Source organism: Zingiber officinale, chromosome 7A (genome assembly GCF_018446385.1).
Source record: "Zingiber officinale cultivar Zhangliang chromosome 7A, Zo_v1.1, whole genome shotgun sequence".
NCBI lineage: Eukaryota > Viridiplantae > Streptophyta > Magnoliopsida > Zingiberales > Zingiberaceae > Zingiber > Zingiber officinale.
Genome location: NC_055998.1, coordinates 106,672,013 through 106,744,101, shown reverse-complemented (window position 1 = coordinate 106,744,101; position 72,089 = coordinate 106,672,013). Strand labels below are relative to the sequence as shown.

General features: G+C 37.1%; 2 protein-coding genes across 2 annotated transcripts; one reads left to right on the top strand and one right to left on the bottom strand.

Annotated features, from left to right (window-relative positions):
• Positions 1 to 32,415: 32,415 nt before the first annotated feature.
• Positions 32,416 to 34,926, bottom strand: LOC121999594 (zinc finger MYM-type protein 1-like). The gene is made up of 2 exons (XM_042554253.1): positions 33,618 to 34,926; positions 32,416 to 33,419 (listed from the first exon to the last, which is right to left on the bottom strand). Exons 1-2 carry the CDS (start codon positions 34,924 to 34,926, stop codon positions 32,416 to 32,418), a joined length of 2,313 nt encoding a protein of 770 aa, XP_042410187.1.
• Positions 34,927 to 39,009: 4,083 nt separating this feature from the next.
• LOC122001958 (GDSL esterase/lipase At5g55050-like) lies at positions 39,010 to 58,560 on the top strand. The gene is made up of 5 exons (XM_042556953.1): positions 39,010 to 39,499; positions 57,295 to 57,425; positions 57,519 to 57,752; positions 57,843 to 58,092; positions 58,175 to 58,560. Exons 1-5 carry the CDS (start codon positions 39,232 to 39,234, stop codon positions 58,396 to 58,398), a joined length of 1,107 nt encoding a protein of 368 aa, XP_042412887.1. The 5' UTR covers positions 39,010 to 39,231; the 3' UTR covers positions 58,399 to 58,560.
• The last annotated feature ends 13,529 nt before the right edge of the window (positions 58,561 to 72,089 follow it).

The following is a 72,089-nucleotide window of genomic DNA, read 5'->3' as shown; positions in this document are numbered from 1 at the left end:
TACTAGTTATTTTTGGAAATAATACTAAATACAAGAGGCATACGATTCTAGTGTTTCAAATTTATTTTCGATATAGTGTTCTTTTGTTTTTCTTTTCCTTGTGATTTGATTGTTCTTTTCGGTTGACCTAAAGTTATTTTAGGAAATTAAATATTAGCTTTCCTTAAAAGGTTTTGTCTAGTCGGTGGTGGTTGCTCCCATATCCAAGAAGGCCATGTACCTCGCCACGTCAGTACTGGGAACCAATTTTGGAAATTAATATTTAATGAAATTAATAACTTAGGTGATTTGGATCAAACGTGTTAAGTTCCGCAGGAGATCCAAGTCAAAACCTAAAAGAACAAATAGATTAAGTTTTGGATCAAACGTGTTAAGTTCCGCAGGCGATTCAAAATTTAATTTAAAAGAACACATGGTAGCTAGGAAAATGTTCAGACCTTTGTACAAAATTTTTGTACAGTGGAACCTCTAGGTTTTTCGAGTAGCAACCAACAATTGGTATCAGAGCTAGGGTTTTGCCTCTGTGTATTTGGTATTAGTTTAATTATGCACATGCCATACATAATTTAGGCAGGATAATAGTAGGATGTGCTAACTTTGTGGATGCAGGATCCAACTATTATGACTTATAGTTATTATGTGTGTGATTGGACCCTTAGACATGTCAAGGGCATTTATTGTGTGTGCATGATTATATTATAAAATACAGCAGGAGCTGTATTTAGTTTTATTAGGATTTTATTTTTTGATCTAGTTTACATGTACATTCCTTCGAGGAATATAGGATCAAAAAATGTAAAATTCTATTTATGTCGCGGATCGAATCTTGCAAGGTGTGGAACTTTTTTTGAGGACCAGAGGTGCAGCAGAACAAGGAGCAAGATGGATGCGACAACTAGACCCGATGACGGTGGCCAAAGATGGCAGCAGCTAGGGTTGGCGACACACGGAGGACAGCAATAGATAAAAGTCATAATAGTTGAAAATTAGTTTTTCTATTTATTGCTTTTTATGCTGTATTGTGTGTGCTTGTTAATATGCATGTTAGGTAGACTAGTATAGTCAAAATTCCTCACTTTAAATAACTAAGTGGGAGAGGGATTTATTTTAAATAAATTCCATGGTCTCCATTACTGGTTTATAAGTGATGTAACAAGTTTGCGCGTTGGCTCTGAGTGCCTTCCTCCATATCGGATGAGCTTGTTTGCAGATCACTAGATTAAACTTCCATTTTGGATGACTATAGGAAGTTAATTAAGAGCGTGTGATCTTCCCCATCGGAAGGGGCATAATCTTATTAATGGACTTAGTGTCAAGTAATGGTATACACTTAGGCACGTCTAATAGTATCCTCCCCATCGGAGTCACTGCTATTATTTGTGTGACCGAAGAAAACCAACTATTAATTTGTCAAATAAATAGGTTGACAAGATAATTAAAAACTCCTCTAACGAATGTTTGATTTTGTATACGTCCACACTATCGTGGCATACAAAATTCACGGTGTTTGAGGTAATTTTATTTGTCATAAAGATTTATTGACAAGGTAATTAATGGGTAAACCCCTCCTCTTACAAATGTTTAATTTTGTATACGTCCACACTATCGTGGCATGCAAAATTCACGGTGTTTGAGGTGTTGGTGAATTTAAATAATATTGTTTGAGGAATCAATGTTATTTTAAATTCAAAAAGTTTTGACCAAATATTTGATCAAAAACAGATCAACTATTAATTTTATTCGTCATAAAGTAAAGTTGACGAGATAATAAAATTAATGAATAAAATCTTCTCTTCAATTTTGTATACGTTCACACTATCGTGGCATATAAAATTCATGGGGATTTTAAGGAGTTGATCTTGACCAAATATTTTTGTGATTCTTAGGATTTAAAATGTTTATCAATCCCCTAGTGGTCATACTATAGAAAAGACTTAGTAGTCCCAATTGTAATGATTGGAAATAGGACTTGGACATTAAGGTAGACTGTCTTCTTAGAATTAAGAACAATATAGGTGTATTTAATTCATTAGTTGAAACATGTTTAGTGGTGTTATCTACCAGAACCTGGAGTGTAGATACAGATGTCATTAATCATGTCCGTAATTCATTGTAGGGTTCCAGGAAACCCGGCAACTAAATGAAAATTAAAACACCGTCCACATGGGCACTACTGTAAAAATGGTAGTTGTTGCAGTGGGAGATGTTTATCTTTTGATAAGAATAAAACATGGATTTTTGAGTAATTGTCTTTACGCACAAAGTTTAGAAAGAACTAGTTTTCAGTTTCTAAACTAATCAAAGAACTTGATATTCTGTCTCTTTTAATAACAAAGTTGTTATTAAGAAAAAGAGGGAAGTTATCTGTTCTGGTACGTTGGTTGGCAATTTATAAATCCAATAACTTTCATGATGCAACAAATGGAAATTAGTAACACATCTTCTAACTTTAAGAGAAAGTAACCTTCGGAAATAAACCAATTATATCTTTGGCATCTAAGGCTAGGTTATATTAACTTGAGTAGGATTCATTGGTAGCTGATGAACTTTTGGGTTCATTAGTAGTGGAAATCTTTCCAACCTGCGAGTCTTACTTGGAAGGAAAAATAACCAAGAAGCTTTTAAGTCTAAGGGGTATGAAGTCAAAGATATGTTGAAATTGGTTCATTCTGATTTGTGTGATCCTATGACTATCCAGACAAGAGGTAGTATTGAATATTTTGTCTATTTTATAGACAACTATTCAAGATACAAATAAATTTACTTAATGTACCGCAAGACTAAGTACTTTGATTAGTTCAAAGAGTACAAGGCTGATGCGGAGAAATGTTAAAGTAAAAGTCACTATGATAAGATCGTAGTGGCAAGTACCTCTTGGGAGAATTTAGGAGTCACTTATCAGAAGTAGGGATTCAATCCCAACTAACTGCACCTGGTACACCCCAACATAATGGCGTAGAAAAAGGAAGGTATAGGACTCTTATGGAAATAAGTAGATTGATGAGTTATTTAGAATATTACCAAAATCATTTTAAGGATATACTCTGGAAACGGAAATGAATATAGTACCTTCCAAAGACAGAACTTTCTACTCATATAGAATTGCTGAATAGGCGTAAGCCTATTTCGAAGCATATTCGGATTCGGATTCGGGTAGTCCAGCACATATGCAGAAGAGAGACAATGATAAGTTGGACAGGAATTCACTTGTTTGTGGGTTATCCTAGAGAAATGAAAGTAGGTTTATAGTCTTAAAAATCAGAAGGTCATTGTTAGCATCAATGACCGATTTTTAGAAAAGGACTATGTAATAAACCATGTGCCCATAAGAAAATTTGTTCTTAAGGAAATAATAAAAGACATGTCTAATCTAGTACCAACTGTACAAGATGAGATACCACAAGGAAACTGCAACACGTATCACAAATGATACACAATTGCAGAAAGTGTCTTGTCGTAGTGGGAGAGTTGTTAGGCAACCTAAAAGGATTCATGTTTTGGGAGAGTTTTTGGACTCGATCCCTGGAGGACATGAACTTGATCTCCGGACATATGACGAAGTACTCCATGATAAAGATGCAACATCTTGGCAAAGAGTAATGAATAACAGAATTAGAATATATGTATTCTAATAAAATCTGGAAGCTTGTAGAAACACCAAATGGTGTAAAAGCCTTTGGGTGTAAAAAGGTCTATAATAGGAAAAGAGGGATAGACGGAAGGTAGAAACTTTCAAAAGCAAGGCTAGATGAAAAAGGAAACTTTTTCACTGGTAGCCATGCTTAAGTCTATCAGGATTCTTTTATCTATTTGGCAAGTGGATGTCATGACAGCATTTCTTAATGGAAGTCTTGAAGAAAACATCCATATAAAGCAACCAGAAGGGTTCATTGTAAAGGGCTAAGAGCATCTTATGTGCAAGCTCAATCAGTCTATGGACTGAGGCAAAGCTTCAAGGTCTTGGAACATCCAGTTTATCAAAGTAATCCAGACCTATGGATTTATTGAGTAAACGGATAAGTCTTGTGTATACAAAAGGTGTGATGGAAACGTGGTGGTGTTTCTTGTACTATACGTAGATAGCATTTTTGGTAGTTGGAAACAATATCAAAATGTTATCAGAAGTAAGGGTATGGTTGTCCAAATAATTCGATATAAAGGACTTGGGAGAATGTATATATTTTTGATATCAAAGTAATAAGGGATCGCAAGAAAAGAATATTATTACTTATCCCAAGCTTAATACATCAGAAAAATTCTTGCTCGTTTTTAGCATGCAAAACTCCTAGAAAGGTTTCTTACCTTTTAAGCATAGAGTGTCTTTATCTAAAGAGATGTCTTCGATGACATCAAAGGAGATTGAGGACATGTAGGCAGTTCTTTATGCTTCGGCAGTTAGACAACCTAATGTATGCTATGCACGAGATCAGAAATATGTTTTGCCAAGGGCATAGTTAGCAGATATCAAAGTAACCCTAGACAAGGACATTGGACTGCAGTAAAGCATATATTAAAAGTACCTTAGAGGCACTAGAGATTATATGCTAGCTTACAAGGCAGTTAATTCCTTGTGGGTTGCACGGATTTTGACTTCCAATCGGATAGGGACAATAATAAGTCGACCTCGGGGTTTTGTGTTTACTTTAGGAGGAAAAGTCATAACTATGGAAGAGTGATAAGCATAGGTGTTTTTCTGGACTTCACCATAGAAGCTGAGTATATGGCAAGCCTCTGAGGTAGCCATAAAAGCTGAATGACTTAAATAACCTCAAGATAGACTTAGATATGATTTCTAGTTTGTCCAAAGATTATTACAATTTAATGGTGCAGTAGCAAACTCGAAGAAACCATGAGTCTATAAGGCAAGTAAACACAATAGAGCGCAAGTACTACCCAATACGAGAAATTGTATAACGAGGAGAAGTTATTGCCGCCTAGATTGCATCAGATGATAACCTAAGGTCCTTAAGGCAAGAGCTTTTTGAAAGGCATGGGAATCATATGTATGGTAGCAGATATGGCAGCTTAGTCTTTTAGTATAAGTGGGAGATTAATAGAATGTATACTAAAAGCCTAGCTTTTGGTATAAAACATTTATCTAGAAATAAGAATCACATTGGTCAAATGTCTACATTTGTGATAAATGTAGTTGTTCAATTAATTTATATTGTAGATAACATGGTGTATGGTGTCAGACACAGAAGATCATGTTATCAGTACCTTATAAATATAAACAGTAGCTCACGACCATGATGGAAAGGAACAAACCATTGGAAGGTTGTAGTGTAATTAGGTGTTAGTTTATCTTAACTATATAATTATACTAGTACACTAAGAGTGTATTGAGTAGGACCATTAGAGGTTGTTTTCTTTTATACTGACTTTATAAAGGAACAAAGACCTCAGTTATTATGGAAGTGTATGCTCTTAATCCTAATATAATAACAAGCACATATATTTGATATTTATTTCTTTAATTTATCAATGGGTGAGATTTAGTTCGATGAATCAATAAGCCCGATAAGTTGGGAAATGATATCACTTATAGTGTGTGTTGTTGATTATAGAAGGAAACTGTGTCCTAGTAATCTAGGTTGAGAATGTCCCCAAGAGGAGCTCATAAGGATTGTCATGTTAAACCCTGCAGGTGGACTTAGTCCGACATGACGATGAAATTGAGTGGTACTACTCTTGGAGCTAGATATTAATTAAGTGAGTTGTCAGTAACTTACTTAATTAGTGGACATTTGTTATCTTAAACACAAGGAGACTAACACACTCATGATAAGAAGGAGCCCAAAATGTAATTTGGGATTGGTGCGGTAGTTCAATAATAGTTCTCTAGTGGAATGAATTATTATTGATAAAATTAAGTTGTGTGTTCGGGGCGAGCACGGGATGCTTAATTTTATCGGGAGACCAAAACCAATTCCTCCTCTCGGTCCTTATCGTAGCCTCTAGTATATAGAGATTTATACCTGCCGCATACCCACCTTCTTACCCATCTAATGGGGCCGGCCAAGCTAGCTTGGAACCCAAGCTAGGGCCGGCCAAGACCAAGTGGATGAGCCATGTAGGTGACCGACCAAAGCTTGGGTCCCAAGCTTAGGTGGCCGACCACTAGAATATTAAAAAGGATTTTTATTAAAATTATTTCTTATGTGGATATCATGATTTTAAAAAAGAGTTTAAAAATTAAAAATTTCCTTTTATAGCTTTCTACAAAAGATTAAGAGAAGAGATTAATCTCTTTTCTTATTTGTAGTTTAAAAGGATGGTTTTAATTTTTGGTAAAAACTTTCCTAATTTGTAAATCATCTACATGTTTAAAAGAGAGTTTAAAATTTGAAATCTTTCCTTATTTGTTGATTAAAGGAGGATTTTAAATTTTAAGAAAACTTTCCTTTTTAACCATGTTCATGATTTAAAAGAGAGTTTAAAATTAAATATTCTCTTTTATAAGTTTCTACAAAAGATTAAGAAAAGATTTGATATCTTTCCTTATTTGTAGATTAAAAGAGTTTTTAATTTATAGAGATAACTTTCTTTTTATCCATATGTTTAAAAGAAAGATTTTAATTTATTAAATTTCCTTTTTATAAACCAATCATGAAGGGATTAAAATTATTGGAGAAATTTTTATAAATTTCCGGAAGCAAATAAGGAAGTTTTAATTGGTGTTTAAAATTTTATTTGCTTGAAGATTTTATTTGTTATGGCCGGCCATTGTAATTTGAAAAGAGAAAATTATTTTAATTAAATAAATTTTCCTTTTTAATGGCAAAAGAATTAAGGAAGTTTTTATTAAATTTTCCTTATTTGCCAAGACCAAGGATTATAAAAGAGGGGGTAGAGGAGGCTTCAAGGCTAAGGACTCTATTCTATTTTTCTCCCTCTTTTCCTTGGTGTGGTGGCCGGCCCTTCCCTTTCTCTTCTCTCCTCTTGTTGTGGCCGAAATCTATCATCTCTTGGAGCTTGGAGGATGTGGCCGGATCAAGGAAGGAGAAGAAGGAGAGAAAGCATGCATCCCTTGGAGCTTGGTTGGTGGAAAATTCTTCATCCTTTGAAAGTTCTTGTGCTTGGCCGAAACCTGAAGGAAGAAGGAAGAAGGTGCCTAGGTGGTTCTCATCTCGGAAGATCGTTGCCCACACAACGTTCGAGGTTAGAAGAGGAATACGGTAGAAGATCAAGAGGTTTTTCTAAAATGTATAACTAGTAATTTTTCTTTCCGCATCATACTAGTTATTTTTGGAAATAATACTAAATACAAGAGGCATACGATTCTAGTGTTTCGAATTTGTTTTCGATATAGTGTTCTTTTGTTTTTTCTTTTCCTTGTGATTTGATTGTTCTTTTCGGTTGACCTAAAGTTATTTTAGGAAATTAAATATTAGCTTTCCTTAAAAGGTTTTGTCTAGTCGGTGGTGGTTGCTCCCATATCCAAGAAGGCCATGTACCTCGCCACGTCAGTATTGGGAACTAATTTTGGAAATTAATATTTAATGGAATTAATAACTTAGGTGATTTGGATCAAACGTGTTAAGTTCCGCAGGAGATCCAAGTCAAAACCTAAAAGAACAAATAGATTAAGTTTTGGACCAAACGTGTTAAGTTCCGCAGGCGATTCAAAATTTAATTTAAAAGAACACATGGTAGCTAGGAAAAAGTTCAGACCTTTGTACAAAATTTTTGTACAGTGGAACCTCTAGGTTTTCCGAGTAGCAACCAACAGAAGGAGAGTGCATAAACTAAGATTGTTTGTTAACAACAAAGGTAATTTTCGAACGAGTAAATAAAATATATTACAGACTACGAACCGTTTAATGATACAATGTTGTGTCCACAGAAGGTGAGTCATCTACAAGGTGCAGCGCAAGAGAAGTGGTGAGAGGTGATTGAACAGGTTTCAAGTCAAGCATATTGGTCTTGGTTAGAATGTCAAGAAGATACTTTTTTTGAGAGAGACAAAGGCCCCTACATAAGAATCAACTTCAACATCTAGAAAATAAGACAAAGAACCAAGATCCTTGATAGAGAACTGAATACTCAATTGAGCAACCAAGCCCTGTAAAGTGCTTGAATTATTTCCTATGAGAAACAGATCATCAACATAGACTAGGAGATATATAGTAATACCGCTAGAATAGAAAATAAATAGAGATGCATCATCACGAGAGCCAGTGAACCTGGTACAAAGTAAAAAATGATGAAGACCAGTGTGCCAAGTATGTGGCACCTTCTTAAGACCACAAATCACTTTGTTTAACTTGCAAATATGAGAGGGAAAATTAGAGTCAACAAATCCAAGAGGTTGAGCTATATAAACACATTCATCGAACAGACCATGAAGAAAAATATTATTCACATCCATCTGACGAAGTGACTACCCATTGAAAGTCGTAGGACAGTCGAATAAGAACCGTGGTCAGTTTTACCACGGGATTGAAAGTGTCAGTGTAGTCAAAACTCGGGCATTGATGAAATCACTTAGCAACTAGACGAGCCTTGTAGCAACCAATAGTGCCATTAGACTTCCATTTAATATGAAACACCTATTTGCATCCAACCATATTCTGATGGATATCAGATGGAACAAGATCTCAGGTGTCATTACGAAGTAAAACATTAAATTCCTCAAACATAGATGCAAGCTAGTGGGAATCATTAAGAGCAGTAGTATGTGTGGTGGACTCAGATGGAATAATGTCAGTGATAGTGGTGAGGTCAAAGCAAGGATTGGGCTTGAGATATTATTTTTAGAATGGGTGGCCATAGAATGAGAACCGTTGCTAGGGTCTGATGAGATGGGAAGGGGTTCGGCTGTAGAATTGGGTGAAGAGTGTTGTGGGTCCGACAAGTGGTAAGGGGTTCGTCCATAGAATCAGGTGAAGGGTGTCGTGGGTCAGGCTTCACTTCAGGAGAGGAACCGATACCAAAGCCACCACTAGAAAAAGGAAACTCAGACTCAACAAAGATAACATGGCGCGAAACAAAAAATTTCCCAGAAGATGACTCATAATATAGATAGGCACTTTGAGTCAGGGAGTAACCAAGGAAAACACAGGAGGAAGAGCAGTGCGTAAGTTTATGTGAAGCATAGGGTCAAGCTAAAGATAGCATAGATAGCCAAAAATGCAAAGCTTAGAAAAATTTGGTAATACAACAAAAAGACTTTAGAAGGAGGATTTATAGGAAAGATTGTGCTTAGGTAATCGATTAATGAAATAGACTGTGGTGGCAAAGGCATATGGCCAAAACTAGATAGGGGCAGGCGCATGGTGGAGAAGCACAAGATCAATTTCGATAACATGATGGTGATGATGTTCAGATAAGCTTTTATGCTTAGGAGTGTGAGGATAGGTGGTCAGGTGAGAAATACCATAACCAAGAAAATCTTTGAGTGCAAGGAATTCACCATCATTGTCAATATATAGAGTGATAATATGTCAATTAAACCATTTCTCCACAAGAGATTTAAAGCAACAAAAGACATGAAAGACATCTTATTGGTATTTTAAAGGGTATAACCATCATAGGACAAAACTAGAGAAGTTCAGACATCAGACATAATATTTATAACCATTATAGGACAAAACTAGAGAAGTTCAGACATCAGAAAAAACTAGATCAAGTGGAAACTATTAAACAAGAGAAAATTCATGAAATGGTAACTTGTGACTTTTATTGCATTGGCAAGAATTGCAATTGAAATGATGCAACGAAGAAGTAAAAGACGATAATGACTTAGATACAAGTAACTGACATAAGACTCAATTAGATGGGTGGCCAAGACGATTGTGCCAGACATGCAATAACACGACAGAGGAAGAGAGAGCCAATGGTGAAGAAGGCGTGGAGGCAAGACAAGAGTAGACATCACCTTTAAGTGGGCCTTGATGGAGGGTTGTGTACGACTCTTGGTGGTCGACTATAGGGGGTGAATAGCCCTGCAAAATAAAACGAATCTTCCTCTCTAACTTTACAACTTAATAAGAGTCAACACTTGCATAAAATAAATAAGAAACTAAAAAGAATAGGCACAAACGATTTACTTGGTTACAATCGGGGAGGTTATTAATCCAAGGAAGTTGAAGCTCACTAAACTTTCCTTTAGGTAGAGAAACCTCTTTACATCAATTAAAGCACTAGATCAGAAAGCTAAATCGAAAGAGAAATGATTATAAGTGTTCTGTTTAAGCTTCTAGGACCAGAACTGTATTTATAGCCCTAGTCGGGGCACCTGGAAGGGGTCTAGGCACCTGAAAGGGGATAAACTTTTATCCCCATTGCAACTGGACATGCCACATTGCGTTCTGGATAATTTTTTATTCCGGGCGCCCGGAAGGATTCCGAGCGCCCAGAGTATGGGCGCCTGGACTAGGTTTGGGTCTTCCGCTCCAGTTCCACTCGCATTGGTCTGGATCTTCCGCTTCAACTCTGCTCACTTGGGTGATCTCAGTCATCCAGAATAGGGTTCACCCGAACTCAACTTCCGACCTTTGAGCAATCTTTCGCTTCGACTTCTCATCCCTCGAAAACGTTGCACACCTCCTTCTCATCCGCTCGCGTACTCTTCTGTAGCACCTCGTCCCTCAGACGCACTGAGCCCGTCGGCTCTCTTCCGTGTCATCCTTCTCGCTAGCTGCGTCTTTTGCTTAATTTCTTGTGCTCCTAAGTACCTGCACACTTAGACACAGGAGTTAAATACCAACAGGACCTAACCTGACTTGGTTGATTACATCAAAACTATCTTGGAGTACTTACAATCTCTCCCTTTTTGATGTAAGGAAACTCAAATTAAGTTAGGGTAAATCATAAACAAATAACAGTTAAAAACATCAAGTACAAAAAAAATGCTACCCTCCTGTTAGACTTAATCTTTATTACTCCCCCTTTTGATCACATTAAAAATGAGGTACTTTTAAAATAACTTTGGAAAAGCTAAATTTAAAGTCTATGGGAAAACAAAAAACTTTAGTTTTATAAACAAAATGTTTTACAAAAAAACTCCTTTAATTGTTAAAAAAATTTAACAAGGGTTGAATAGAAAAAATTTCATAAAAAGTTGAATTTTAGGGAAAATTAAAAAAATTACATTTTGATAACTAGTTCATAGAAAATTTTTAACGAAAAAGAATTTTAAAAAATGTTTAGATTAAAGAATAACTTAAATAAATTTTAATGATCAGACTTTTTCTAACATAAATTTTGATAAGTAATTTAAAGCATTAGTTAAATGCTTCACAGTAAATCAATTAAATATTTATTTCAATAATTGACTTCCAGGCTATGGCGAGGCACTAGGTCTTTTTAATTATTGAAACGACAACCATTTTCTAGTCAAAGTCTTTTAAAGAAATTAATTATTTAATTTTTTCTCTGAAACCCCTTAGTAAAAAATAATAAATCTAAATATGATTTTGGAACCTAATATAGATTCCTTCCTACAAGATTAATCAAAAATTTCTTAGTAAAATATTTTTGAGATATTTTCCTAATTTGACCCTTATGATATTTGAGATATCAGTTAAGTCTTGAATAATTTCTAAAATTAGAAGAAATAAAAGTTAAGCATATATGACTTTTCAAAATTTTCTATTTCCTTTTTCAATATTTTTTTTTAATTTTTACTTTGTCGAAATCTTCTAATCGACAAGAACCAGCTAAGGTTAATTTTAACTCTTTATTTTCTTTTTCTAACTTACAGCAGTTTTTCGATAATAGTTTTATAAACTGAAATGATCAGGAGGAAGAGACCGTATCTGACTTACCTTGTCGATCATGCAGTCTGAAGCTCCCCCTGAAGTGCTGCATTCTTCTGATGTTGCTCACCCTTCATTGATGCTCATTTCAGACGAGCTTGCTTCATATTCGTCTTCTTGGTGACTTGTCACTAGTGCAAGTCCAGCGACGACTTCTATCTCCGATTTGGATGACGTGTCGTTCCACATTGCCTTTATTATACTTGGGTCAGACTAATTTCTTGTTCTTTTTCTTTAATTTTGAGCAGTTATCTTTGACATACCCTTCTTCATTGTAGTGGTAGCATCTTACTTTCCTTTTTCTACCTTGCATTTGATTAAATTTTTTAGTTTTAAATAATTTTCTAAATTTACTTACCATGAGTGTCGTTTCTTCATCATTGAGAGAAGATTCAGAATCTCATTTATCCATCTTTGCTTTTAAGGTAATGTTGTGCTTTGACTCCTTTTTCAGATCTGCACATCTTATTTCATGGACTTCAAAAGTTAAAAACATTTCTTCTAAAGTACTTGACTCTAGATCCTTAGATATATAATAATCATCTACTAATGATGCTCATTTAGTAGTCCTAGGAAATGCGTTAAGTGCGTACCTTAGCTAATCTCGGTTGCTTACCTTTTTCCCGAGATTCATGAGTCCAGTAATCAGTTCCTTTATTCTTGCATGGAGGTGTGCGACGACTTTACCTTCTTCTAACCGGAGGTTGCTGATCTGGTTCCGGAGAAGGTCTCGTCTCGCTAATTTTGCCCCCGAGGTCCCTTCATTTAGTTCCAGGAATTTCTCCCAAAGATCCTTGGATGACTCGTAGGCTCCGATATGATTGATTTCTTGAGGTGGTAAAATGCTAAGCAGATGAAGCTTTTCTTTACCATTAATTATTAATAATTCTAAATCTATTTTAAAAAATACCTCTATCTTCTTCTTCTAGCTCGCAAATTCCCTCTCAAATTTTGGTGGGTTGATGCTCGGCCTGACCATCTTGTGTGCTTTGTTCGACGGTTAGTCCTTTTGAAGAGAACCTCGCTCTGATACCACTTGTACGACCCTTAGCGGCCGACTAGAGGGGGTGAATAGTCCTGCAAAATAAAACGAGCCTTCCTCTCAAAATTTACAGCTTAATAAGAGTCAACACTTGCATAAAATAAATAAGAAACTAAAAAGAAGAGGCATAAACGATTTACTTGGTTACAACTGGGGAGGTTGTTAATCCAAGGAAGTTGAAGCTCACTAAACTCTCCTTCAGGTGGAGAAGGCTCTTTACAGTAATTAAAGCACTAGATCAGAAAGCTAAATCGAAAGAGAAATGATTACAAGTGTTCTGTTTAAGCTTCTGGGACTAGGGTTGTATTTATAGCCCTGGTTGGGGCACCTGGAAGGGGTCTAGGCGCCTGAAAGGGGATAAACTTTTATCCCCGTTGTAATGGGACGCGACACGTCGCATTCAAGATAATTTTTGGCTCTGGACACTCGGACTAAAAAGTCAACTTCTAGTTGACTTTTTGGTCTGGGTCTTCCGCTCCAGTCCCGCTCGCATTGGTCTAGATCTTCCGCTCTGGCTCTGCTTGCTTGGGTGATCTCGGCCATATGGAATAAGACTCACCCGAACCCAACTTCTGGCCTTCGAACAATCTTCCGCTCCAGCTTCTTGTCCTTGAGAAATGTCGCACGCCTCCTTGTCCGCCCACGTACTCTTCCGCAGCACCTCGTCCCTCAGACGTACCAAGCCTGTTGCCTCTCTTCCTTGTCATCCTTTTCGCTAGCTGCATCTTTCACTCGACTTCCTGTGCTCCTAAGTTCCTACACATTTAGACACAGGGGTTAAATACCAACAGGACCTAACTTGACTTAATTGATCACATCAAAACTACCTTGGGGTACTTACAGATTGCTCAATTGTGCGGATCCTTCACCTGAAAAGTGGAGGAAGAGAAAATAACAATGACATCATTAGACTTGCAGAGTTGAGAAACAAACAAAAGATTCTTATTGATTGAGGGAACACAGAAGATGTGAGGGAACTTCAAGGAATATGAAGTAGAGGATGGTAAGAGACAATCTGTTTAAGTGATGGGAAGGCCAACATGATCACCAACAATGACACCAACAGAGCCAACGTATGGAGTATGCATTGAGAGATTGCAAGATTAGAAGTGACATGATGAGTGGTGCCAGAGTCCAAAATCCAATTAGATTGAGAGGGCTATGTTAGTGAGTAAGCAGCATCATGGAAAGCAAATGGTCCAGAGATAGGGCAAGGATGAGGTGAATAGGGTGTAGAGGCAGTATTTGGTAAATACTGAAAATTTAGGAAATGCTTAGTAGAGTGACCCTGATGACTTCAATGCTGACAACTCCTGAGATATAGATGGCTCGAAGGCGATTGGTGCAGCTGCTGTGGTTCTCGAGAGGCCGCAAAGCCAGAGTAGTGCTCGACGATGGGCTATGACTTCAGTGTGGGTGAGGGTGTCGACCAGCGGAAGGGACCAGTAGATCGGGCGGTAGAATAAGCGGTGGCTGGAAGAGTGACTTGAGTATCCTAGTGGGCAGTGAGATGAGCTTCATGGTTGAGGAGTTTTTCATGCAACTCCTCAAACGAGATGGTAGTGTACCTTGGACCTGAATGGTATGAGCAAACTCCTTATAGTCATCCCAGACCATGGAGAACTTTGACGGTGAGATCTTCATTGTCAATGGATGCATTCATGAAAGTGATTTCATATCTTTTGATTTGATAAATTACAAAAACTCAGTGATGGATTGAGACCCTTTGACCAGATTCTAAAGTTGTGTTTTTAATTGTGTGATGCGGCCATGAGAGGGTTTGCCATATGTGAAAGCAAGAGTATTCCAGGCTTCAATAGATGTGCGAGTGGTCGCAATAAATAGGATCGAGGATGGAGATAGTGATCCAATGATGACGTTTAATATGAGTTGATCCTAGCGGATCCATGGGAGATACGCAGGATTAGCCATCTGAACATTGGAGATAGTGTTGAATTTGACTGGACATGGATGGGAGCCATCAACAAATTCAAGCAGATCATGATTAGTGAGGAGGGTTGTGAACTGTATATGTCATAAGAGATAATTAGTGGAGGTGAGCTTTAAGAGTGCAAGAGCAATAGTGTTGAAGGAGATCGAAAGAGTAGGGGCAGCAGTAGGAGAGGAAGCGACCATAAGGTCATTAGAAAAAAATAAGGGTGATGGTGACAGTGGCTAAATAGAGTTAGGTTTAGTGGAGTGAGCAAGATTGCTCTAATACCATGTATAAACTATTGAGAAAACATATATTCTCATATATTTCAAGAATGAATATAAGATAAGTTTATAGACAAAATATAAACCTAAGGTAGAAAAGGAATTATACAAGATAAAGGAAACATAATATACAACAATAAATGCACAAAAATATAGGATATATCATAATAAATGTATAATAAATAGAGGATATATCCCAATATGGAGGACCAGATGTTTGACAAGTCAAGTAAACTCTCTTGAGTGACATGGGTAAGGATGTATTGCCTTTGAGAGAACAGTAGACATTGGTCCGACCCAAGATTTTATTGAAAATTCAAAGTCGAGATTGGACAGTTGCAAACTATCTCTTTATACTATTACTCTATTATTGTGCTAACTTTGTAGTGCATGAACTTCTTATCAACAAAGTGGCCGGAACTAGTGTACTCTGGGTGATTAGACATAGTCCAAGCGATCAGAGGGGATATAGGTGATCGGAGTCGGATCATATGAGGCCTGGCTAAGGTCGACCGGGGACTATACAGACGACTAGAAAGGGCTATAAAAGAAGCTGTGAATAGCAACCTCAGGACATCACTTGTAATCAACTCTTTTGTTATTTTCTTTATACTATTACTCTATTATTATGCTAACTTTGTGGTGCATGCATTGCTTATCAACAAAGTGATTGGAATTAGTGTACTTTGAGCGACTAGACAGAGTCCAAGCGATCGGAGAGGATACGGGCAATCAAAATTTCAGGTGACCATAGATGATACGGGCAACCGGAGAAGGATAAGTCGCAACGGAATCAGATCATATGAGGCCTATCTAAGGTCTACTGGGGGTTATACAGACGACCTTAAAGGGTTATAAAAGAAGCTTTGAACAGCAACCTCAGAACATCACTTGTAATCAACTCTTTTGTCATTCTCTTACTCCCGCCTTGCTTTAGAAACGCTGATGCTTCGTCGAGACACTTTTACCACAACCACGCTCTACTCCAGACCAACTTTGTTGTCGGTATTAGTATTTATTTTTGTTTATCTTTTCTTATAGTTGTTATTCGGAGAAGGAGATTTTTAGTGAATTATCTATTAGAAGCAGTCAATGATTGCAAGCCTTAGACTAGTAACTACTTGGAACTAAGTAAAAAAGGAATTATGTTCTTTGTTGTGTTTTCTATTTTTACTATGTACTTTCAAAAAACTTGAAAAAGTGACATACTATGCATCCCCTCTAGCGCTTTTCTCGATCCTACATAATTGACCGAAAGTTACCAAGTCATCAAATTTGAAATCGAAGCGGATTACAAGTTGGGTCAATGCGAAGGTCTAGGCGATAAGAATGGATTCCAAGTGGCCGATCAATAGGTCAAGAAAATTCTATAAAAGGAAGGCAGAGGCTCAAGGGTTCCAACATCATCTACTCTCATTCTCAATTTTGAGCTCACAATCTCTTCAAGTTCCACTTTTGTGATCTAGGAAGCACCCAGACGAGTGCAGTCATACCCAGGACCTGTAGTGGAGCATCTTTTATAGCAAAGTTTGTTTTGCATGTTTTTATTATTTAGTTGATTTATTACTTTGATTGTTTGTGATTATTAGCTTGTAAGAGCTTTCTCAACCATTAGAAGAAGGTGATGTTGGAAAGGAGAAAATAATAATACTCGCGATGGAGATATAACCTTGAATGTAGTAACTCTGGAACTGTAAACCAAATAAAAAATTGATATGCACTTTCTTTTTATCTTTATTTATTTTCATTATTTTTGCTGCGTGCTAACTTGCAGAAGAGAAACTACAGAGAAAAACTAGTGTGATTGGTCCTATCATACAAGTCATGGCCTTGGAGCCGGCTACTGAACCACGTTAATTATATCACTTGTAGTTTTATTATTTTTGTTGTTAATTTGTTTGAATGACCTTGCTAAAATCACAACCAGAGAAGAAATTTTAACTTTGTAGGCACACTATTCGCCCCTCCACCTCTAACGCATCATTTGGGATCAATAGCTATAATGTGCTCAAAATTACTACAAGTCATTTTTGTCAAAGCTATTTTAACATTAGTTAAAATTGCACAAATATTGATTAAAATTGCTCCAACCTGATCAAAACTGATCCAACTTGGTCAAAATTGATTAAATACTATTAAAGTAATTTTGGCCAAAGCCGCTCTAAAGTTACTTTAGTTGAAGCACTTTTAACCAAGACGCTACAACATAGAGCATTTTTGGATAAACTGATTCACGTTGTAATAATTTGGCTAAAGGTGCTTAATAGTTTTAGCCAAACTTACTACAATAATGTTGAATAATATTGTATTTTTGGATTGAAAATAGGGGATCTTTTGATGATAACAAAAACAACCCTTTTATTTTTTGCTTAATAAAAAAATCTTAAAATAAAAATCTTCAATTTAAAGAATATCAAATGGTTACTGCTCGGTTCCTTTATTCCTTGACTGCCCATGGAGGTGCACTCTTGCATTCAAATATGATCCCACATTGGTGTTTGCCTTGCTATCCAACATAAGTTGGTTTGACCTTCGGCAGGACCTAACTTGACCTCTTATTAAGGGTGCTACTTTTGGGTGATTTTGACATTAGTGTTTACCTTATTTCCCTTTATGGGTTATTGGGTATTTTTCTTTATTTTACTATTATGGAATTCAATGGCTTCCTTCTGTTTTGCTGGAGTGCACGACACTGGTCATGTCATGTGAGGGTGATGTTCGTAGTTACTCTTATGAAGATCAATGTAGGTCACAGGGCACGGGAGTTGTTTGACAAGCTTCTTCAATGATTAAGCCACCAAGTGTCGTTAGAGAAAGAGGAATGCTTAGAATTCAATAGATTCAATCCATTAGAAAGGGTTTGTGTACCTCTATATTTACCTATTGAGATTGTGTCCATTCTTCTCATGAAATTTGGGATCAATTACTTGTGTTAGCTCATGGATCACAAGAACAATTTCCCAGAATTTACTATTTCAATTCTAATATTATTTTTCAAAATGGTTACGTCAAGATGAATTAGTAAAAAAATAAATAAATATTTAAATTATATTAATAATAAAAATAATACATGAAGCCAAAAAAAAATCAATTCAATTATTATACAATAACAGCATAAAGAGTAAAATATAATGAAAATTAGACTTTCTCATAACTAATACCACGAAGTGTAATGGAAATGAACTAATTAAATCTTCATGATATTCTCTTTGAGTATTATGTTGATTAAATTGATCTCAAATTTATTAGTAATTATGAGTATAATTACAATAATTTTAATTTTTAATATTTTTTAACATATTTTTTTTAAAAAAAAACAATTAATGATGTTCCAACCGTTTGAAGATATACCTAAAACACTAAAAATAAGATAATAAGAATAAATGATAAACAATCATATCCTAACCTTTCATATAAAAAAATTACATTATATTTCTATTTAATTAACAACTTAGTTATCATCATGCTTTTATGATAAAAATTAATAGGTAATATTCTATTTTTGAACCATATAAAAATAAAAAATTCTTAATAATTTAGCAGATTAAATAAAAAAAATCAAAAACTAATTACCTTAAATAAAATTGTTAGGTTGGAAATGATGATAGAATAAATCAAATGAAGGAACTCAGTTGATGATCATCAATCAAAAATGAATATGTTTAGATCCATAATCTTTCATTATTTTAAAAATACTAAAAACAAATAGTGATTTGATACATATATTAAATCTGTATTTTTCCTTTGAATATAAACAAAACATTAAAAAAAATCAAAACAAAATTTAAATGCAAACAAAATAGTAAAAAAACAAATTCCAAAATCCATTCCAAGTCACTCCATTCTGTTCCGTTCAGTTTCATGCCGTTTTCTTTGCCTTGATTGTTAGAATATATATACTAAAAGCCTAGCTTTTGGTATAAATATTTATCTAGAAATAAGAAACACATTGGTCAAATGTCTACATTTATGATAAATATAGTTGTTTAATTAATTTATATTGTACATAACATGGTGTGTGGTATCACACACAGAAGATCATGTTATCAGTACCTTATAAATTATAAACAGTAGCTCACGACCAAGATGGAAAGGAACAAACCATTGGAAGGTCGTAGTGTAATTAGGTATTAGTTTATCTTAACTATATAATTACACTAGTACACTTAGAATGTATTGAGTAGGACCATTAGAGGTCGTTTCTTTTATACTGACTTTATAAAGGAACAAAGACCTCAGTTATTATGAAAGTGTGTGCTTTTAATCCCAATATAATAACAAGCATATATATTTGATATTTATTTCTTTAATTTATCAATGGGTGAGATTTAGTTCGATAAATCAATAAGCCCGATAAGTTGGGAAATGATATCACTTATAGTGTGTGTTGTTGATTATAGAAGGAAACTGTGTCCTAGTGATATAGGTTGAGAATGTCCCCAAGAGGAGCTCATAAGGATTGTCATGTTAAACCCTGCAAGTGGACTTAGTCCGACATGACGATGAAGTTGAGTGGTACTACTCTTGGAGCTAGATATTAATTAAGTGAGTTGTCAGTAACTTACTTAATTAGTGGACATTTGTTATCTTAAACACAGGGATACTAACACACTCATAATAAGAAGGAGCCCAAAATATAATTTGGGATTGGTGCGGTAGTTCAATAATAGTTCTCTAGTGGAATGAATTATTATTGATAAAATTAAGTTGTGTGTTCGGGGCAAACACGGGATGCTTAATTTTATCGGGAGACCAAAACCAATTCCTCCTCTCGGTCCCTATCGTAGCCTCTTAATTATAGAGTACTATACCCACCTATACTCACCTTCTTACCCATCCCATAGGGGCCGGCCAAGCTAGCTTGGAGACCAAGCTAGGGCCGGCCAAAGTTTGGTTCATGGGTGCTTCAAGGTGGCCGGTCCTAGCTTGGGTTCAAGCTTCGTGTGACCGACCCAATTAAAATAAAAGGATTTTTATTTTTTAAAATTTTTCTTATGTGGATAACATGATTTAAAAGAGAGTTTAAAAATTTAAATCTTTCCTTTTATAAGATTCTACAAAAGATTAAGAGAAGAGCTAAATCTCTTTCCTTATTTGTAGATTAAAAGGTTGATTTTAATAAAAACTTTCCTTTTAATTATGTTCATGATTTAAAAGAAAGTTTAAAAATTAAAAATTCTCTTTTATTAGTTTCTACAAAAGATTAAGAAAAGATTTAATATCTTTCCTTATTTGTAGATTGAAAGGAGATTTTAATTTTTAGAGATAACTTTCCTTTTTGAAAATTATCCACATTTTTAAAAGAAAGATTTTAATTTATAATATTTTTTTTATTAACCAATCATGAAGGGATTAAAATTATTGGAGAAATTTTTATAAATTTCTAGAAACAAATTAGGAAGTTTTAATTTTTGTTTTAATTAAAACTCTCCTTGTTTTGGGGAAAGAGGTGGCCGGCCAAATAAATTGGAGAAGAGAAAATTATTTTTAATTAAATAAATTTTCCTTTTCATGGCAAAAGAATTAAGGAAGTTTTTATTTAAATTTCCTTATTTGCCAAGACCAAGGATTATAAAAGAGGGGGTAGAGGATGCTTCATGGTGAACGACTCTATTCTTTTTCTTCCTCTCTTTTCTTCCTTGGTGTGGCCGGCCCCTAAAGGTTCCCCTTCTCCTTCTCTCTTCTCCTTCTTGTGGCCGAGACTTCATCATCTCTTGGAGGCATAGAAGTGGTCGGATCTAGCTTGGAGAAAAGGAGAGAAAGGAGTCTTGTTTCATGCATCCCTTGGAGCTTGGTTGGTGGAAAAAGATCTTCATCTTTTGGAAGCATTGTACTTGGACGAAACTTGAAGAAAGGAGAAGAAGGTGCTTTGGTGGTTTCTCATCTCGAAAGATCGTTGCCCACACAACGTCCGAGGTTAGAAGAGGAATACGGTAGAAGATCAAGAGGTCTTTCTAAAAGGTATAACTAGGATTTTTCCTTTCCGCATCATACTAGTTATTTTTGGAAATAATACCAAATACAAGAGGCATGCGATTCTAGTATTTCGAATTTGTTTTCGATGTTGTGTTCTTTTGTTTTTTTTCCCTTGTGATTTAATTGTTCTTTTCGGTTGACCTAAAGTTATTTAAGGAAATTAAATATTAACTTTCCTTAAAAGGCTTTGTCTAGTCGGCGGTGGTTGTTCCCATATCCAAGAAGGTCATGTGCCTCGCCACGTCAGTACTGGAAGCCAATTTTGGAAATTAATATTTAATGAAATTAATAACCTAGGTGATTTGGATCGAACGTGTTAAGTTCCGCAGGAGATCCGAGTCTAAACCTAAAAGAACAAATAGATTAAACTTTGGATCAAACGTGTTAAGTTCCGCAGGCGATCCAAGTTTAATTTAAAAGAACACATGGTAGCTAGGAAAAGGTTCAGACCTTTGTACAAAATTTTTGTACAGTGGAACCATTAGGTTTTCCGAGTAGCAACCAACAATTGGTATCAGAGCTAGGGTTTTGCCTCTGTGTATTTGGTATTAGTTTAATTATGCACATGTCATACATAATTTAGGCAGGTTAATAGTAGGATGTGCTAACTTTGTGGATGCAGGATCCAACTATTATGGCTTATAGTTATTATGTGTGTGATTGGACCCTTAGACATGTCAAGGGCATTTTATTGTGTGTGCATGATTGTATTATAAAATACAGCAGGAGCTGTATTTAGTTTTATTAGGATTTTATTTTTTGATCTAGTTACATGTACATTCCTTTTATGGAATATAGGATCGATGGATGTAAATTTTATTTTATGTTCGATCTAGTTTACATGTACATTCCTTCGAGGAATATAGGATCGAAAAATGTAAAATTCTATTTATGTCGCGGATCGAATCTTGCAAGGCGTGGAACCTTTTGAGGATCAGAGGCGCAGCGGAACAAGGAGCAAGATGGATGCGACAACTAGACCCAGTGGTGGTGGCCAAAGATGGTAGCAGCTAGGGTTGGCGACACACGGAGGACAACAATAGATAAAAGCCGTAATAGTTGAAAATTAGTTTTTCTATTTATTACTTTTTATGCTGTGTTGTGTGTGCTTGTTAGTATGCATGCTAAGTAGGCTAGCATAGTCAAAATTCCTCACTTTAAATAACTAAGTGGGAGAGGGATTTATTTTTAAATAAATTTCACGGTCTCCATTACTGGTTTATAAGTGATGCAACAAGCTTGCGCGTTGGCTCTGAGTGCCTTCCTCCATATCGGATGAGCTTGTTTGCGGATCACTAGCTTAAACTTCCATTTTGGATGACTATAGGAAGTTAATTAAGAGCGTGTGATCTTCCCCATCGGAAGGGGCACAATCTTATTAACGGACTTAGTGTCAAGTAATGGTATACACTTAGGCACGTCTAATAGTATCCTCCCCATCAGAGTCACTGCTATTATTTGTGTGACCGAAGAAAACCAACTATTGATTTGTCAAATAAATAAGTTGACAAGATAATAAAATTAAAAACCCCTCTAACAAATGTTTGATGTTGTATACGTCCACACTATCATGGCATACAAAATTTACGGTGTTTGAGGTAATTTTATTCATCATAAAGATTTATTGACAAGATAATTAATGGGTAAACCCCTCCTCTTACAAATGTTTAATTTTGTATATGTCCACACTATCGTGGCATGCAAAATTTACGGTGTTTGAGGTGTTAGAGAATTTAAATAATATTGTTTGAGGAATCAATGTTATTTTAAATTCAAAAGTTTTGACCAAATATTTGATCAAAGAAAGATCAAGTATTAATTTTATTTGTCATAAAGTAAAGTTGACGAGATAATAAAATTAATGGATAAAATCTCTTCTTTGATTTTGTATACGTCCACACTATCGTGACATACAAAATTCATGGGGATTTTAAGGAATTGATCTTGACCAAATATTTTTGTGATTCTTAGGATTTAAAATGTTTGTCAATTCCCTAGCTGTTATACTATAAAAAGACTTAGTAGTCCCGATTGTAAAAATTGGAAATAGGACTTGGACATTAAGGTAGTCTGTCTTTTTAGAACTAAAGAACAATATAGGTGTATTTAATTCATTAGTTGAAACATGTTTAGTGGTGTTATCTACCAGAACCTGGAGTGTAGATACAGATACCATTAATCATATTCGCAATTCATTGCAGGGTTCTAGGAAACCCGACAACTAAATGAAAATAAAAACACCTTCCACATGAGCACTGCTGTAAAAGTAGCAGCTGTTGCAGTGGGAGATGTTTATCCTTTAAATAGGAATAAAATATGGATTATTAGAAATTGTCTTTACGTACTAAGTTTAGAAAGAACCTGATTTTAGTTTCTAAACTATTATAGAATAGATATTGTGTCTATTTTGATAACAAAGCTGTTATCAAGAAAAATAGAGAAGTTATCTATTCTGGTATGTTGGTTGACAATTTATAATCCAATAACTCCCACGATGCAATAAATGGAAATTATAACACATCTTCTAACTTTAAGAGAAAGCAACCTTCGGAAATGAGCCAATTATATCTTTGGCATCTAAGGCTAGGTTATATTAACTTGAGTAGGATTCATTGGTAGCTGATGAACTTTTGGGTTCATTAGTAGTGGAAATCTTTCCAACCTGCGAGTCTTACTTGGAAGGAAAAATAACCAAGAAGCTTTTAAGTCTAAGGGGTATGGAGCCAAAGATATGTTGGAATTGGTTCATTCTAATTTGTGTGATCCTATGACTATCCAGACAAGAGGTAGTATCGAATATTTCGTCTATTTTATAGACAACTATTCAAGATACAAATACATTTACTTGATGTGCCGCAAGACTAAGTGTTTTTGATTAGTTCAAAAAGTACAAGGCTGATGCGGAGAAAAGTCAAAGTAAAAGTATCAAGACACTACGGTGAGATCGTAGTGGCAAGTACCTCTTTGGGAGAATCTAGGAGTCACTTATCAGAAGTAGGGATTCAATCCCAACTAACTGCACCTAATACACCCCAACAGAATGGTGTAGAAAAAGGAATGTATAGGACTCTTATAGAAATAAGTAGATTGATGATGAGTTATTTGGAAAATTACCAAATTCATTTTAAGGATATACTTTGAAAACGGAAGTGAACATAGTACCTTCCAAAGTCAGAACTCTCTACTCATATAGAATTGCTGAATAAGCGTAAGCCTATTTTGAAGCATATTCGGATTCGGGTAGTCCATCACATATGCTGAAGAGAGATAATGATAAGTTGGACATGAATTCACTTGTTTGTGGGTTATCCTAGAAAAATGAAAGTAGGATTATAGTCTTAAAAATCAGAAGTTCATTGTTAGCATCAATGACCGATCTATAGAAAAGGACTATGTAATAAATCATGTGCCCATAAGTAAATTTGTTCTTAAGAAAATAATAAAGGACATGTCTAACCTAGTACCAATTGTACAAGATGAAATATCACAAGAAACTGTAACACGTATCACAAATGATACACAATTGCAGAAAGTGCCTCGTCGTAGTGGGAGTGTTGTTAGGCAACCTAAAAAGATTCATGTTTTGGGAGAGTTTTTGGACTCGATCCCTGGAGGACATGAACCTGATCTCCGGACATATGACGAAGCACTCCAAGATAAAGATGCAGCATCTTGGCAAAAAGTAATGAATAACAGAATTAGAATATATGTATTCTAATAAAATCTGGAAGCTAGTAGAACCACCAAATGATGTAAAAGCCTTTGGGTATAAAAAGGTCTATAATAGGAAAAGAGGGATAGACAGGAAGGTAGAAACTTTCAAAGCAAGGCTTGATGAAAAAGGAAACTTTTTCATTGGCAACCATGCTTAAATCTATATGGATTCTTTTATCTATTTGGCAAGTGGATGTCAAGACAGCATTCTTTAATGGAAGTCTTGAAGAAAGCATCCATATAAAGCAACTAGAAGGGTTCATTGTAAAGAGCTAAGAGCATCTTGTGTGCAAGCTCAATCAGTCTAAGGATTGAGACAAAGCTTCAAAGGTCTTGGAACATCCGGTTTATCAAAGTTATCCAGACCTATGGATTTATTTAGTAACCGGATAAGTCTTGTGTATACAAAAGGTGTGATGGAAACGTGGTGGTATTTCTTGTACTATACGTAGATTACATTTTTGATAGTTGGAAACAATATCAAGGTGTTATCGGAAGTAAGGGTATGGTTGTCCAAGCAATTCGTTATAAAGGACTTAGGAAAATAAGCACATATTCTTGGGAACAAGGTTCGCAAGAAAAGAATGTTGTGCTTATCTCAAGCTTTATATAACAAGCTCGTTTTAGCATGCAAAACTCCAAGAAAGGTTTTCTACCTTTTAAGCATGGAGTGTCTTTATCTAAAGAGATGTCTCCGATGACATCAAAGGAGATTGAGGACATGTAGGCAGTTCTTTATGCTTTGAAAGTTAGACAGCCTAATGTATGCTATACACGAGATCAGAAATCTGTTTTGCCAAGGGCATAGTTAACAGATATCAAAGTAACCCTAGACAAGGACATTGGACTGCAGTAAAGCATATATTAAAGTACCTTAGAGGCACTAGAGATTATATGCTAGCTTACAAGGCAGTTAATTTGGTCCCTGTGGGTTGCACGAATTTTGAATTTCAATCAGATAGGGACAATAATAAGTCAACCTCGGGGTTTTGTGTTTACTTTAGGAGGAAAAGTCATAACTATGGAAGAGTGATAAGCATAGGTGTTTTTCTGGACTCCACCATAGAAGCTGAGTATATGGCAAGCCTCTAAGGTAGCCATAAAAGCTAAATGACTCAATAACCTCAAGATGGACTTAGATATAATTTCTGGTTTGTCCAAAGATTATTACAATTCATTGTAATAATAGTGGTGCAGTAGCAAACTCGAAGAAACCATAAGTCTATAAGGCAAGTAAACGCAATAGATGTAACGACCACCCTTCTTACTACTACTACACTCTAAGGATGACCGTTACTTGACTACTAACTCTACTTAACCGGTATGATAAAAATATCACATGGAAACCCTACCGAAAAATTTCGGCAGAGTCTCCCCTGTACCGGTGACCATATCCGTAAATACATACAGAGTATACTCAGCCACAGGCGGCTGAAACATATATTTTCACAACCACGCAGTTTAATAAATCAAATCATGTAAGTAATGAAAAGCGGAAACATAACTTCCTACTACAAAATTTTCTTATCAACTTAATAAGAAATTAAGCTAAACAAATTCTTAAACTAAGTGAGTTCTTTAGCTAAGTCTCAAGGATCTCCATAGTCCACACATCACACACCGTCACAGCATCTCCTTGTCGCCTTCTTCCTTATACTTTAGCTTTTCCTTTATCTGCAGTAGGAGGAAAATAGTATCTATAAGCTAAAAGCTTAGTGAGCGCTATCCTACTCACAAAAACTTGATATGCATGTATATAAATAAAAACATGCTAAAACTGAATGCTAACATGTAAAGCTACTCATGCTCATAAATAGCAAAGAACTAACTGAAAAGCTAACATGTAAAGATAATCATGCTCATAAATAGCAAAGAAATCTAACTAACTGAAATACTAAACATGTATAGCTAATCATGCTCATAAACCAATAAAGGAATCATACTAACTGAAATACTAAACATGTATAGCTAATCATAAAACTATCATGTGTATCAATAAGAAACTGAATTGATATCTAGCTAAACTAATTAATGCTAAACTGAGTCTAACTTGTATTCACATAACTAATTTGTGAAGTTTTGAAAACTATTTACATAATAGATTAAAATAATAATCATGCTGCTGATGGGCCCGGCAACTGTACTTGCTGTGCGCGCATCCCTAACTAAACCCGGGATTGCAAGTTCCGAGTCTAGTAGGGTTTGCTAGGTTATCTAAACCTAGGGATGACTGTGGGAGCCCAACCCAATGGATATCTAATCCAGTACTGCTGAAAATAAAATACTGATTTCATAGCTAATTTTCTTACCTTGCTTTAACTAGGTTATCTGAACCTAGAACTAGGTTATCTGAACCTAGAGGCGACTGTGGGAGCCCACCCATTGGACCGTAGTCCCATATAAGCTGAAGCAAGACTAAATAAGTTATTTTAAATGCTTCTACTGCATTAACTGAGCTATTAAAATGCCTACTGTAGCATTATATTGAGCTAAGCATTTTATCAAGCACTTGGGGTGCACTAGAACACACTCTACGTACTGAAAATCTGTATACAAAGCTTAACATAAATCTGCATGTAAAGCTTAATAAAAATCTGCATATTAAGTTTATCAAAATCTGCATACTAAGCTTATCTAAAATCTGCATGCAATACTTATGAAAATCTGCTTATTAAAAATCTGCATACTTTACTTATAAAAATCTGCATGCTATAAAAATAGAACTGCTCATGTTATTCCATTAGCAATTAGGAAACTAGAACAACTTAAGCATGCTATGAAAGTAAAACAACTTAAGCATACAAAGAGATCTAACTATACTAAAATTCTGCACTATACTACTAAATTCTGCATGTTATAAGTTTAACAAAATCTGCATACTAAGCTTATCTAAAATCTGCATGCAATACTTATGAAAATCTGCTTATTAAAAATCTGCATACTTTACTTATAAAAATCTGCATGCTATAAAAATAGAACTGCTCATGTTATTCCATTAGCAATTAGGAAACTAGAACAACTTAAGCATGCTGTGAAAGTAAAACAACTTAAGCATACAAAGAGATCTAACTATACTAAAATTCTGCACTATACTACTAAATTCTGCATATTATAAGTTTAACAAAATCTGCATACTATGTTACTAAATTCCACATAACATTCTGCCCTATCATGCTTAACAAAAACTGTGCTATATTACTAACCAAAAATCTACAGTACCTTTAATTACATACTTTAAGAACTAAACTACAATCAAGTATCCCACGACATCTTCACCCACATTGTGACATTGTACACACCTTGCAACTAAACAAAGATTTGCTACTGAAAACTAGGAAAACATAACTGTTCTTCATGTGTTGTAACATAACATACCATTCTGCAGTAGACTACAAAATCAAACTATATGCTTTAAAAGAAAACTAAACTCTTTCTTGTTCCTTGCCCAACAACAGGAATCTGAAATCTGTAACCCTTCTAATTTACTGATCATGCCCACAAGAATTCATGAACAAAAGGATTTGGATCCACATCTGAATTCTCTTAAGCTAGCTACGGCAGCAATGACAAGAGAAAGCCAAAATTAACTAAACTACAACACTAAATTCCGAACAGCATGTTTTAACAAGAGAAATCTAACTACAATAAATTTGAAACCTACTGAAACTAAAATTCCATGTAAACATGTTCACCACCGAGACTTTCATAAAGCAACAGAGAATTTTTAGGGCAAAACATGCTGCGGCAGAACTTCAAAAGCCTCACATTTTACAGGAAATAAAGGTCGAACTAAAGATTCAAGAACTACCCTTATTGCTCTAGGAATCCCGATTTATACAGCCTTCCGGAAACAAAGAAAGGAATCAAAACTCTTAGCAAACTCAAATCTCTGTACAGCATGTTTCAAAGCAAAGAAGGAGAAAACAAAGCTCGGAACAACTCCTATTGCAGGTGAGTAGCAACTCACCTCGGTTCCTTGGACTTACAGCCGGCGAGAAAAATTCTAGGGCTTCAGAGAACTCGAGCTTTCGGTCCCTCCTTGTGCTCACGGCTCCTCCTCGATGAGAGGATCGCAAGGAGATGAAGAAGCCTTTGGATGGGTCTTTGGCCGGCCACCGAAGGTGCCCTAAAGCTCGCTGCGGTTTTCGCCCGAGAGAAAACGCCGTCGCCGAGAGAAAGGGGAGGAAGAATTTAGGTTTTGTGATTAATCCCTAAGTTCTTCCTTTTAATACCCCCAAGGTTTCTGTTAACTAGTACTACTTAAATATATTTCGATATAGGTTTAGTTAAGAAAAGTTCGGCTGGTCTGTTGGTGGGCTGCGTTCTGCTTAAGGCCTAGCGCATGGGTTCGAAACTTGGCTGCAACCATTTTTCCTTCCTATTTATTTCCTATTCATTAACTACTTCTTAAATAGAATATTTCTCCTTTTTAAATAAGAAACGATCGCTAGCACACTTGGTCAGCCCGGCTTTAACCAAATCCCAGGTCGCGGCTTCGATTCCTCAGCCGTGCACTTTTATTTCCAATTTATTTTACTGTTCCTAACTACTACTTAAATATATATCGCTCCATATAAGATTAACAAAACATCCGTAGACCAGATGGTTGGGCTGAGTTCGTTAAGATCTGGTTCGGGTTCGAGGTCTTGGGTTCAAAACCCGACTTCAACGCTTTCTTTTTAAAACTTCTTTCTCTTGGTAAAAATACCAAACGAACTCCAAAAATTCCATAAAAATACTCTAAAAATTTCTAAAAATCTTTATAATTTTTCTAAAGCATTTCTAGATTTTAATAAGGTCTTTTAGGACTCGAAATAGGGAAAATTGGGTCGTTACAATAGAGCGCAAGTACCACCCAATACGAGAAATCGTATAAACGAGAAGAAGTTGTTGCTGCCTAGATTGCATCAAGTGATAACCTAGAAGATCCTTTCACTAAAGCCCTTAAGGTAAGAGCTTTTGATGGGCATGTTGAAGGTTTAGGAATCAGATGTATGGTAGCAGTTATGACAGCTTAGTCTTTTAGTATAAGTGGGAAATTGTTAGAATGTATACTAAAAGCCTAGCTTTTGGTATAAACATTTATCTAGAAATAAGAATCACATTGGTCAAATGTCTACATTTATGATAAATATAGTTGTTCAATTAATTTATATTGTAGATAACATGGTGTGTGGTGTCACACACAGAAGATCATGTTATCAGTACCTTATAAATTATAAACAGTAGCTCACGACCAAGATGGAAAGGAACAAACCATTGGAAGATCGTAGTGTAATTAGATATTAGTTTATCTTAACTATATAATTACACTAGTACACTTAAAGTGTATTGAGTAGGACCATTAGAGGTCGTTTCTTTTATACTGACTTTATAAAGGAACAAAGACCTCAGTTATTATGAAAGTGTGTGCTCTTATCCCAATATAATAATAAGCATATATATTTGATATTTATTTCTTTAATTTATCAATGGGTGAGATTTAGTTCGATAAATCAATAAGCCCGATAAGTTGGGAAATGATATCACTTATAGTGTGTGTTGTTGATTATAGAAGGAAACTGTGTCCTAGTGATATAGGTTGAGAATGTCCCCAAGAGGAGCTCATAAGGATTGTCATGTTAAACCCTGCAGGTGGACTTAGTCCGACATGACGATGAAGTTGAGTGGTACTACTCTAGGAGCTAGATATTAATTAAGTGAGTTGTCAGTAACTTACTTAATTAGTGGACATTTGTTATCTTAAACACAGGGAGACTAACACACTCATAATAAGAAGGAGCCCAAAATATAATTTGGGATTGGTACGGTAGTTCAATAATAGTTCTCTAGTGGAATGAATTATTATTGATAAAATTAAGTTGTGTGTTCGAGGCGAACACGGGATGCTTAATTTTATCGGGAGACCAAAACCAATTCCTCCTCTCGGTCCCTATCGTAGCCTCTTAATTATAGAGTACTTTACCCACATATACCCACCTTCTTACCTATCCCATAGGGGCCGGCCAAGCTAGCTTGGAGACCAAGCTAGGGTCGGCCAAAGTTTGGTTCATGGGTGCTTCAAGGTGGCCGGTCCTAGCTTGGGTTCAAGCTTGGTGTGGCCGACCCAAATTAAAATAAAAGGATTTTTATTTTTTAAAAATTTTCTTATGTGGATAACATGATTTAAAAGAGAGTTTAAAAATTTAAATCTTTCCTTTTATAAGATTCTACAAAAGATTAAGAGAAGAGCTAAATCTCTTTCCTTATTTGTAGATTAAAAGGTTGATTTTAATAAAAACTTTCCTTTTAATTATGTTCATGATTTAAAAGAAAGTTTAAAAATTAAAAATTCTCTTTTATTAGTTTCTACAAAAGATTAAGAAAAGATTTAATATCTTTCCTTATTTGTAAATTGAAAGGAGATTTTAATTTTTGAGATAACTTTCCTTTTTCGAAATTATCCACATGTTTAAAAGAAAGATTTTAATTTATAAAAAAAAATTTATTAACCAATCATGAAGGGATTAAAATTATTGGATAAATTTTTATAAATTTCTAGAAACAAATTAGGAAGTTTTAATTTTTGTTTTAATTAAAACTCTCTTTGTTTTGGGGAAAGAGGTGGCCGGCCAAATAAATTGGAGAAGAGAAAATTATTTTTAATTAAATAAATTTTCCTTTTCATGGCAAAAGAATTAAGGAAGTTTTTATTTCCTTATTTGCCAAGACCAAGGATTATAAAAGAGGGGGTAGAGGATGCTTCATGGTGAACGACTCTATTCTTTTTCTTCCTCTCTTTTCTTCCTTGGTGTGGCCGGCCCCTAGAGGTTCCCCTTCTCCTTCTCTCTTCTCCTTCTTGTGGCCGAGACTTCATCATCTCTTGGAGGCATAGAAGTGGCCGAATCTAGCTTGGAGAAAAGGAGAGAAAGGAGTCTTGTTTCATGCATCCCTTGGAGCTTGGTTGGTGGAAAAAGATCTTCATCTTTTGGAAGCATTGTGCTTGGCCGAAACTTGAAGAAAGGAGAAGAAGGTGCTTTGGTGGTTTCTCATCTCGGAAGATCGTTGCCCACACAACGTCCGAGGTTAGAAGAGGAATACGGTAGAAGATCAAGAGGTCTTTCTAAAAGGTATAACTAGTATTTTTCCTTTCCGCATCATACTAGTTATTTTTGGAAATAATACCAAATACAAGAGGCATGCGATTCTAGTATTTCGAATTTGTTTTCGATGTTGTGTTCTTTTGTTTTTTTTCCCTTGTGATTTAATTGTTCTTTTCGGTTGACCTAAAGTTATTTAAGGAAATTAAATATTAACTTTCCTTAAAAGGCTTTGTCTAGTCGGCAGTGGTTGTTCCCATATCCAAGAAGGTCATGTGCCTCGCCACGTCAGTACTGGAAGCCAATTTCAGAAATTAATATTTAATGAAATTAATAACCTAGGTGATTTGGATCGAACGTGTTAAGTTCTGCAGGAGATCCGAGCAGTGCCGGACCTGTGATTTTGGGGCCTGAGGCTAGCACAAAAAAATGATGCCCTCAAAGTTTGGCATTCATATATTTCCAATCAATGTAAATATAACAATATTTTTAATTCTAGAAATAAAAGATAAAAAAAATATCATCCAAAACAATATGTCATAAGAAAATATTAATATAATCAAAATGATCCAAACAAAATATAAAATTCATTTTCCGGACCAATACATTGTCACTTGAATATTGCTCACCTCGCAGTTTTAGAAGCAAAAGTATTGATTAAGTTAGCATAATCAACTTTCTCAACCACTTTTTTCTCGATAGATAACATAGCCAAGCCATTTAGTCTTTCTTGCGACATAGTTGATCGGAGATAAGTTTTGATCAATTTCAACTTGGAAAAACTCCTTTCAGCAGATGCAACTGTAACTGGTATAGTCAGCAAAATTCGATAAGCAATATAAGCATTTGGATAACAACTATCCATTTTCTTCAAATAATTCAGCACATCAATCGCTCTTTTTGATTCTCTTGGTAATGAGTGTCTTAACAACTTTAGTTCTAAATATAAATCTGATCCATCAACATCAGAGTGTCCATCATGTGTTAAAGACTCTTGAAGATTGACACATGAGTGTAAGAGACTATCATCATCAATATACTTCAATCTCTCTAAACTAAATAAAAATCCAAATGTTTCTTCATATTTTTGAAATTGTTCAAACCGAGTTTGAAGTGAAGAAAGAGCTTGATCAATTATAAATAGGAAGTAATTAACTCGAAAAGATTCTTTAGGAGATTGGGTTACCTCTTCACTATTGATCTCATCAAATTGTCTCTTTCTTCGGATGATGCGTTTTTCTCGAAAAATAGGTTCAATTCCCATTTCACTTGCAATATGTTCAGCTTCAATTAATGCTTGATCAAATCCAGATTCTCTAAACTCTTGGAGAGAAGAAATAAGTCCTTTTAATTGTCTAATAGCAATATCAATATCCATATTTTCTGCTTGGAGAAACTTACTAACAATGTTAATCTCATATAACAACTTATACCAAATTACCATTCCAAATACGAACTCAAAATTCTCAAGTTCAAATGATGTCAAACCCTCAGCTTCACTCTTTATTTTTGAGTCATCAGAAATGTTTGCCAAATCAATTAAAGCATCTCGTATTTTCGAAGTTTGATCTTTTATCGGCTTCACGCTGTCAACATGGCTTTCCCATCGTATCTGTGATAGTGGCTTGACTGTAAGACCTTGCACATGATCTTTGAAGATTTGTCACCGCTTGGTAGAAGAAGAAAATAATGAATATATGCGTTGTATTACACCGAAAAAGGACATTGCTTTAGGACAACATTTCACCATATTACATAATGTGAGATTAAGACTGTGACATCCACATGGAGTGTAGAAAGCTCTAGGATTAATTTCAAGTAATCTACTCTGTACACCCTTATGTTTTCCTTTCATATTAGATCCATTGTCATATCCTTGACCTCTTATATTATCAATGTCAAGTTCGAGATTGTTCAAAATATTTTTAAGCTCTGTAAAAAGCCCAAGTCCTGAAGTTTCATTAACTTTCAAAAATCCAATCCAAAATTCTTCAACCACTATTGCATTTTCTGAATCATCCACACATCTAATTACAAGGGGCATCTGCTCCTCGTGACTTGCATTTGGAGTGCAATCAAGTATGACAGTGAAATACTTTGCATGTTTAATTTTTGCAACAATTGAACTTCTTACTTCAGCCGCCAACATCTGTATCAATTCATTTTGGATTTTGGGACCAAGATAAGTGTAATGAATCTGTCTTTCTTGAACACGCCGAAGGTGCTCCTCCATTATTGGATTAAATTCAGCAATCATTTCAATTAGCTGCAAAAAGATTCCATTATTCTCAACATAAAGCTTCTCATTATCTCCCCGAAGTGGCAAGTTATTCTTCGCAATTCTTTGCACAACTGCAATTATTCTCTTCAATACTTGTTTCCAATGTTCTCTCTCCTTGTTAATTGCTACTTGTATATTTTCATCAATTGTCTTTTTCTTTCGAAGTCTTCTTTCTAATTCAATCCAACTAGTCATGCAATCAATATGATCTTTACTAGTTTCATGAAGACTGAGACATCGACTGATATTCTTCCAATCTTTGTATCCTTCGTCAGCTAGATGACCAAGTTTCATTGTGGTTCTTTGAGTCTTGAATAACTTGCAACAGAAACAAAAGATCTTGTCCATAGAAATAGAATACACTAGCCATCTTTTGTCACTTTTCTCGCCATTTGGCAATTGCCTCTTATAATGTGATGGATTGAAGTGTCTGCCGGTGTTATCAAGAGGAAACAAAATATCATCATCTTTTCTAGGACCTCTTTCAACTAGAAAATCCCTAATATTTTGCATTTTGTCCCAATTTCCTGGATCATCAACATTTAAAGGGAACACGATCTCTTGATTTGTATCTTCATCACTGTTATTTTCAGGCATATTGACTTCAACTTTATCATTTCCATATTGTTTTTGGTCTTCATTTTGAAGTTCATTCAATTCACTATGTTTCTGATCATTCAGCTTATTATCAGTGTCATCCTGATTCAGTTGTTCAGCTACTTCTGTTTGCTCTGCTTTTTGGCTGTTAGTGAAGTACTTATTAAGACTTCCTACTTGGCTTTGAATTAAAGCTTCTTCCTTTTGTTTTTTCTTCCTTTTTTCTGCTCCAGACAATTGTTTTCTTATAGGAAACATGTTTGCTAAAAGCCTAAATATTAATCTGCAACAATAGTTCATAGATTAAAATAGTTCCAACATTTAAATGCATAAAAAATTCACCAAATCATAATATGTGTAAATATCATCCTGCTAAATCATACTCAAATTTTTATCTAATATTAAAAACTATGGTGGACTAATTATATTCTTCGAGCACCCCTATTCAACCAGTAAAGAAGCAAAATAAAAAGAAGAATTGATAGTAGATTCGGAGAACTAGAGAAGTAAAGTGTCATCTCAAGAGAACATAAATAGAACATACTATTGTATCTTCCTCTTTCCCTTCCATTGTCTTTAAAATCTGCACATACTCTCTAATCTCAAGCCCTAATTTATAAAAGTCATGGTAAAAGAGACATTGAAGAGAAAAACTGGATGCACAATGTATCAGAACTACTAGAGTTGAGATGCAAGATTTCACATATATTGTTATTTGTTAAGTTGGAAACGTAGAAAAACAAGCAAGATGCCACTGAAAGTTGAAAGTTCAATGCCTATATATTGATTATGAAATTGTTAATTTAAGTCATGAAGATAGTAATTTTCATCAAATAACTTGCAAATCAAATCATTCATGAATAACATTTATATTTGCCATTTTTCTTACTTTTTTGGCAGCCAGCAGCCTGTCTTTCTTTTCCAATAGTAGCACCAAAAAGGAAAATTAAAAAGAAACCTTGAAATGAACAAAACGAAAAATTTTAGGGCTCTGAGAAATTTACTTCCAAGCATAGTACAAGATTCAGCAAGGACACAAGTCACACAACTCACCGATCTTAAGAAGCAGGAGAAGAGATGATCAAGAACAGTGCGAGCGATTAAGTAACTGCAACTCAGATCGCACCACTAGAATCTTTAAATTTGATTGGCGCAAACTGCGGGGGAGGACAAGCCGTCAAGGTGAGCGGAAGATGAATCAGCCGTCGTTGAGTCGTCGATGAAAACAGGAACAGTGACGTAAGCCGCAAAGGTAGAACTGATGGCAAAACGACGGAGGCGACTTGCAGCACTTCTACCGTTTGGCCAAGGGGCGAACTGATATGCGAAGAGGAGAAGCAACAGCCGACAGCGTTTAGGGCAAGCCGGCAAGGAAAAATAAAATTAAATTAAAACAAGCCGGCAAGGAAAAAAAATTAAATTAAAACAACAGGGCGTTTTTTTTTAAAAATTCGTATACTCGTGTTGATATGCTGCGCATATCAGATTTTTTTTAATTATTTTTTTTAAAATTTGAATTAAAAAAAATAATACTTCTTTAAATAAATCCATAATACATAAATATATCCCCTAAACATGTTACAATACTCCATAAATATTTAAATTTATTTCATTTTCAATATTTCTTTTTACTAAATACTATAATCCAACTAGAAAGTCTAAACCCTAGAGATAAAATCTTTTAAAAAAACAACTTAAAAATTATAACTCAATTGGGAAACATCACCCCTAAAATAAAATTTTAAAAGAATATTTTAATTAATTTTTTTAATTCAATTTTTTTAAAAAAATAATAACAGACAAAATCTACTATTTTTTTGACTTTGAATTTAAAAAAAATTAATATTTTCTTTTATATATCCCTAAGTCATGAATACATCCTCTAAACACATTACAATACTCCGTAAATACTTAAATTTATTTTATTTTTAATTTTTTTTTACAAAATACTATAACTCAATTGGAAAGTCTGAACCCTAGAATTAAAATCTTAAAAATAAAAATAGCTTACAAATTATAACCCAATAGAAAAGCCTCAACCCTAAAATAAAATCTTAAAAAAATATTTTAATTATTTTTTTAATTCAAAATTTTAAAAAATAATTAAAAAGAAAAAAAATAAAATTAATATCCTGCGCGACGTGCACAGTGTTGCACGTCGCGCATGATATATATTCCTCGAGATATATATATATATATTATATATCTTTATTTTTTAAAAAAAATTTGGTGCCCCTGAAATTTGGGGGCCCGAGGCACTTGCCTCGCAACTTCTATTAAAGGTTCGGCCCTGGCACCACTAGAATCTTTAAATTTGATTGGCGCAAACTGCGGGGGAGGACAAGCCGTCAAGGTGAGCGGAAGATGAATCAGCCGTCGTTAAGTCGCCGATGAAAACAGGAACAGTGACGTAAGCCACAAAGGTAGAACTGATGGCAAAACGACGGAGGCGGCTTGCAGCACTTCTACCGTTTGGCCAAGGGGCGAACTGATATACGAAGAGGAGAAGCAACAACCGACAGCGTTTAGGGCAAGCCGGCAAGAAAAAATAAAATTAAATTAAAACAAGCCGGCAAGGAAAAAAAATTAAATTAAAACAACAAGGCGTTTTTTTTTTAAATTCGTATACTAATGTTGATATGCTGCGCATATTAGATTTTTTTTAATTATTTTTTTTTAAATTTGAATTAAAAAAATTAATACTTCTTTAAATAAATCCATAATACATAAATATATCCCCTAAATATGTTACAATACTCCATAAATATTTAAATTTATTTCATTTTTAATTTTTCTTTTTACTAAATACTATAATTCAACTAGAAAGTCTAAACCCTAGAGATAAAATCTTTTAAAAAACAACTTAAAAATTATAACACAATTGGGAAACATCACTCCTAAAATAAAATTTTAAAAGAATATTTTAATTAATTTTTTTAATTCAATTTTTTTAAAAAAATAATAACAGACAAAATCTTCTATTTTTTTAGACTTTGAATTTAAAAAAAAAATATTTTCTTTTATATATCCCTAAGTCATGAATACATCCCCTAAACACATTACAATACTCCGTAAATACTTAAATTTATTTTATTATTATTATTTTTTTTTACAAAATACTGTAACTCAATTGGAAGTCTGAACCCTAGAATTAAAATCTTAAAAATAAAAATAACTTACAAATTATAACCCAATAGAAAAGCCTCAACCCTAAAATAAAATCTTAAAAAAATATTTTAATTATTTTTTTAATTCAAAATTTTAAAAAATAATTAAAAAGAAAAAAAATTAAAATTAATATCCTGCGCGTCGCGCATGATATATATTCCTCGAGATATATATATATATATTATATATATTTATTTTTTTTAAAAAAAATTGGTGCCCCTGAAATTTGAGGGCCCGAGGCACTTGCCTCACAACTTCTATTAAAGGTCCGGCCCTGGATCCGAGTCTAAATCTAAAAGAACAAATAGATTAAACTTTGGATCAAACGTGTTAAGTTCCGCTGGTGATCCAAGTTTAATTTAAAAGAACACATAGTAGCTAGGAAAAGATTCAAATCTTTATACAAAATTTTTGTACAATGAAATTATTAAATTTTTCGAATAACAACCAACATTGATAACGCTCAAAAACATCATCCCATAATAATCAATATTATTTATTTAAAATTTAACATGGCACGAGGCATCCGTGTCGGAACACCCGCTCTAATCATTCCACGTCCATTCCAACAAGCCATGTGTCGGCACACGTATCCATCCCCTCATTTAAGATATCCATTATTTGACCGTTACATGTCAAAACTTAGTGTATGGAGGGTCCACCCTTTAGAAACATGGCTCATACTACCATGTCTACGGGCCAGGCATTCGATAGAGTTATTGAGGTTGGAGAGTTTAGCTGCTGGTTGTTGGTTGTTGAGACAAGTGCTCTTTTACTCACCTATCTAGAGACGAGGTGCCCTGTGTGCTACAGTTTGCTAGCGTGGACAAACATTATTTCCCTAGGTATCATATATCAAAGCCAAAAGGCAAGTGTAACATTTGTCATTAATTAGATCATCTAAATCAATAATAAACATTACGTACAATTATTTTTTTTAAAAAAAATTATAAATTTGAAAATTTTCTAAATAACCCACGGATGATGCCCTAGTATAATTATTACAGTACGCCCCATGAACACAATAAATACAATGCTCAAGAAAAACGTACACCAATTTAATAAAAAAAAATCAGAAATTTGGACCACCAACCTCAAATTTAAAACCAAATAGGGTAAAAAGTAAAAAGTAAAAAGTAAAAAAGTAAACAATCATGAAGCTTCATCGTAATTATAACATTCACAGTTCTTCCCGAAGCTGTGTTCCCTGTCGAGCTGTGCTGGATCTGCCAAGCAGATTCCAACAGCGCAGCTCCATTACGTCGATACAATTGCTTCCACCAACTCCTAAAGCAAATCCACCACGCCACCACCATCCTGCTATCTATCTTTTCGCTAGCTCCACTTTATTGCCTTATCTCCAGTCGTTGCCACGCAGTAGCACTCAGCCAAAACATGGATTCCACCGTGAGAGTTCTTCCCCTTCGGTGTCGCCACCTTGTCCTCCTCTTCTCAGCTCTGTTGGCGGCTGCGGCGGCGGCGGCGGCGGCGGCCAACGTTCCGGCGGTCTACATCTTCGGCGACTCCACGGCCGACGTCGGCAACAACAACTACTTGGCCGGGAGCAACGCCAAGGCCAACTTCCCCCACAATGGCATCGACTTCCCCAACTCCAGGCCCACCGGGAGGTTCAGCAATGGCTACAACGGAGTCGACTTCTTAGGTAACCTACTCTGGCTTTCCCTTCAAATTTAAATTCAGAGTATGCTTCATTTATCAATCCCGAGTACATACGTAAAATACTGGAATTAATGGAACGGGAGCTGAGATGATGAAAGTGGTCAAAAGGGGTTACAGGCTTTAAAGTGAAAGAGTTTAAAGGGCACTCCAACAACGACAGTTTGTTAGATAGCGCAAGATTCGCACCAGTTTAGTCTTTTTCTTGTAACCCTTGAGAGAATACTCATAGAAACTTTGCATCCAGACTTCTTTGAAACCCCCAAATTGCCTTAAAATCACTTCTTCCTGAACGTTTTGAGTTGTTTAAGAATAATATTAGAGGAATACACGCTTCTAGTCTAGTGATGAAAGCATAACACTCTGGATTAGTATGGGCGGAGGATAAAATAACTGAGCAGATTACTGTTTGGCAGTGTAACTTTGGAAAAGTTGCATAAAACAATTCCTCTAGCTTGGACCAGGCTGTAATTGATATAGAATATTCATCATATGCTCACATTCTTTAGTTATCAACATGCTCACTGCATTACTACATGTGTGTGTGTAGTTATGAGTTATCATAGTGGATCCACCTGCCTTTCCTCACAGGGTGATCAGTTTAATACTTTTCTTTTTTTTAATGGTTCTCTTCTTCACAAAGTAAAGCAAAAAGGGGGAAATAAAACTGGAAAATTCTTTTCAGAAAGGTCCTACCTAATTACTATGAGAATGAAATTTACATATAGCAGCTTGTTCTTCTTCTTGTTCTACATTGACTTGAAAGCAGTTATTGTGGATCTGTTACTAGTGAAAATTGATAGCTTCGACTTTCGAAGCAAGAAACATCAATAATAATAATAATAATAATAATAATAATAATAATAATACAACAAGGGAAAGAGTTGGAGGAATTCTTAGATATGAGTAATTTATCCTTACACAAGATACCTTCCTCATAAGATGGTTCAGATCTATGCCTCAAGATATACAATTAGTGTTGGTCTCTCTACCAACAATGAACAGGTGGGATGGCCTGTTGTTCTCTCCATAAACCCTAAGCAATTCAACTTTTCTCAAAATGAGTTAGATTCCTTTAAAATAGGAGATCTATGTATGAGACAGACAATTCTTAGGCTATATCTGTTTTGTGATTAGATTTGTCTAGTGTTCAGTGTGATGGAAACTCATGAGAAGCAAAAGACCTTTTGGTGAATGAAAAACATAGACATGAACCCCTCAATAACATAAATGAAACCCTCAACATCCTCTACCCTCATTCAAGTAGGCAGATCAATTTGATTAGTTTGATTTGTTCAACTAGACCGGTAAACCATTCTCCACTCTTCACCTTTGCTCTTGCCTAGGTAGGTCAATTGATTTAGGCGGGTTAATTGGTCTAGGCAAGCCAATCGAGCTAGGTGGGTTGGGTGGTCTAATCAAGTTGGTCTAACTATGTTGGTGCATACAAGTGATTGTAGCGTTTTAATGTTTGAACAATATGTTTGGGCAAGTGTTGGTGAAATCATGTTGTGTGCAATATGATTAAGATAAGTTAGGATTGATAGGTCAAATAGGTGACTAGCTATTTGATATTGGTTGAAGTCTAAAGGGGTCAAGGTGACCATACATTTGACAAGGATGAAAAATACAATAGGGAGTTGGCAATAAAGAAGTGTAAAATGTGTTGAAAAAATTATGACCCCATTTATTATGGAAGTCGAAAATTTGGAAGAAACAACCAGAGCAACGGGATCTTTTGGCTCGACCACGGAAACTCAACCATCAACTAGTCAAGAACTGATACTTGCAGCAACAGGAAAATCTCTTATAAATCGTTTATATAATATGGAGGTAACTATTCAAATTCCTGGAGTAGCTGATACAAAGGTACAAGCAATCTGGGAAGCCATTCTTCATCTTCTTTATTGATTCTTGCTGAGAATTTATTCCGGAAAAGATTACTTTATAGCTGATCTCTTCAAATGCATTTCTTGGTAATGCATCCTTAAGATACAACAGGTAGTAGCTCCTGTATCCAGTATTGCTTGTACTTTTGTATCAGCTACTCCAGGAATTTGAAAAGTTACCTCCATATTATATAAACGATTTATAAGAGATTTTCCTGTTGCTGCAAGTATCAGTTCTTGACTTGTTGATGGTTGAGTTTCCGTGGTCGAGCCAAAAGATCCTGTTGCTCTGGTCGATTCTTCCAAATTTTCAACTTCCATAATAGATGGGGTCATAATTTTTTCAAATACCAGTTGTGCAATGCAACTGTCATGTTCAAGAGAGATGGTTAGATTAGAAATATTATACGCCATTGGATCCACATCTTTTCTCGTTTTCTCCTAAGATATTTTCAATAAATTGTACCTTTTGCGCATTGTTCAGCCATGTCTTTTGATTCACCAAATTATTAGTAATGGATTCCCAGCGAGAAATTACTTCAGAATATTGCCCGATATCTTCAGGTAGAATTAAAATAGCTCCATCGTTCGTCTGGGCTGATGGTAGCGTCCATGGCTGATAATTATAACCTCGAGGTTTAAACTTGCCATTAAGAACCGTAGTTGATTCTTGTGGTTTCGTCCTCATATTTACCTGCGCAGGGGGATAATTTACTTGACCCATAAGAGGTTCTTGAGGGGGATTGTACCTGGATATGACACTTGTACTGGATAATACTTTCTCAGTAGTTGCTTGCTGCATCATACTCCGTAGTATTGGATAGTCCAATCTTTCAAGTTGTTCTGTTACAAGAGAATCAGCTCCCACATGTGTTGCTTCTTTTGTTACTTGAGTATCTTCATTTTCTGATTGGGGGCTCTCCTGAGCTTGGGACTGGTTGATGTATGGTAGCCAATCATTTGGTTCTCCCTCCTCTGTCGAGGATGTATCTTCATGAACTTATAATGTGTTCATTCTCCCAGGTAAGCTATTCGTCTGTGTTGTATAGAATTGTTCTTCAATTTGTTCTACTTGTTCTACCACTTGTTGCCAATATTCCTCTGAATCAGTGTCAGTATCATCCCAATATGGTGGTTGTTGTTGATTATCGTCCTCGGGTAGGACCGAACTTGGAGAATTAATAGGGTAATCTGTTTTCAGATTACTGAGCCCTAAGAAGTAAGAACTTAGATCTTCTTCTTCGTCTTCAATATTTGTTGAAAGTTCATTGGTATCAAAGTCAGGATCTTCTTCCCATGGCGTGTCTTCCCATATACTTGGAAAAACTGCTTTATTATCGTCCTCGTCTTCATCCCTCCACTAGTGCTGATGGTGCCGCTCGAGCACCGTTCTTTCATCCTCTCGTTGCTCTGTAGATCGTTGTCTATGTCGCCGATCGGGAGTTGGAAATCGACGACGGTATCCTCTCGGCACCGGTTGGCTGTCGATCGGTGTTAAATTGTAGCAGTCGCGCGTGTTGTGCGTTATCGATTGATGAAAAGAGTAAAACATTGACGTCCATACATTTCCTCTTGTCGTCTTCTGCCGACTGGATGCCACATGCTGCACGACATGTGTCCTAGTCTCCGGGTGTAGCCTTGCTCTCTCTGCCCTTGGCCTTTTGGGCGGCTGGTGGTTGTTCAACGGTCGTTGCTCGGGCCGGCGTTTCCTTCTTCCTCACTACCTGGGCTTCTTCCACATTTATGTATTCATTGGTCTTCCTGAACAGGTGGTCGAACTCCTAGGCGGCTTCATGATGAGCGACTGAAAGAATTCTCCTTCAACCAACCCTTGAGTGAAGGCGTTTATCATCGTCTCGGATGAGACCGAGGGGATATCCATGGCCACTTGTTTGAAATGCCTGATGTAGACTTGGAGCGCTTATTTCGATCCTTACTTCAGGGCAAAGAGGTTGACGCTCGTCTTCTGATAGCGTCGGTTGCTGGCAAAATGATGTTGGAATGCAGATCGGAAGTCCTTGAAGCTATGTATTGATCCGTCCGGTAGTCTTCGGAATCAGCGCTGCGCCGAGCCGGAGAAAGTAGTGAGAAAGATTCGGTACTTCACCCCATCTATGTGCTGGTGCAGCGTGGCCGTGTTATCAAACTTATCTAGATGATATTTGGATCAGTCGTTCTATTATATTCCCCGATCGCAGTGGGGTATAGTGCCTGGGTAGAGGGTCACACAAGAACTCCTTAGTGTTGATACAGTCTGACCTGGCTGTTGTTTTGATGTTGACACGGATTTAAGTTTGTATCAGATGTTAATTAAACTCGGTTTGATTAATGATCAAGGTTGATCAAGTGGAAGGAAAAGTCCAAGTTGGAAACTTGGCACGCGAAGTCGGAGAGGGCTCGGTAGCTCGTTCTCTGGACCTGACGGAGTCGGAGAGGGCTCGGTAGCTCGTTCTCTGGACTAGGTCAGAGAGGGCTCGGTAGCTCGTTCTCTGGACCTGACTAGGTCGGAGAGGGCTTGGTAGCTCGTTCTCCGAATTAGGTCAGAGAGGGCCTGAGCTCGCTCTCCGGACCCGACGGTCGGGAGGGCTCAGCCTGCCTCCGACCAGGTCGAGAGGGTTTGGTAGCTCGCTCTGGACCGACGTCGGAGAGGGCTCAGAGCTCGTTCTCCTGACTCAGGCCGAGAGGGCCCAGCTCGTTCTCGACCCACGGCCCGAGAGGGCTTGCAGTTTGTTCTCCGTTATGTCGAGAGGGACTAAGTGAAAATTTATGGTGCATTGGATCGGCCGGCAGACCGATCCAAAGGGTACATGAGATGGGATCGGTCGGCACCGATCCGGAAAGTTTCTGATCGGTCCGGCGACCGATCCATATATGAGATGGGATCGGCCGCATCGATCCAAAGTTTCTGATCGGTCACCGCATCGATCAGAAACACTCAAGAGCATCGAGTGTAATCTGATCGGCGTAGATCGATCGTGAACACTCAAGAGCACATCGAGGTAAACCGATCGTAGACCGATCACGAACACCCGAGCACATCGAGGTAAACCGATCGGCCTTGGAGACCGATCGGAGATGGTAGTGCGAAGAGAGAAGGCAGGGATCGGTGCCGACCGATCCACTCGCCGACGGCTCCACGACCGATCGACAGCCGATCAGATATGTCCCGATCGGTCCATGGATCGGTCTGGTGACCGATCCACACACAAGCTGGTTCGTTTGTTGTTTCTGCGATTCCTCCACTGCATTTGTTTTGCCTTATTTATGTGATATAACCTTCTGTGCTGTTAGCTTTTGAGTTTGCAGGATTACAGGTACCATTCCAAGCATAATTTCAAATTGAGTTCATAAGAGGAATACGACAAATGAACTTTCTGCTGTGATTCGCGGCGCATGGTGCATTTGAGGCAACAACGGCTACTGGTGAGATCTGGCTGCGATCCGCTTGACTCTTGGTGATTGATTCGAGCTCAGAAGACACCAGTGAAGGCTGTGATTTCATTGGTGTGAGTTCAGAGGACTAGGAAGAGGATTGGCTGCAGCGATGATTTTGTGCAGATTCACCACGATCCGTGACAGCGGAGAACAGGGGTTTAAGAAGCAGTAAACAACGAGAGAAAAGAACAAGCAAGTAAGAGAAAGTGATAGAAACTGTTGATCGTTGAGGTGTGCTTTGTTCTTGAGCTCTCGGGTGAGAAACTGCGATCTGTGAGTTCCTGTTTCCACTGATCCTCGCGTGGTTGTAAGCATTCGTTCATTCTTCTTTGCCACCGAGCTCTGTAAGTCTCGTGCTTTAACATATATTTTTCTTGAGACTTTGTGGAGAGGTTACTCCACCGAGAAGGAGGATCTCTAGCCGGAATTTTACCGGGGTGCGATCTACCGAAGATCAAGGAGTCGTCCACCTTACGGACACGCCGAGGAGTAGGGGCAAGTTATCCCCGAACCTCGTAAATCTGTGTGTTAATGTGTTTGTTTCCTTTCGTTTTAGTTTCCTATTTCCGCTGTGCTAACAAGTTTTTTGTAGACATCTTTGTACAAGTTTTTTTTAAGGGGCTATTCACCCCCCCTCTAGCCATCTAAGATCCTAACAAGTGGTATCAGAGCCTGGTGCTCTTTCAACTGGACTAACATCCTAAGGAGCAAGAAGATGACCATGAAGGAAGGATTCAGCACCAACAGACCACCCTTCTTCGATGGAGCAGATTTCCAGTATTGGAAGAGCCGCATGGAGTATTACCTCAAGACTGATATCTCCATGTGGTTCTCGGTCAAGGAAGGCTTCACACCACCGAAGGACGAAGAAGGTAAAGAACTCGATTCATCAAGGTGGTCTACTGAACAAACTCGTAAAGGGCAAGCCGATGCCAAGGCAGTAGTCACCTTACAATGTGGGATTGCCAAGGACCAACTCGTCAAGGTAGGTCCATTCTCGAGTGCAAAAGATTTATGGAACAAGCTTATCGAGCTCCAAGAAGGAACTCGTGATTCTCGGATAGCCAAGAGGGACCTATTCTTGAATCAACTACAAAATCTCACTATGAAGGAAAATGAAACGGTAAGTGAACTACATGGGAGGTTCAAAGAAATCATCAATGGTCTACATTCCGTGGATGAACGCGTGGAGAATCGCGATCTAGTAAGGTACGCTCTTAAATCCTTTCCAAGGAATGCCTTGTGGTCATCTATGGTAGATGCCTACAAGGTTTCCAAGGATCTTTCCATTGTAAAGTTAGATGAATTCTTTTGTGAAATGGAACTTCATGAACTTGCTAACAAAGGTCAAAAGGAGAAAGGTATAGCTTTGGTTGCAGGAGAAAAGAGCAAGGATGGGAGAAGAAAGAAAGGAAAGAAGAAGGAGAAAGAGATTCTTTCATCCTCATCCTCCTCCGAGTCCGATGATGAAGGTGGATCATCATCAAGCAAGATGGCAAATTTTGTGAGGAGGATCATGAGAAGAAGCAGGAGATACAAAGGTAAGACTGTAGATCAAAATATTGATAAGTCTAACGTTACTTGCTATGAGTGTAGCAAGAAAGGCCACTACCGAAGTGAGTGTCCAAAACTCAAGAAGGAGGAACGGGCCAAAAAGAAGGAGGAAAGAGCCAAGAAGAAGAAAGCTCTCAAGGCCACTTGGGATGAATCTTCCTCAAGCTCATCGGAGGAGGAAGAGAAGAAGGAGAAGAGTACTCGGCAATTGACACTTATAGCAAGGGAGGAGTCCGAGTCCGAGAGTGATGACTCAAGCACTTCAGTCGCGGCTTCATCATCTTCGGATGATGAAGAGGTAACCTCTTCTCACTTAGAAAAATGTTATAAGACTATTACACATTTGTCTACCTTGCTTAAAAAATCAAAAACAGAAAATAAATCATTAAAAGAAGAAGTAGAGAATTTGAGAGCTCTTAGGGAAGATGAGGTTGATGACCTACATCTAGAGCTCCTTGAAGATGAGAACAAGGCCTTGAAGGGTGAGGTTGAGAAACTCAAGAAAATGCTTGAGAAATTCTCAACTAGCTCTAAGACCCTAGACATGATTCTAAATGCCCAAAGGGCGGTCTACAACAAGGCTGGATTAGGATACCAACCTAAGGAGTCTAGCTTCATTTCTTTAGTGTCAAGAACCCAATTTCATAGATTGCATGTTTCTAGGGTTCATGAGACTAGGAAGAAGGTAACAAAGGCATGGGTGCCTAAGTCCTTCATTGTAGATGCATTAGGTCCCAAGATTTGAGTACCTAAAACATCTATCTTTCGTGTCTTGTAGGCATTGGTAAAGGGGGAGCGTCTATCAACTTGGTTTGTTGATAGTGGATGCTCCAAGCACATTACCGGGGACAAGTCACTATTTTCTATCATTCAAAACAAAAATAGAGGTAATGTGTCTTTTGGTAATAATGGTAGTCTTAAGGTTATAGGAGTTGGAGACATTCATATATCCGAATGCCTCCAAATCAAGAATGTCCTTCTAGTCAAGGGGATGACTTTTAATCTCCTAAGTGTCAGTCAATTGTGTGATACCGGTTACAAAATTGAGTTTCATTCGAGTCAATGTCTAGTCAAAAACATTGACACACTTGACACGGTACTAGTAGGCACAAGGGTAGATAACATTTATCAAGTTTCTTTTAAAAGTGCTACTAATGCTCTTGCTAAGTGTTTCATGTCAAAAGAAGAAGAATCGTGGCTTTGGCATAGGAGGTTGGCTCATGTAAACATGAAGAATATCCGGAAGCTGGTCAACAAAGGGTTAATGCGAGGCTTACCAAGCATCAAGTACCAAAAGACCAAATTGTGTGATGCATGTCAGAAGGGTAAGCAAACTAAAGCGCCTCATAAAGGTAAAAGCACTATAAGTACCACTACTGCCCTAGACTTATTACATATGGATTTGTTTGATTGCAGTAGTGTTATTTCATTAAATGGAAGTAGATACTGTTTAGTGATTATTGATGACTTTACTAGGTTTACATGGACCTTCTTTTTGAAAACTAAGGATCAAACCATAGATATTTTTATTTCCTTTTGTAGAAGAACTGAAAATGAAAAATCAACAACAATTAAAACCATTAGAAGTGATCATGGTGGTGAATTTCAAAATCATAGGTTTTTAGAATTCTGTCAAGAAAAGGGATATAGGCATGAGTTCTCTACTCCAAGGACCCCACAGAAAAATGGGGTTGTGGAGAGAAAGAACCGAGTCTTACAAGAGGCTGCACGAAGTATGCTCAATGAGTACTCACTACCGAGTTACTTATGGGCTGAAGCTGTAAATACAGCTTGTTATGTGCAAAACCGAATCCTGATACATAGGTTTTTAGGAAAGACTCCCCATGAACTTTGGTTTGGAAAATCCCCTACAATTAAACATCTTAGGGTGTTTGGTTGTAAGGTGTTTATTTTGAACACCAAGGACCATCTTGGAAAATTTTCGGCCAAAGCTGATGAAGGGATACTGGTCGGGTACTCGCTCACCAGCAAAGCATATCGAATCTACAATAATAGGACTAAATTGATTGAAGAGTCCTCTGATGTAGCTTTTGAAGAAATCCCTAACTTAAATGATCAATCAAGGGATGTAGGAGAAATTCAATTTGAACTTAGAAATCTAAGTTTGAATGATCAAAATGAAGAACAAGTCGAAGTTGACTCTGATGTTGATGAGCAAAGGCAACAAAGAACTCAATCTGATCCTTTGCCTGATATTGAGTCCTTGCCTGTGCCTAGTGAGACCATTCATGAGGCACCACCAACACCAAGACAATCTAGGATAGCCACTAGTCATCCCTAAGATCAAATTGTGGGAGACATCCAACAAGGGGTTAGGACTAGGTCATTCTTTAGAAATGAGTCTAATGAAGTCGCATTGATTTCAGAGATTGAACCAAAATTAGTTGATGAGGCATTGCGCGATCCTGATTGGATCATAGCTATGCAAGATGAGTTAGGTCAATTTGAAAGGAGCCAAGTGTGAGACTTAGTTCCTAGACCTAAGAAGACCACCATTATTGGAACTAAATGGGTCTTCAAAAATAAGTTAAATCAAAAGGGAGAAGTTGTAAGAAACAAGGCAAGACTTGTAGCCAAGGGCTATAGTCAAGTCGAAGGTCTCGATTATGATGAGACTTATGCTCCCGTGGCCCGATTAGAGTCCATTCGTTTGATGCTAGCTTTTGCTGCACATAGAGATTTTAAGCTCTATCAAATGGATGTTAAATCTGCCTTCTTAAATGGCTTTATTAAAGAAGAAGTCTATGTTGAACAACCACCGGGGTTTGTGAATACCGAAGCTCCAAACCACGTGTACAAACTCAAGAAAGCACTTTATGGGCTTAAACAAGCACCACGAGCTTGGTACGAAAGGTTGTCAACATATTTGCTAGAAAAGGGCTTTGTAAGAGGCCAAATAGACCCAACATTATTTCTGCGTAGAGATGGTGAAAACATTTTTGTAGCCCAAGTGTATGTCGATGACATAATTTGTGGCTCAAATAACAAGGGCTATTTGAATGAATTTATTTCTCACATGGAAAGTGAGTTTGAGATGAGTCTAGTAGGAGAATTGACATTCTTCCTTGGACTTGAAATCAAACAAACTCGAGATGGAATTTATGTCCATCAGACGAAATACACTCAAGAGATGCTCAAAAAATTCAACATGAGTGACTCTAAGGAAGTATCCACTCCAATGGCGACAAATACTCGTCTTGACAATGATGAGAGTGGGAAACCAGTTGATCTAACGCAATATAGAAGCATGATCGGTAGTCTTCTATATCTCACAGCTAGTCGACCGGACATACTTTTTGCTGTGGGCATGTGCGCTAGATATCAAGTTTGTGCCAAAGAATCTCATTTAACTGCAGTTAAGAGAATTCTAAGATATCTCAAGGGCACGATTAGAGTAGGACTGTGGTACCCTCGTACGGAGTCTTTTGATTTAATAGGCTATACCGATTCCGATTATGCTGGATGCAAATTGGATCGGAAAAGCACTAGTGGGGGTTGCCAATTTTTAGGTTCATCGTTGATTAGTTGGTCAAGTCAGAAGCAACATTGTGTTGTTCTCTCCACGACCGAGGCTGAATATATTGCCATGGGAGAGAGTGTATCACAATTGTTGTGGATGATTCACACTCTAGAAGATTATGGACTTTCGTATAAAGGAGTGCAAGTGTTGTGTGACAACATTAGCACAATAAACCTAACGAAAAATCCAGTCCATCATTCTAGGACCAAACACATTGAAGTGCGTCATCACTTCATTAGAGATCACGTAGCTAGGGGAGACATTGCACTCACATATGTTGAGTCAAAGTCAAACCTGGCCGATATTTTCACCAAACCTCTTCCGGAAAATGAATTTAGTCATTTAAGGAGAGAATTGGGAATGTGTTTGGCTCAATAAGTCATTTTGACCACATCACGATCAATAAGGACCATTAAAATGACAAGAGAAATTGGAAAATTAATTTGGGCAACTTGGGAACATCTCACACAAACTATAAGGTTTAACAAAATATTTTTGGTTGCTAGAAATGGGGTGAGATGCTAGGATCAACCAAATTATTCAAAATGTATCATGCATCCCTTGAATAATTAGGTTGAAGAGACATAAATTGAGTATGGGGAAGACCATTACATAATTCATGTGTATTTGGTTCCTAGATCTTACTCATATATTCCAACCAAGGAATCTTGGTTGGACTTTTGTCTAGAAATTATCCAATTATGGTGGTTGGTTGATGTGTTGATTGATATTGTTGTTTGATTCATTTTATGATCTTGTTTGATAATAAGATAGGTTGTTAAAGGAAGTAATAGCAATTTGAATATATTTAAAAAAAAAAAAAAAAAAAAATTGAAACTGATCATAACAATACTAAGTCTTAATTAACACCTTGGTTCACTATAGGTAATAGTTTTATAAGGTTTTCTGAGATTGGAATTCTAAGATTCCAAATGTCTGAGTTTTTGGTTTTAAAGTCTGAAACTTTCGGGCTCTAAACAAGCTCAGACCGTAAGAGCTCATTTTTTGAATATATTTGTGGGTGTTGACTCTTAGGTTCTAGGTTATGAACTTGGGAGGTTCTGAGTTCTTGAGTTCTGAACTTTTCAGAATTCTCGATAGACAACGGCGCAAAATTTCAGTTACTGAAATTGCTGAAATTTGAAATCACTGATTATCAGATACTGATTGGTCCAGGGACCGATCGGGATAATATCTGATCGGTCTCTACGACCGATCAGGAGAGTTCTTCGATATCTGATCGGTCTGCAGACCGATCAGTGGTTTTGGCACGTATCAGCAGTTACTGGTCGACTTCTGATCGGTCCGGGGACCGATCAGGAGCTTCCCTGATCGGTCTCCACGACCGATCAGGAGGCTTGGCACGCTGATCCACCTCTGATTGGTCCGGGGACCGATCAGGAGGCTCCCTGATCGGTCTCCACGACCGATCAGGAGGCTCTAAACACTCCTTGACCGATCAGGACGTTCCATGATCGGTCAGGATTTCTCCTGATCGGACAGCCGTCCGATCATTTCATCAACTGTATACCCATCAGTAAACCATTAAAACTTCCCGATCCCTTCTTTTCTTCTTTCACGCGGAACCCTAGCCGACTCCTTCCCTCACCTCACTCCTCTTCTCGTTGCACGCGGACCTCTAGCCGAACCCTAGCTGAAGCTCTAGTTCTCCGAAACTCTAGCCAAAAGTTCAATGGCACTAAGGTAACTCTCTACCTCTCTAGAACGTTGGCAGTTCGGTTTCATTTCTAACCATATATGTTTTTGTTGTGCTGGTGGCTCCGGTGCTCACTCATTGCCCCATTTTACCACTTTGTTAAACCTTAGAAAGAAAGTAGTGGGTGAAGGGACCTCTAAATCTAAGTCACTTGAGAAATCCAAGTCCTAGGCACCCTCCCGACCTCAACCTTCCTCTTCGTCAAGGTTCCCTAACCGCCAGTTTGAGCAAGCATTTCAACAGAGGACATTCAAGCTGCTTCCATGTCGATCTGTGGATCGAAAGTACATGGATGAATTTTGTCCTTCTGTATCCGAAACCCTAGCCTATTATAACCTTGACTCGGTAGTCTACCTAGAGAGGGACATCAACTATGATCTAGTCTCTGAATTCTATAACAATCTTCATCAGAACGGTGATGGTGTTTATAAAACCCGAGTCGCTAAAAGAACTATCGATTTCTCCATCAGAGAATTCTTTGGGTATCTAGGTTGTCGGATGTGTTCAGGAGATCTTTTTCCCATCTATCCTGATTTACCAGAGTCATTACCTCCTTCACTTGATGTCTCACCTGATTCCATCTATGAGTATTTCTTCGGACACCCTAGACCGGATGGACTAGATGAGCTAGATGTTGACTTCCCTACTTTTGCAGCCTTGAGATTATCTCCTCAAGACTACATTCTTTTTAAGATTGTCACGAACTGCCTTCTACCTATCACATCTAAACCATTATCTGAGATCCGACCATATCATTGTCTTATGCTTTATGGTTTGCGTCGGCGTCTCGACTTTGACATTATGTCCAGCATCTATTCTTCGATCATCTCCTATTCTCAGCCTAGCAGCTCCACCGTTTATATGCCTTATGGGCATATAATTACCGATTGGCTCGAGACCCTTCAGATAGATGTGTCTAAGGGTAGGATAGTGAAGATGGTCAGACAGGATTGCCGGCTTGGGAAGCAGGCATTTTCCAAGTCTGGAATCATAGGACAAAATGGGGATGTTCGGTGGAAGGATGAGAGAGCTCTAGGTGAGTTACCACGGGGACCTCCACGACAGGTTGCTCCTGTTGCTGCTCCTCCTGCTGCTGACGATGGAGAGGCCGATCCTGATCTGCGCTGGCAGATCGCCGAGCTGGAGAGTCGCTTTGATCGACACGATGAGCTGCTGGCTGTTGAGCTCCATGGACTGCGCGTTCGGATCGACCAGCGCTACGATGATCTACGAAGTCAGCAGCTGGTGACGCAGCAGCTGCTTCTGGGCTGGATGGCCAACTACCCACCTCCACAGCATTACTCGGACCATCCACCTTCGAGCTCCAGCATGCCGCCTCAGGGTTACGAGCCTCCCGCGGATGATGATGAGTTTCCTCATGTTGAGGATATTGATTGATACATTCTGTGTGTCACTTTGCCTGTCTGTATTTTGGATGCTACTTGTTGGATATCTTTGTCTGACCTGGATACTTATGCTACTCATATATTTTTACTATTCATTTGTCTATTTCTTGCTTTTCTTTATGCTTCAGTTCATATTCATATGCTGTTTCTATGACATGACTTGATTGTATTTTATCTCTTACTGTCATATAATACATTTCGAGGGAACTCTAGGTGCATTAAGAAAAGACAGTATGGGTTAAGGGGGAGTCTTTTGAGTCTTATCACCCCATTCGCACCTTTTCGGTGTTTGACAAAGGGGGAGAGATATCTAAGTTTAGAGATGTATGAAGGTTTGATTTTAGGGGAGAAGATAACGGGGAGGATCTTGATTCTCGTTATTGACTTCCTTACATCATGGTATATTCATCTTAGGGGGAGGATCTTGATTCCCCTAAAATTATAAAATAAGAACATTTCTGATCTAAACTTAAATCGTGTTGTCAAAAAACCAAAAGGGGGAGATTGTTGATACAGTCTGACCTGGCTGTTGTTTTGATGTTGACACGGATTTAAGTTTGTATCAGATGTTAATTAAACTCGGTTTGATTAATGATCAAGGTTGATCAAGTGGAAGGAAAAGTCCAAGTTGGAAACTTGGCACGCGAAGTCGGAGAGGGCTCGGTAGCTCGTTCTCTGGACCTGACGGAGTCGGAGAGGGTTCGGTAGCTCGTTCTCCGGACTAGGTCAGAGAGGGCTCGGTAGCTCGTTCTCTGGACCTGACTAGGTCGGAGAGGGCTTGGTAGCTCGTTCTCCGAATTAGGTCAGAGAGGGCTCGGTAGCTCGTTCTCTGGACCTGACGAAGTCAGAGAGGGCTCGGTAGCTCGTTCTCCGAATTAGGTCAGAAAGGGCTCGGTAGCTCGTTCTCTGGACCTGACGAAGTCGGAGAGGGCTCGGTAGCTCGTTCTCCGGACTAGGTCAGAGAGGGCTCGGTAGCTCGTTCTCTGGACCTGACGAAGTCGGAGAGGGCTCGGTAGCTCGTTCTCCGGACTAGGTCAGAGAGGGCTCGGTAGCTCGTTCTCTGGACCGGACGAAGTCGGAGAGGGCTTGGTAGTTTGTTCTCCAGATTATGTCAGAGAGGGACTAAGTGAAAATTCTATGGTGCATTGGATCGGTCGGCAGACCGATCCAGTGGTACATGAGACAGTGGATCGGTCGGCAGACCGATCCAGTGAAACTAAGTTTCCTGATCGGTCTGGTGACCGATTAGGAAACACTCAGTAGCATACTGAGTGTAATCTGATCGGTCTGTAGACCGATCAGGAGATGGATTGCGAAGAGAAGAAGGCGGGATCGGTCATGGAGACCGATCCACCTGCCGTCTGATCGGTCTCCACGACCGATCAGACAAGCTGTGGACCGATCAGGATATGTCCTGATCGGTCCATAGATCGGTCTGGTGACTGATCCACACACAAGCTGGTTCGTTCGTTGTTTCTGCGATTCCTCCACTGCATTTGTTTTGCCTTATTTATGTGATATAACCCTCTGTGCTGTTAGCTTTTGAGTTTGCAGGATTACAGGTACCATTCCAAGCATAATTTCAAATTGAGTTCATAAGAGGAATACAACAAATGAACTTTCTGCTGTGATTCGCGGCGCATGGTGCATTTGAGGCAACAACGGCTACTGGTGAGATCTGGCTGCGATCCGCTTGACTCTTGGTGATTGATTCGAGCTCAGAAGACACCAGTGAAGGCTGTGATTTCATTGGTGTGAGTTCAGAGGACCAGGAAGAGGATTGGCTGCAGCGATGATTTTGTGTAGATTCACCACGATCCGTGACAGCGGAGAACAGGGGTTTAAGAAGCAGTAAACAACGAGAGAAAAGAACAAGCAAGTAAGAGAAAGTGATAGAAACTGTTGATCGTTGAGGTGTGCTTTGTTCTTGAGCTCTCGGGTGAGAAACTGCGATCTGTGAGTTCATGTTTCCACTGATCCTCGCGTGGTTGTAAGCATTCGTTCATTCTTCTTTGCCACCGAGCTCTGTAAGTCTCGTGCTTTAACATATATTTTTCTTGAGACTTTGTGGAGAGGTTACTCCACCAAGAAGGAGGATCTCTAGCCGGAATTTTATCGGGGTGCGATCTACCGAAGATCAAGGAGTCGTCCACCTTACGGACACGCTAAGGAGTAGGGGCAAGTTATCCCCGAACCTCATAAATCTGTGTGTTAGTGTGTTTGTTTCCTTTCGTTTTAGTTTCCTATTTCCGCTGTGCTAATAAGTTTTTTGTAGACATCTTTGTACAAGTTTTTTTTAAGGGGCTATTCACCCCCCCTCTAGCCATCTAAGATCCTAACACTTAGAGAACTGCAGGTTGATCCGTTCGGGCAAAGCATGACTTCTGGGTGTCTTTCCTTTTCGCACATCCCAAACGGGAGCGTCGTCCGAGGATGATCCTCGTTCCTAGTTCGCCTAGGCTATTTCTGAGGGGGTTTGGAACAAGGCGCGGTGAAAGGGGATGGGTGTGGGCGGCGCTTTCCCCTGCGTGCCGGTCGACCCTTTGTTCTGCCCCCATATGGAAACTTGTTCCAGTCAATCTTCTAATCCCGCTCGCCCTCCTGCTGCCGACGTCGCTGGCTGCTGCACTTGCCAATCGGCTAGTGCCTGCTGTTGCTGCTGCTCGAACATCTTCGCCGCTCGGGCTTGAACGAGCATGTCGAGCTCCTCTTTGGTGAGCGTCACGGTGGTGAGTCATTCAGCATCCTCCATCTTCTCAACTCGGATGCAGGTTAAGTTCCAACAGACGACGCCAAATATAATCTTGTCTGAAAGTCGATGAAATGGAAAGATGGGGATGTGGCGCTCCCGCTGACCGCTTGTAGACTCCGCTCCACCCTGCAACATAGATGACGTCAGTGCCGAGCCAGGGAAGGGGTACCCGACGTTGGCCCTCCGACGTTCAAGTGAGTCATCGACGATGAAGTAGAAGGCGGAGCAACAACAAGAATGAACAGTGTGGCACGAATAGTGTCTATTGCATACCTCCGCCGATACTTGGACCCCCCTTTATATAGAGCTCCTGTAGCGCGCGTGCACGCTCCCCAAAGCGAGCACGCTTCCCAAAGTTTTCCCTGAAAAGACTTATTAGTAAAGTGTCCCTGACACAATACCTTAACAGGCTGAGCATATCTCTGATGTGACAGTGGAAGCTTCCATGTACGATCTTCTGGTTGGCCATGCTCGACGTCAGCGGAACTAACTCCCAAAAGGATGTCGAGAGATAACACAGCGAGGTAGTTGCTAGGCTGAGTGGGATAGCCGCTCGATCGGGACTTCGCTGTTCTTGTATACCGCCCGCTCGGCCAGGATTTTGCATGTGTCGCATCTACTCGGTCGAAACGCCACTGTGCTTGTGTCACGCCCGCTCGGTCGGAACACCACTGTGCCAGTGTCACGCCTTCTCGGCCAGAACTCCACTGTGCCAATGTCGAGTCTTGCTTCCTGGCCGAGCGGGGTAGCTGCTCGGTCCAGTTTCTGCACACCGTCTTCTCCTCTGTTCGGCGTCCAATACTCCATTGAGCGTCGGTCATTTGACACCTCCCCGTGTCAAAGGCGGGATTGGACCAGAACCTTCTCCTCCCGATCGGGGCATCATCACCCGACCGGCCGATGATATCTGAGCGTTGACCGCCTTGACTTTGACTTCCACCGTGGCAGCTATCTTTCGTGGGGTGGGACCTCTCCTTACCACCGCATCAGATTTACTTATCAAAGGGTTGGATAAGATATTTGGATGAAGCTTATCCAATTAAATTAATTAAAATATTTTTAAAAGCTTGTAAATCTATTGATAAAACACTTTAAAATTAATTTCAAATTTGAAATTTTAATGTTAAGTAATGGGAGCTTTTGAGTTTAATCCAGAACTTCAATTGTTTAACTGTCTCAAGTCTCAATTTTTATCTCTGACGGAAAGAAAAGCCACAAAATTGATTTTATTCTAATTTCTTATTTTGGAAGTAGTGTGGTATTCGGCATCTGCACTATACTGTATACGTCCAATCCAATCATATCTCTGAGTCCTAAGTTGGACAAAAAGCAATGCAACAACTAGGATATTCAGGTTGTCAGTGAACATGAATTCTTGTGAGCATGTTGCATGGTTAATGAGCACACATGGTATACTTTACAGGTAACAATCTCAGTAGTTATCGACCCGTCTCTTCTAATTCTCTAATTGTTTAATCGATATTCAGCTTCCCACATGGGCTTCAGGAGGAGCCCTCCACCTTACCTTTCCCTCGCAAACAAGACCAATCACCAAGTCCTCAAAGGTTTGGCAGGTGCAAATTTTGCTTCTGGAGGATCAGGAATTCTCGACTCAACTGTAAGCAAAATCCATGTCTTTTATCATTTCTCATTTTCAAGATGTGTATGTGAATTCTTTTCAAAGATCATGTGTTTCTGAAAAATGTTTTAGGGGAGCACCATCACCATGACAAAACAAATACAATACTTCTCCATACTGCAAACGAGTATTATGACATACATTGCCACTGACCGCACTTACCAGTTGCTCTCCAAGTCCATCTTCCTCATCAGCTCTGGAGGGAATGACATATTTGCCTTCTTCACCAAAAACAACACCCCGAACAGAACTGAGATCGACTCCTTTATTGCTACTCTTGCCTCAACTTATGAGTCTCATATAAAGGTTAAAATTTCCTTTTTTTTGTACATCCAATTATTCTCGCAAATAAACAAATACTAATGGATATTCGAGTTCTTGAAACTATTATGGCAGGCACTATATGGTCTTGGAGCAAGGAAATTTGGGATAGTCGATGTAGCTCCTATTGGATGTTGCCCATATACAAGAAGCCTACACCCAGCAGGTGCTTGCATCGACATTTTGAATGAATTGGCTCTGGGTTTCAACACTGCTCTGAAATCACAGATGCAGAGTCTAAGTTCCCAATTGCAAGGGATGAAATACTCCATCGGTAGTTCTTACGCTGTCGTCTGGGGGATCATCAGAGACCCTAATGCCCTTGGTAACCACAAAATTTATCTGTGAAGCGAGATTCTTTAATCAGGGTGTAGGCTTGCACCTAAATGTGTTGATTGCTTGTTCAGGTTACAAGGAAGTGAAGAGTGCATGCTGTGGAGCAGGGAAATTGAATGGGCAATCAGGGTGCATTCCTAATGCAACCTATTGCTCCGAGCGGCATCTCTACCTGTTCTGGGACTTGCTGCATCCGACACATGCGATCTCAAAGCTAGCAGGAGTGGCCATTTACCAGGGCTCGCAACAGTTTGCTACTCCCATCAACTTCAAGCAGTTAGTGGAACAGAATTAAGACGACGGCAACGCGCCTTGCGTTTCTATTAGGAGTTGAAAAACTGACTGGGTTGATGAGCCTTGCCCTTTGCTTGGCTTCTGTAGTGCTACCTCCCCGACGATATTTGCGTGTTAGTTTAATGTACCGAGAATTCTATAGCAGAAATGCCCCTCTTTATTATGTGTCTGGTATCGCTATCCCTGCCTGATCTTCTTGCACTATAGAACAGTCAGTCTATGTCACCTCTGCTCGTCGCCGGCTTCCACAGCTTAATCTTCTACAAGCAATAAGTTTTTTTTTTGCCCCCACGTTCAACCCTACCACAACTCAAGCTCTTTCAAGAAATTGAGAGAACTTAGGAACATGAAAATACTAGTTAATTAACATTAGAGGATTGTAGTATGAGAGTTTTCTCTTTTAAGATTCTCTGGCTCTCTTATTTATAGTCACAAATCTCAGCCTTGATAAGACAAACTCAGATCGTGAGGTGTAAATTGATGGTACATCAAAGTCTTCTAATTGCTCTTCTAATGTAGTCCCTTGCTTAAAAGGGGAACTGGTCATCACATATTTTTTTACAAATATGTAGGAATGTTCAAGAAATGAATTGACTAATTTATATGGGGAGGACAAAAGATATTGACAATAAGTCAATGATTTGAATTCGTGGAGCTCAGTATGATGATGTGGATCTTATCTCATTTATATTATCGACATATTCTTTTAGTTATCGAGGTACCCTTTTAGATAATAGATACATTACTTTTGGTATAATCGTTACCAACTTAATTTTGTCAATCGTTGAGGTAATCTTTCATATATCAACATACTTTTATGGATAAGCTTATCCCTGTGGATAAGAGTTTTAAGGTCGAGAAATTATATCTTCTTTTTTTAAGATATTATTATCTCGCCCAAGTACTTATTATTTATTGACAATCTATGACTCGGAATAGGAGCACTTAAAATTATGAGTCTTGATAAACTTTTTAACCCTAAGAACTATTCATAGAGGAGAGAAAGAGAAGAATTGAAGTGCAGAATTCATAACTTAGTGGTGGTAAGTTAAGGAGTAAGAGTCGCTTTTACTTAAAACATTATCAACCTAATTAATTAAATTAACTATTTTATTTTCACATTATTAATTCATCAATTAATTGATTAATTTATTTTTAATTAATAAATTAATCAACTAATTAGTTAATTCTTTTTCAATAAATTTCAGAAATTAATTCTAAATTCTTTATACTTCAATAATTCCAGTAAGATTGATATTCACATATACTCAAATTAGGATCCATATATTCTCATCTATAAACTAGTTTATCATTATGTGTGAGCCAATACTTTCTTTTAATCATACTGATTAATCCTTCATTACTTAAATAATTTTAGTATTACTTTTTTATTTATTTAAGAAATTAATTTATATAATCTACTTGAAAAATAATATATCATTCAGGTCCATAGTCAATCATTGGTCACAAAAACTAATTTTTCAACAAAATCTTCCAAATCGACTCAACCGGATAAGTCAACAACCTTATCCTCTAGTGAATAACATTTCCAACTGATTCTCACCTCTTCTAGTCAACTCAGATCACATTAGATGTAAATTTGTCCTTTCAATGGATATGAGTTATTCAACTCAATTAAAAAAAAAACAATCTATATTTAGTAGTTGATTGCCCAATCAATACAAGCTGCTTCAATTGACTAAACTATCATTCAGTTGACTTAAGATGAAACAAATATTTTTGTTCACAAGCAGAATGTCTATAGTCAATTACCTATTCCATTTGATTATCCAATTGACTGAAACAAATCTTTAATTGACAAAAATTTCTAAATTAGAGATCTCGAGACTCACTTACTGTCATAGTCAAAGTGTATTCAATATTATAGTTGCTTGTAAAATTCATTGACTATAATCTATAATAGTCAAAGTGTATTCAATGAAGTGTATTCATTGACTATAATTTAAAATAGTCAAAGTGTCTGTATGGGTAAACATTCATTTGTAAAATTCAATATTATAGTTGGAAGGGATCAAAGTGACTCAGATAGAGATTCACCTAAGTATAGCCACGTCAACGGTCTAGGCATCTTGAATTGGAAACTCAACGATGAAGATTAATCGAATAGGCTCGGTGGAGGGGCTTGGAATTGGATAACTCAACGATGAAAGTGGATCGAATAGGCCTCGATGGAGGTGCTTGGAGATTGGCTCAGACATCAATTCTCTACGCTCCTCATACTCTCCCACTGCTCCAAAAACTCCGTCACAAGATCAAAATTCTGCTTCGACAACAAGCTCTGCTCCGACAACAAACTCTCAAGCCTCTACTTTATTGTGTTGTGGATATCACTATTGTCTTTCTACTTACTGTCTTAAATTATTTTCATAATCAAAGTTTCTTATACTTATCGAATCTTTAATGGATTTCCTAACGAAAGTGATTAATGATCGCGGGCCTTGGACTAACAACACATGCTGTGAACCAAGTAAAAAGAAATGTGTTAGCATTGTTTGTTTTAATTTTATTTCAGTTGCTATATCTCGAGTTTTCGAAAAATCATGAAAAAGTGATACACGCTATCCCCCTCCCTCTCTCTAGCGCTTTTCGATCTTACACGTCGTTCACGAACATTAACGAGTTGAACACATATGCATTCAAGGTTGTTCATTTAGTTAAACGAGTTATTCAAACTTGTTCATTTAATTGATCTTGTGTATATTAAATAAATATAGACAAGCTCTTATCAAGTCAAACATGTTGGTGCGGGAAGCATCCGACGATCGAACTTGTGTTTTGATTATGTCAAAGGGTTCAAAGTTAAGTTAGTTTGTTATCTGATATGTTGAATGAACTTTGCAGGAAAGACCTAAGTGTACTTAGGTAAAAGTCCTAACTGCGGTTAGGCAGGTGGAAAACCCTAGGGGGTGGTAACCTTAGGTCCTAGGGGGTGGTAACCCTAGGTGAAGAAAAGTCCTAGCTGCGGTTAGGCAAAGGGAAAACCCTAGGGGGCGGTAACCTAAGGTCATAGGGGTGGTAACCCTAGGCGGGAAGTCTTGGTGGGTCGAAGCTTCGGGCAAAAGTCCTAGGGGGCGGTAACCTTAGGTGGAAGACTGGACGGGTCGTGGAGCGGACGTCCAACATAAAGACCGGAAGCATCAGCGCTGAGCAAAAGTTCAGTCGGTCTGGAGGACCGAACTGGTAAAAGGTAACTTCTCCCTAGAAGAGTGGGTGAGGACGCGTTCCCCGGAAGAGGGAACAGTAGGCGTCGTTCGACATAGGGTTTCCGGTCGGAAATCCGAAGTTAGAACCGGACAGTCCGGAGACTTTTAGAATGTTTCTCTTATTATATTTATGATGTGCTAATTCTGTTTTGCAGGATATGTTGGTATTTTGTGAACTAACATGTTTTGCAGGGACGAAAAAGTAAAGTATGCCTTGGGTGCAAAGGAGAAGATGCGCGTGCGGCAAGGCTGAAGGCGCCCTCATGGAAGCTTGAGGCGCCTCAGACAGCCTTGAAGGCACCTTCAAGAGGTATGGAGGTGCCTTCAAGTGGATCAACGTTGACTTCTTCAGTACTCATCCGCGTGGCTGACTCGACAGTGATGGAGGCGCCTTCAAGAGACTTTGAGGTGCCTTCAACAACCTTTATATGGGGTTCTCGACCAGCAGCTTCAATCAACAATTCTCAAGCGATCCTTCTTCCGTGTGCTGCTCAAGAGACATTCTAGAAGTGCTGTAACAAGTCACCGACAACCTGGAGCTTCAGTTTTACATTTTCTTGTTGTCGGTATAATTTCTAGTGCATTTAATTGTAATATTCAATTGTACTCTTTTGCGATATTATAGTTGTTGCCCATCGTAAGCGATCAACGATCGCGGACCTTGGAGTAGGAGTCGCCCAAAGCTCCGAATCAAGTAAAAATACTTGGGTCTTTGTGTGTTTGTTTTCTCATTTTGCTGCTTAACTCTCGAGCGTTTTTCGATTACAATAAGTGAAAGCCACGAGCGCTATTCACCCCCTTCCTCCTCTAGCATTTCTCGATCCAACAAAACATTAAGCTTACTCACAAATGTTTGATTTATTTATAGTATTAGTTAGTAGTGATGGTAGAAATAGGTAATGTCAAAATAAGATGAATCAATCTAGTCAACAGTATACAAAAGATCATATATTAAAAATAATTGATTAACCAACAAATATATAATGATAAAAACATTCTATTTTATTTTACCTGTCTGACTCATACGAGGTTAATGTGGCATGATTAATCTGCCCGGCCTATTTAGATCTTAATTTGATTAGGCCAATTAGCCTATTTCATTATCTCTTTGATCTAATCTAAGCTTGACTTATCTCGCTTAATTTACTAAATGAACTCATCCATCTAATTTGACTCGATTAATTCACTCATTTGATTGAATTGATCTATCCTCCTCAATAGATATCTCTATATAATTGTTAATGACGTATTTATAAGAATTTTTTTCCAAATAAGGTTCATAATTAAGGGATATTTGGCTTCTGGACCGCTCGTCATTAGTATTTCTCGATTTATCCTGATGATCAATGAAAAAATTTTATAAGGTCAGATTGATCATCCTAAAACTAACTGTATTTATCATTTATTTTTTTATATAATTTAACCTGATTAATTATTTTTTTTTCTACATAGCTTGACCCCGAATGATTTGATTGGTCTATTCCTAAATCCGTTTGTGTATTAAGTCAACCTTACTCTACTTATACTTCTCCAACCTCAACATCTATTTTCACTAATATTCAAATACACATTATACTTTCATATTTACTAAATCACACCACTCTTTTCAAAATTACCCTCCCTCTGTATGCACGATTATCCGATCAACTAAAGAACATTTAAAACCTTGAAAAATGTGTCATGCTTTATAGGATTTTGAAAGTATTATTTCTCTCTCTTAAAAAAGTTTTTTTTTTTAAATTTCACAGTGGAATAAATATGGGATAAAATTAAGATCAACAATGTAATGATCTTCATTTGGATTAAATTTAATAAATCTAAGGTCATACGTTAAAACTCACTGATAATCTTAATTACATCCGAATCAATCTAAATCACGACTAATACACTCTTAGGAGCATTCTAAATTTCACCATATCCTCCAACTTTGATTTCACACAATAGATAGGTTATTATAAGTTTCTAAAATTTATAAATGTTTGAGTAAATTTTACACAAACTTATTGTTGGACTTACATATATCATATTCACTCAAGAATAACACCAACGAGTTCCTCATACCTCTCCTGATTCTAATTATGCCCAAAATTTTAAACTTTAGATATTATACGACCATTAATAAGCTTTGACCAAGACTCACTAATGACATTAATTATATCTGAATCAATCCAAACTAAGACCATTGTACTCCTAGTAGTTGTAGGATCGATGACGTGCTAGAGGGGGGTGAATAGTAATCATGACTTTTTCACTTGTTTCGCAAAACACAAAGAATACACAGCGGAATAAAGAAAGACAACAAAGCAATTGCTAACACAATTTATTTTACTTGGTTCGGAGCCTATGACAACTCTTACTCCAAGACCCGAGATCGTTGATCGCTTTCGGTGGACAATCACTAATATTTTGAATGAAGATTACAAAACTTAAAGTACAATATAACAAAGTTATCGACAACAATAGAATTAGAAGTCTTTCGTCAATTGTCGGAGCAGCGTTGAAGAGAGTCATAGTTGTTCTTTCTTGATTTTGGAAATTGTGTTTTTGAAGCAACTAGTCAAGCCCTCCTTAAATAGCCAAGCTAGGCTTGATCGAGATCCACTAATCTCGGTTTCAGGTTTGACTCGTTGCTGATCGGTCGACCGATCCCCTAGTTCGGTCGACCAATCCTGCCTGAATCTGTCCATCTTCCCATATAGATTTAGCTTTGAATGAGTCCTTGTTCGGTCGACTGATCCCGCCATCCAGTCGATTGATCCCGTTATCCTCGCTAGTTTATCTAGTCTAATCCGATCAATCTGGCTTGATCTTGGTCACTGTATATCCACTGTTTGGTCGACCGAACCCTAGGTTTGGTCGACCAATCCTTGGTCGAACTTGATCATCTGACTGGAAATCTATCTGCTTGCTTAGAGGTTCGGTCGACCGATCCCCGGTTCAGTCGACCGATCAAGGCTGAAACTAACCCTGCACAATTATTAATTTCTACAAAACAGAGTTAGACAAAATAGCAAATGATATATAAATCAATAACTTGACAGCCTTTAGACTGTCCGGTTCTGACTTAGAATTTTCTCCAAAAATCCTAGGTCGAATCGACTCTATTGTTCGCTCAACGGGGAACGCGTCCTCACCTACTCCTCTTAGGAGAAGTTACCTGTTGCCAAACCGGTCCTCCAGAACCACTAAAATTTCCACCTAGAGTTACCACCCCTTAGGACCTAGGGTTACTACCCTCTAGGATTTTCCACCTACCTAACTACAGCTAGGACTTTCCATCACCTAGGGTTACCACCCCCTAGGACCTAGAGTTACCATCCACTAGGATTTTCCATCTACCTAGAATCCACTAGGACTTTTACCTAAGACAACATAGGACTTTCCTGCAAGCTCAATCAACCTTGTTAGATCACAAGACAACTTAACTTTGGACCTTTAGACATAATCAAAATTTAGGTTCGATTGTCTGAAGCTTCTTGCACTAACAATCTTCCCCTTTTTGATTATGGCAACCTGGTTCAAAGTTAAATAAAACATAACAATAATTAAAGAATTTTTAGCATGAGCATAAATACAATAATTTGAAAAAAAAAACTCCCTTATGCTCCCTCTTTTACAAAAACTATGTTTAACTCTTAACTTTAAATTTTCTCTCCCCCTTTGACATAAATCAAAAAATAATAATAAAATAAAATAAAATAAGTAGAGAGAACGTTGTTTAAGATGTAAAGATAGTACAAAATAAATTTACCCTGTTAAGCTCCCCCTGAAGAGTTGCACTTAGAAAAAAAACCTAGCTAATTTTAAGTTTTGAAACTGTCTTAGCTTTTTTTTTAAAAAAAAACTTAGCTAAATTTTAGCTTTTAAAATAATTATTTTGACAAACACTTAGCTAAATTCTTTGTAAAAATTTTTTGTCAAGTACTTAGCTTTCTGAAATTTTGATAAAAACTTGGCTTTAAAAAGACTTTGATAAAAACGTAACTTTAATACTTATTTTATAAAGGTTTTGAAAAAATCTGAGTTAAAAGTATTCAGCTTAAAAATATTTTGATAAAAACTTAGTTTAAAAAATTTAATACAAATTGAATTAAGTAGTTGGCTTTAAAAAGAAGTTGATCAAAATTTAGTTAAGTACTTAACTTAAACAAGATTTTCATAAAAGGTTAGCTTTTAAAAATATTTTGATAAACACTTAGCTTTAAAAAGATTTTGATAAAAATTTAGTTTTAAAAAGATTTTGATAAAAACTTTAGCTTTAAAAATATTTTGATAAATATTTAGCTTTAAAAATATTTTGATAAAAACTTAGCTTTAAAAATATTTTGATAAAAACTTTAGCTTTAAAAATATTATGATAAAAACTGTGCTTTAAAAAGATTTTGATAAAAATTTTATCTTTAAAAATATTTTGATAAACACTTAGCTTTAAAAATATTTTGATAAAAATACTTAGCTAAGTAAATGATTTCTTTAAAAACTACTTTATCAAATACTTAGTTTCTGTTTTTTCAAAAATAATTTATTTTTCTTTTCAAAAATAGTTTTAAAAGTTTAACTTTGAAAAACAATGTTTTAACAAAATAAAAATTAATGTCTTAACCTTCCTTTCACTCTCCCTTTAATTAATGGTTCCTCTTTCAAAAGTATTTTGAACTTTTAAAAAGTTTAATTTTGAAAAACAATGCTTTAACAAAATAAAAATTAATGTCTTAACCTTACTTTCACTCCCCCTTAATTAATGTCAAAAATGCTTGAGGGTTCTAGAGTCCAAGCATGTAAATCAAAAATATAAAAGTTATTATTTATTTTCCTGATTTTTCATCTCACATATTTTAGGTTATCAAGTATGTCCAACTTCTGAGTTCGCATGAGATGGAATTAAGTTAATCTTGAAGTTGATTTTATCTATGATGATATTAAAGAATATTTCAAAAAATAATTTAAGTTAAATTTATATTTCAAAAATATTAAATTTTAAAATTTAAAATATAAGTTTAATTAGATTTAAACATTTAACAATATTAAAATTTTGAAGATTAATTATAATTTAAAAATTAATTAACATTAACCTATTGAAAATTAATTAAGTTTGAAATTTAGAATTTGAAATTAATCAATTAATTGAAATTAATTATATTTTTGAAAATTGATCATGATTTAAAAATTAATTATAATTTGAAAATTAATTATCATTTAAAAATAATTATGATTTTGAAAATTAATTAAACTTGTGTAATTAATTAGATTTTAAAATTAATTAAACTTTTATAATTAATTAGATTTTGAAATTAATTAAACTTTTATAATTAATTAAATTTTGAAATTAATTATGATTTTGAAATTAATTATGAATTTTAATTGAGTTAGCTTTAATTTAATTAATTTAGGTTTGATTAACTACTTTATATTTTAAACCTAGATCCATCTCACCCTTTTCTAGATTTTCAATCAGGGAACTTTAATAGTTTTATGAGATGGTTAATTTAATATTCAATTTCAATTCCAATCTAAAGATTGATCAACATTTGAGTTAGACTAAGGTTTAACAGTCAATTAAATATATATTTCAATAATTGACTTCCAGATTGTGGCAAGGCACTATACTTTCTTGGGTATGAGATCATCCACCACTTCTAGACAAAGTCTTTTAAAGAAATTAAATATTTAATGCCCTTTCTGAAAATCCTAGGTCTAACTAGTCAAGTGTGAATCAAGCCTAAGTCCTTATCTATCATAATCTAAGCATGCATAATAAAAAATAGTAAAATAAACATCAGACAATTCTATTTTATAATAAAGATGGTCTTTTTATCTCTCCCGGGATCATAGCCCCGATAAGGTCTATCAAGGTAATGAATTTGATCCTTGGGGGTCAAATATTGACCAAGTCCAACTTGATTAGTTAACTTAGACTTGGGGATCCATGCTTGGACTATGTTTCTATTTGATTGATTTACAAGAGACAAATAAAATCTAGATTTATGTTTAGCCTTATATCCAAGTCTGGATCGATTGTATATGACCCTTTGTTTTCCAAGAATCAGATCAAGATTCTTGGAACCCAAGGTGAACTGTTCCAATGTTCCCTTTAGTTCTTTGACTTGATCTTTGAAATTGAAATTTTCTTTCTCAAGTTTTTGAACTTGAGTTGAAGTTCCAGTTTGACTAGGTTTGGTCAAAGAGCTTAGGCTAGTCATTTCCTTAAGGATTGTTACCTCATTTTGGAGTGACTTGACTTGAATATTTGACTTGGCTAATTTACACATTAAATAATTAATTAAATTATACAATTTTTCTACTTGAGAAGATCTTACAACGATGTTTGACCCTTCAGAAATGGATACCAATCCGTGGCTTCTCTTAAACTCGGTTTCCAGTTCACTCTCAGTTTTGGACTCGGACTCGATTTTGACAACATACGCTTGTACTGGTAGAGCGAGGAAGCTTGTTTGCTTGTGTTCTTTTTCGTCTGTCTCTTCCAATGACTCAGACCACGTTGCCTTCAATGCTTTCCTTTTCCTTGCTTTTTTGCTTGTACCTGCAACCAACACAATACTTTTCTCGGCCGAGCGTGCATTAATCTATTCGTGTAACTTAAAATCAAAAAATAATTCATCTAATTTAATAATTGAAAGATCCTTGGATACTTTGTAAGCGTCTATCATCGATGCCCACAAGGTATTCCTCGGAAAAGCATTCAGCGCATACTTGATGATATCATGATTCTCCAATTTTTGTCCGATCGCGTGGAGGCTGTTCAGCAGATCTTGGATCTGGGCGTGTAGTTGACTTGTTGATTCTCCGTTCTACATTTTGATGTTATGTAATTTATTTAACTACAAATCTTTCTTACATACCTTATCATTAGAGGTTCCTTCATGAAGTTTGATCAACTTTTACCAGAGATCCTTTGCACTGTTGAATGGTCCAATTCGATTCAACTCATCTTTGGTTGGTCCGCATTGTAGGGCTCAAGTTGACTTTGCATCAACCTCTATCTTTTTCATTAGGTGTATATCTTAGTTTTCGCATGACCCAAGTGCTCTGGTGCTGTCGACTGGTAGGGAGAAGCCTGTTTGAATGATGATCCACATCTCTACCTCTGTCTTCAGATAGTACTTCATTCGACCCTTCCAGTAGCCGAAGTCTTCACCGGAGAAAAGGGACAGACGAGCTGTGTTGTAACCTTCTTGGTGGGCCATTAAAAAGGAGAAATCTCACACAAAATAAGAAAAATAACGAATGTTTCAAGACTTGATCTTGGATTAGTAGTGCGGGAGAAAATAAAATATTTCACTAATTTAAAAAAAAATAATAAAATAATAAAAAATATAAAAAAATATTATTACGAATTTTGGTAAATGCGATATTTTTCTAATAATGACCAATGGTGAAAAAATAAAAAAGAATTTTTCAAAAATAATTTTAGAAGGGAAAAAATAAAAGGCATAAGAATAATTTTTAAGCAAAAACGATATATAATTTTATTTTTCGAAGAAAAACCCACTGCTCGATTGGTGGTTTCACCAAATCAGAGCGGTCTAGCTCTAATACCAATTGTAGGATCGATGACGTGTTAGAGGGGGTGAATAGCACTCATTGCTTTTTCACTCATTTCGCAAAATACACAGAATGCGTAGTGGAATAAAGAAAGACAGCAAAGCAATCGCTAACACGATTTCTTTTACTTAGTTCGGAACTTATGACGACTCCTACTCCAAGGCCCACGATCGTTGATTACTTTCGGTGGGAAATCACTAATAGTTTGAATAAAGATTACAAAACTTAAAGTACAATATAACAAAGTTACCGACAACAATAGAATTAGAAGTCTTTCGTTGGTTGTCGGAGCAACGTTGAAGAGAGCAACAGTTGTTCGTTCTTGATCTCGAAAATTATGTTTTTGAAGCAACTAGTTGAGCCCTCCTTAAATAGCCAAGCTAGGCCTGATCTAGATCCACTGATCTCGGGATTAAGTTTGACTCGTCGCTGATCAGTCGACCGATCTCCTGGTTCGGTCGATCGATCCTGACTGAATTGGTCCGTCTTCCCATCCAGATTTAGCTTCAGATGAGTCCTCATTCGGTCAATCGATCCCGCTATCCTGCTAGTTTATTTGGTCTAATCCGATCAATCTAGCCTGATCTTGATCACCGTATATCTACTGTTCGGTTCACCGAACCCTAGGTTTGGTCAACCGATCCTTGGTCGAACTTGATCATCTGGCTGGAAATCTATCTGCTTGCTTAAAGGTTTAGTCGACTGATTAAGGTTGAAACTAACCCTGCACAATTGTTAGTTTCCTGCAAAATAGAGTTAGACAAAATAGCAAATGACATATAAATCAATAACTTGACAGCATTCGGACTATCCGGTTCTAACTTCGGATTTCCTCCGGAAACCCTAAGTCAAACCGACCCGACTGTTCCTTTAACGAGAAACACATTCTCACCTACTTCTCTCAGGAGAAGTTACATGTTGCCAGACCGGTCCTCTAGACCGACTGGACTTTCTGCCTAGGGTTACCACCCCCTAGGACCTAGGGTTACCACCCCTTAGGTTTTCCATCTACCTAACTGCGGCTAAGATTTTCCATCACCTAGGGTTACCGCCCCCTAGGACCTAGGGTTACCACCTCCTAGGGTTTTCCATCTGCTTAGAATCCACTAGGACTTTTGCCTAAGACAACTTAGGACTTTCCTGCAAGCTCAATCAACCTTATTAGATCACAAGATAACTTAACTTTGGACCCTTTGACATAATCAAAACTCAGGTTTGATCGTCTGGTGCTTCCTGCACCAACAGTAGCCTCCGAAGTTTCATCATGCCCTCCAACCTTGATTTCACATCCTATATGGGTTATTGTGAGTTTCTAAAATTTATACAACTTTGAGTAAATTCAGCACAAACTCACTATTGGACCTAGGCATATCATATTCACTCAACAACAATATTAATGTATTCCTAGAACTCTTCTGACTCTAACCATCTCCAAAATTTTTAAATCTAGACATTGTATGACCATTAATGAATTTTAACCAAAATTTACTAATGGTCTTAGCCACATCATAATTAATGTAAACTAGGACTAATGCACTCCTAGGAGCCTTTTGAATCTCACTATCATCAAAATGCTAGATTATAGAGTATGTACAACCATATATGAGTTTTTGTTAAAATTTAGACATGGTCAGAGTCAAACGAGTCCTAGGAATAAATTCATGTTGTTATTGAGTGTATGGATGACAATGAGTCAAATTCGAGTTGGATTCCATATCCTTCGTCCTCATATCCATTGAGTATAAGATATTCATCCACATACACATACCTATTAAAGGATTGGATATTTTCTATACTGATAATTTTTTTCTTTTCATCCAACATCATCATTCAACAAAAGTATATTAGAATTAACATCATATTTAAAAAATAAATTAAGTATTCATCAGATTCCCTGTATGAACTCTAACCCTAACTTTAAAAGGAGCCATCGTCGGATGCCCTTCCATTTATAGCTAGCTGGTTTCATCTCCTTTAGTTGGCCTAAATGAATTAGTTCGGGAGAGACACTTATTCAATATTTAGAAGAAGGATCCTGGAGAGGCACTTATTCAATATTTTGAAGAAGGATCTCAGTTTCATGTTCCCTCTGTTTCTTGGGACTAAGTCAAATAAGGTAGGCACGAGTCAAATAAGATAAGGTAGGCATACACTACTACTATTATATATTAATATATATTATGAAGCAGGATCCCGTGAAAGTTGGTTACCTAGTGGAGCTCAAGTTGATTAATTAAGTCTTGAATCAGGAGATACTATATACATGCGGGAGGAACTATTGACATTTAGAAGTATGCTACTTCTTTGTAACCTACGCAGCGAGATCTTTGACATCAATTTCTCCCTTCTTTGTGAAATCAAAGCAAACAGAAACGATCCTACCTTTTAAGTAAGCATCGATTCTAGTTTAGTTCGGCACTCTTTTGCTTTCTCAAGTGAGAATTTGATTCTTTCTTTTCTTCTTTGTTTTGTTTAATGGTTAGAGTTTCTAATTCTTGTCGCTCTTGTCACATCTCAGATTGACCAATCATGGATCTACGAATCATGGGTTAATCCAGGTTCTAATCTGAGTTATGACTAGCAAAAGGAGTGATTTTCTCTATGTGGGTGCTATTACTCTTCCTCTACTTCTGGTGAGTAGGAGTTCTTGGACGAGAGCGAACGCACGAGGGGGAACTGGGCTATATAGCTTACTCCTAATATCAACAAAAATAATTAATGGATTTTAGAAAAATAAAATTTTCTTTACTATATATATATATATATATATATATATATATATATATATATATATATATATATATATATATATATATATTGATCCGACGGTAAGAATGGGGGGCCCACCCTCTGAAGGGTCCCAGCCTAAGGACGGATGGAGGGCTGGCCCAGCGGATAATGGTCC

Coding starts and splice junctions, on each gene's coding strand:
- LOC121999594 (XM_042554253.1), bottom strand. CDS start 34,926: ATGTTTCCTATAAGAAAACAATTGTCTGGAGCAGAAAAAAGGAAGAAA. Junction 33,420..33,617: donor AAAACATAAGGGTGTACAGA/GTAGATTACTTG, acceptor AAGGTCTTACAG/TCAAGCCACTATCACAGATA.
- LOC122001958 (XM_042556953.1), top strand. CDS start 39,232: ATGGATTCCACCGTGAGAGTTCTTCCCCTTCGGTGTCGCCACCTTGTC. Junction 57,426..57,518: donor CAGGAATTCTCGACTCAACT/GTAAGCAAAATC, acceptor AAAATGTTTTAG/GGGAGCACCATCACCATGAC. Junction 58,093..58,174: donor CAGAGACCCTAATGCCCTTG/GTAACCACAAAA, acceptor TTGCTTGTTCAG/GTTACAAGGAAGTGAAGAGT.